General features: G+C 46.7%; 1 protein-coding gene across 1 annotated transcript; it reads left to right on the forward strand.

Moving 5' to 3' along the window:
- The first annotated feature begins 46,850 nt into the window (after positions 1 to 46,850).
- On the forward strand, positions 46,851 to 52,865 carry FOXF2 (forkhead box F2). Its single transcript, XM_079776109.1, has 2 exons — positions 46,851 to 48,408; positions 52,039 to 52,865. Exons 1-2 carry the CDS (start codon positions 47,217 to 47,219, stop codon positions 52,203 to 52,205), a joined length of 1,359 nt encoding a protein of 452 aa, XP_079632235.1. The 5' UTR covers positions 46,851 to 47,216; the 3' UTR covers positions 52,206 to 52,865.
- The last annotated feature ends 19,224 nt before the right edge of the window (positions 52,866 to 72,089 follow it).

Here is a 72,089-nt window from a genome sequence, read left to right on the forward strand (position 1 = left end):
TATTGGCCTTTTCTAGGAAATTCTTGAAAAAACTTATAACCGTGGTTTTGAACTCTATATTCAGTTGTTTGTTTTCCTACATTTCTTTCATTTGTGATCTTTCTTTGTCTCCGTATTTTCGCTGCTTCCCTCAGTTGGTAGGGTAGCTTTGTGTGCTAGGTGTCCTATATGGCCCAATGGGTCAGCCTCCCCAGTTACCTGAGGTGGACACTCTTGGTGCACCCCTTTGTGGACCATGTGTACAGCCTTGTAGTTAAGTCTTGATTGTTGTTGGTATCACTGGGAGGAATTGACCTCCAGACCAAATTGGCTGTGAGTATCAGCTGTGTCTATGCCGGGAGAACTTCTGTGCTGGAGACAGCCTTATGGGACCAGACTTGCAAAATTGCAAAAGCCTCTGTGCTCAGCTTGGATGGGGCCGAGTCTCAGGGCTGAGGAGACAGTCTTGGCTTCCCGTCAGCCCTGCCCTGTGAGGCCCCTGGGTCTCAGGGTCCCTTGGTAATCACTGCAAGCACCTCTGAGAGAAAGCCGCCCTCGAGTTTTGCCCGCTGCCAGACAGTCCACTTTCTCCCCCAATGAATCTGGATTCCCAGATTCTCGCCCAGAACTGGAGTTCAGAGCAGTCGAGAGCTTCCGGTTCCCTCCAGCTAGAGAAAGCCTGCAGAACACTCAGCAGTCAGTCCTCTCTGGCCTCCAGACCTCTGCCTTTCACGGCTCCCCTGAGTTTCCACCTGACCGTCCAGATTCCCCCCGTAAGAGCATGGGTCCCCAGGGGCTCACCCAGAACTGGGGTTCAGTGCAATCGGGAGCTTCTGACTCCCTCCTGCTAGGGAAAGCCAGTGGCAACCTCAGCAGTCATTCCTCTCTGCACGCACTCGCGCACGTGCGCACCTCCAGATCCCTGCCCGCCACGGCTCCCCCGAGTCTCCGAGTCTCCGTGTGCCTTTCTGTCTACCTGACAGTCCAGAATCCCCCTATATGAGCCTGGGTCCACAGGGTTTCGCCCGGAACTGGTGTTCAGTGCAGTCGGAACTGGGGTTCAGTGCAGTCGGGAGCTTCCTTTTCCCTCTCGTCAGAGAAAGCCGGCCAGGCACTCAGCCACCCTTCCTCTCTGTGCATGTGTCTCTGTACCTCAGCCCTTTGCAGCTCCTCTGATTCTCGGTGAGCTTTTCTCTTTCCTTCTAGTTGCAGAATTTCCACTCAGCCAGCTTTCCTGTGGTTCTGGATGATGTCTGTTCTGTCTTTTAGTTGTAGTTTTGAAATTGTTGTGCGAGGCAGCAGTGTAGATGCTTACCTATGCTGCCATCTTGGTTTTCTGCCCTTCCTCTTTCTTTAAACTTCCTTGCCTTCCCATCTCTTTATTCTCATTCTAAAAGTAGAAACCAACCAAAAAGACAGTCCTCATCCCACTTACAAACATACCAACTTGCCTTAAACTGCACCTATACATGCTGTGCCTTCAGTTCTCAGAGTGGTCAACCAGTCTCTTGGGATCCATCCCCTTTAATAACTACTTAAAATTTACACTCAAATTTCTGGCTTTGTACCATCACTTACCATGACAGGAATGTAGTAGGAGTCAAGAAATGCTAGTTGAATTAACAGGTTTGGGTCAAGCCAGGTTAGGGGCTCCTCAAAGATAAGTCTATTTCCTGAAGTTAGTGGGACTGGACTTGACCTGTTCTCATCAAAGTCCTAGAGCTTTGTTTTCACATTTTGTCTGGGGACCTCTTCACACTTTAAACTTTTTGTTGCTGTAAATAAAGTCCTTCCTCCCTTATTTTTATACTAAATGTCCTGTTCAGTACCAATTGGTTTGATGTTGAATCCCTTGGATTTTCTATGTATACAAGTATTTCCTTTGTAAATAAAAGTAATTCTACTTCTTATTAATAGATCTTTAAAAATACTGAATACTAGAAATTACAGAAGATATCTCTATCTAATTTCTGATTCTAAGAGAGATAATCTTAATATTTCACAATGTAAATAACTTTTTAAATTTTCATCAGAGGATATGTTTTTTAATTGATTATTAGAGAGAGAGATGGGGGGGAGAGAGAAACATGGATTGGATGCCCCACCCCCCACATGCACTCTGACTGGGATGAACCCACAACCAAGGTGTGTTCCCTGACTGGGAATTGAACCCGCAACTTGGTGCACAGGACAATACTATAACCAACTGAGCCCCCTGCCAGAGCTTCACAATGTAAATAATTTTAATGATAGCTTTAGGCAAAGGCAACTTGAGATTTCGAGAATTTATGAAGATTTTGGCAGGTATGATGAAAGATTAATAAGAACACAGAAGTACTGAAAACTGAGTTTATATATGAAAATGCATACATGTACATATTAACCCTACTAATTTAGAACATTCTAGAAAACCTAATACATGAATGCACATTCCATTAGACATCTTAACAAAGTCATTTTCACATGCTATGTAGCCCCTGGAAAATCATATCATGCACTTGTGTGTGAGAACAATAGTGAAAAGAGTAAATATTGTCTGAATATTTTATTGTGAAAATTAGTGGCCCTGTGCACAAAATTCATGCACGGGGGTGGGTGGATTGTCCCTCAGCCCGGCCTGCACCCTCTCCAATCTGGGACCCCTTGACAGATTGGGTCGGACATCCCTCTCGCAATCCGGGACTGCTGGCTCCTAACTGTTCCTCTGCCTGCCTGCCTGATTGCCCCTAACCACTCTGCATGCTGGCCTGCTTGCCCCAACTGCCCCCCCACCAGCCTGCTCACCCCCAAATGACCCCCACTGATGGCCTGCTTGCCCCCAACTAGTCCCCCTGCTGGCATGCTCACCCACAACTGTCCCCCCACCAGCCTGATGACCCCCAATGGCTCCTCTAACCAGCCTGATCACCCACAACTGCCGTCCCATCCTGGCTTGGTCACCCATAACTGCCCTCCCCTCTTGGCCCCTAACCGCCTCTACCTCGGCCCTGCCACCATGGCTTTGTCCAGAAGAACATCTGGAAGGTCTTCTGGAAGGTCTCCCAGTCTAATTAGCATATTACCCTTTTATTAATATAGATAGAGGCCTGGTGCATGGGTGGGAAATGGCTAGTTGCCCTAAAGGGTGTCCCAGATCAGGGTGGGGGTTCGCTTGGGCAAGGGGCCTGTGGTGGTTTGCAGGCCAGCCACGCCCCCATGGGGTGAGGGTCCCTGCTGGGGGGGGCGTGGCCAGCCTGGGTGAGGGGCTGATGGCTGTTTGCAGGCTGGCCACTACCCCCAGTGGGGACTCTCACCTCATGGGGGTGTGGCCAGCTTGGGTAAGGGGCTGAGGACCATTTGCAGGCCCCTCCCTTGGCAGCTGGCCTGGGTGATGACAACACAAGCCTCCCTCGTGCCCAGGCCAGCTCCGTGGCCACCGCCCACAGGCCCCTCCTTCAGCAGCGGCCAGGGCGGGTGGAGGCATCCCAAGCCTTCCATGCACCCTGGCTGGCTCTGTGTCCACTGTCTGCAGGCCCCTCCTTTGGTGCCCGCCTGGGCTGGCTCCATGTCCTCCACCCACAGGCCCCTCCTTCAGCGGCTGGCACAGGCAGGCAGGAACCTTGGCTTCCTCCATTGCCAGGGGCAACCCAAGCCTCCCGCTGGCTCTGGCTGACTCTGTGACCACCGCCATCTTTGTCACACTAATTTGCATACTCATTCCTGATTGGCTGGTGGGCGTCATGAAGTGACAGTCAATTTACGTATTTCTCTTTTATTAGTGTAGATACTTTTGACCTCGCAGACCCCCTCGCAGAGGGTTGCAGAGAACCCAGAGGTTATCACACCACATTTTGAGAACCACTGTGTAGATGACTTTCTCAGTCATGGGCTCAATCCCTAGCCCTGGTCTGGGTGGGTGCAGAAGCCAACCAATCCATGTGTCTCTCTCACATGGATGTTTCTCTCTCTCTGTCTCTCCCCCTCCCTTTCACTCTCTCTAAAAAAATAAATAAATAAATAAATAAATAAATAAATGAAAAAATATCCTCAGTGATGATTAACAACAACAACAAAACAATAAACAATTGGTGTTGAGTACTACCTCTCCTTCCTTACCTTTAAACATGGTGGTCTGAGGATAAGGCCCAGCACATGACGTCAGCCCCATGCTTCAGCTGTGCAGTAATGACCTGAATGGAACTGGCAGTGAAAGCAGTAGTGATGCATCACTTCATGAATCGCAGGCTTGGTTGGCAGATGTTAGCATTTACTCACACATACTTTGTATATAGTATTGATTTGAGCCACAAGGTGACAGTGACTGCCATCTGACCCTTTATGTTTAGGAACTATTTGCCTTTCTGTTTCATGAGGAGCTTTCTACCTGTATCACTTTGCTAGAGCTACCATAACACAGTGCCACACACTGGGTGGCATAAATAACAGTCCTCTGAGTTCTGGATGCCAGAAGTCCCAGCTCAAAGTGTCAACAAGGCTGTGTCCTCTGAGGCCTCTCTCCTCAGTGTGTGGATGGTGTCTTCTCCCTGTGTGTTGATAGGGTCTTCTCACTGTGCCAGTGTCCTGATCTCCTCTTCTCTCTTAAGGACACCAGTCATATTGAATTAGGGACCATGGAATGACCTCATTTTACCTTAATCACCACCTTTTTAATTTTATAAAATTTACTGGGGTGACATTGGTTAAATTATATAGGTTTCAAGTATACATCTCTATAATATATCATCTGTATATTATATTGTATGTTCACCACCCAAAGTCTAGTCTCCTTCCCTCACTATATATTTGACCTCATTTACCCTTTACTACCTGCTCCCCAACCACCATTTTTCTGGTAACCACCATACTGTTGTCTATGCCTATGAGTTTTGTTTGTTTATATTATTTGTATGTTTGCTTTCTGTTTTATATCCCACACTAGAGGCCCGGTGCACAAAATTCGTGCACTGGGCAGGGGTGTGGGGGGTTGTCCCTTAGCCCAGCCTGCACCCTCTCCAATCTGGGACCCCTCAGGGGATGTCCAACTGCCAGTTTAGGCCCGATCCCAAAGGACATCCCTCTCACAATTCAAGACTGCTGGCTCCCAACTGCTCGCCTGTCTGATTGCCCCTAACTGCTTCTGCCTTCCAGCCTGATCACCCCTAACCACTCCCCTATCAGCCTGATTGATGCCTAACTGCCCCCCTGCTGGCCTGATTGCCCCCTACTGCCTTCACCTGCAGACCCAATCACCCCCAACAGCTCTTCCCTGCTGGCCCAGTTGCCCCCAACTGCCCTCCCCTGCCAGCCTGGTTGACCCCAACTGCCCTCCCCTGTAGGCCCAGTCCCTCCCAACTGCCCTACCCTGCAGGCCCAGTTGCCCCCAACTGCCCTCCCCTGCCGGCCCAGTTGCCCCCAACTGCCCTCCCCTGCAGGCCCAGTCCCCCTCAAATGCCCTCCCCTGAAGGCCCAGTCCCCCTCCAACTGCCCTCCCCTGCAGACCCAGTCACCCCTAACTGCCCTCCCCTGCAGGCCTGCTCGCCCCCAACTGCCCTCCCCTGCTGGCCATCTTGTGGAGGCCATCTTTGACCACATCTTGTGCAAGGGCATGATGGTCAATTTGCATATTACCTCTTTATTATATAGGATGAGTAAAATCATATGGTTCTTAACCTTTTCTGACTTATTTTGTTCAGCATGACAGTCTCAAGATCCATCCATGTTGTCAAAAGTGGTTGTATTTGATCTTTCTTATGGCTGAGTAGTATTCCATTGTGTAATGTTCCAATTTAAAGGTCCCATCTCTGGCTGGCTGGTGTGACCAGGATGTCATGTTCAATTCTGGGTCAGGGCACATGCCTGGGTTGTGAGGATCCCCAGAAGGGGGCGTGCAGGAGGCAACCTATCAATGATTCTCTCTCATAATTGATGTTTCTATCCCTCTCTCCTTTCCCTTCTTCTTTTAAATCAATAAAAATAAATAAATAAATAAATAAATAAATAAATAAATATCCCATCTCCATAAACAGTACCTCTGAGGTACTGGGAATTAGGACTCCAACATATGAATTGGGGCTGACGCGATTCAACCCAGACCACTGTTTCCCCTGCTATCCCTTTGGGATCCCTTGAATGCTTTCAGTATAAACAGGTCTACCTTGCTCACCTCAGAGTCCACAGTGCTCAGTAAAGGTGTCTGGCATGTAGAAAATATAAAAATTTTACAAATATTCATTTGTAGAGCCAGCAGCATCACAAACATAAAAGATAGCAAAACCTAAAAATCTAATCTTGAAGTGACTCAGTTCTATAATCTCTCTATATAAAAGCCCAGCAACTGTTATGGTGGAACAACTGGAACGACCAGAATGACCAATTGCTATGACGCGCACTGACCACCAGAGGACAGACGCTCAATGCAGGAGCTGCCCCCTGGTGGTCAGTGCGCTCCCATAGCTGGAGCGCCGCTCAGCCAGAAGCTGGGCTCAAGGCTGGCAAGCAGGAGCCTCTCCCACCTTCGGGGCAGTGAGCCAAGCGGTAAGAAGTGAGCAGGTGGGCAGTTAGGAGCGAGGTGGCCTGGATTGAGAGAGGTCACAGGCCGGGCTGAGGGACCCATTCCCCCTCCCCCATGCACAAATTTTGTGCATTGGGCCTCTAGTATCATAATAACAATCATTTATTCTCATACAAAACACCCCAAAGCATTAGAGACTATTATTTTCTTGGTGGTAACAAAATTATTTTATAAACTTAATGTCTTTAGTCTTATTTTTAAAATGAAAGAACTAAATAAGCTTTTAAAGTATAATTTTCAGAATGAGGGTTAGGACCAATTTCCAAAGTTGAGTAAAGTTTATTTTCAATGGTGCCTTACATGGAATAAAGCCGTCTATATTGACAAGTAATTTTGCATGTGAGTACACACTTCATTAATCCAAAGCATCTGCAGATTTTAAAAAATGATTTTTGTTCAAAATTTCTTCACATTTGATTCAATTTCAAGTGTAACTGAACTCCTTTCAAGTGAATGTGTTTAAATCAGGAAATTAAGCAAATCTGGTGGATTTTTTTCTCTCTTTCCCTCTCTCTAGGAAGAGAAAGAATCTTGCCTAGGCATCCGGACCATCACTTAAGTGGTCTGTTCTGAGAACTCACAGCATGTGCATGAGCATCTGCAGTTGCATGGCCCTTGATCTAAACTGAAAGTCATCCTCACACTGTGTATGGAAAATGATTCATCAAAAGGAAAAGTACTGCAACATGTAGCCAACTTCTGCAGGTTGTGGAAAAAATTTTTCTTAAAAAGAACTTGTTCTGAATTCCACAAAATTGGCTGGAAGCTGAAAAGTGCAGGATTTTTCTCTGCTGATGCTTTCATCTCCTTAAACAACATAGAGCCTTAAAATCCCTCCACCAGGACCCTTAGAAACAGAAACAACAGCCTCATGCTGGCCTCATGGGCCATTGCTGATGCACAAAGAGCCAGCAATCTCCTGGGCCACAGTCGGGGAAAGGCATAATCTTAGGAAATGCAAACAACCTGGAGACCCACTGACCTACAGATAACCTATTCAGCAACAATGAAGCATGAAAAAAAGATTACACTTGGAAAAGTAAAGAGGAAAAGAAGCTTTAAAAAAATGCTTCCATATTTCAAGAACTAAGTCAAGGCGATTTCAGAAGATTTCTGCCTCAAAGGGTCTGCTCTGAGTTGGAAGCCTTGTTTAGGGAATTTTCCCAGAGTAAATAAGTAGCTGTGGAGTGAGGGCTTGTGCTATGGCTATAAAGGAAGGAAGCAGTGTGGGCCCAGCTCAGCACAAGGTGGGCCGAGCACTCAGCACAGCACACAGATAGGCAGCCAGTTCAGTGTCACTCAAGTGCTCAGAAGTTCCTCGTGAGACTGTTTGCTAAGTGCACATCCCCTGTAAAAAACAATAATAACACCACCACAAAAACTACTAAGCAGCCTACAGACTTCCCAAGCTAAGACATGTTCTTAGAGAAAGAAGACAACAGTACCCACTATGTGCAGACCACAGAGGCCCAGATCCCAGCAAAAGAGGAGATTCAACTATATCTGGAATTCTAGAATCCTCCCTCTGCTTTAGGGAAACAGCAATGGCCAGATGACCATTCATCTGAATTTCATTCAAAACAAAAAGTATTTGAAAAACTTATTTTCACATTCAAATTGTGATAACCTATAAAAGCAGGAAACCTTTGATTTCTTTGTTCGTTTGGTTGGGTTTTTTTTTTTTTTTTCTCTGTGTCCCTGATACAGAGGAAATTCTTTTAAAAATAAGGAATTTAGCAGACTTTCATCAAAGCATTAAAAACAAAGTGAGGAGGGCGGTTCTAGGCCTCAGAATAACAACCTCGAAGAACCAGTGTTTTCTCTAGTTCAAAATGGGAAACAAAAATGGTGTAGGCTTTTTACAGGCGAGCATTTTGCAGTAAACAATGAGGACATTGAGGGAACAGAGCAGACAATGCACGAACAAGCAATGGTTGCATTATTGGGAGCCCAATACAGCAGGACAAGAGATAGAGCAGCTTCCTCCAGCTGTCCCTTGTGTGGAAACCCATCACTATTGACCCCACACCTCATCAGGTGTTCATCTCTGGAGGAACATGACCCAGCCCAGCAGCCAACCCAAGAACAACCCAATGCACTGGGACCGTCATTGAGTAGGAACAGGGCTCAGGTGCCTGTCACCTCCACTCCCACTGTGGGGAAAGGGACCCCAAACCAGCCTACCCATCCACACCTTATAAAGCTATGATCTGACTGCAGTCTGTAAAGGATGGACCCTTAGACATACATTTTCTATTTTCAATGGAAGATAAAAGACCATTTTATAATCTAGGAATTGCAAAACAGAGGTTTTTTAAATAACATTTTAAGTGAGAAACATTATCAAGTTGGATAGGAAAAGAAAGGAGAACTTATGCTCACTTGGCAATAAACCAATGTTTATATTCTAAGTGGTGTATGTGTAATTGTTGGACATTTTGTGATCAATACCTTATAAATATCAACAAAACTTACTTTTATAAACTCCAACCCATCATGCCAACCTTTGCTTGTGTGGTTGAAAAGCCAAGCGGGATGATAGAGAATCCGATCCTTACGCCCTCTGTGCTCTCATCACCTTCGATTCAAAGACAAGGCTTCTTCCACACATAGGAAAATTATTAGTTTTCAAGACTAGTCTCTTTGAAACCTTTTCAACCTCACAAAAATGACACATAAATACTAAGAATTAATACCCCACCACTAATTTCCAGCCATTCCTCCACCTACCTTTCAACTTACATTTTCTTCACCCATTCAAATAAAATGTCTCAGGCTGGAAGATAGAGGTCACCAGGCTTTGTTGGATACCCGAGAAACTGGTTCTTCCTCTGTCACCCTGTTGGATTAGGATTGCACAGCTTCCTCTAAAACAGTGGTTCTCAACCTTTCTAATGCCGCGACCCTTTAATACAGTTCCTCATGTTGTGGTGACCCCCAACCATAAAATTATTTTTGTTGCTACTTCATAACTGTAATTTTGCTACTGTTATGAATCATAATGTAAATATCTGTGTTTTCCGATGGTCTTAGACTCTACAGCAGCGGTTCTCAACCTGTCGCGACCCACAGGTTGAGAACTGCTAGCAGGGTCGCCTAAGACCATCGGAAAACACAGATATTTACATTACGATTCATAACAATAGCAAAATTACAGTTATGAAGTAGCAACAAAAATAATTTTTTGGTTGGGGGTCACCACAACATGAGAAACTGTATTAAAGGGTCGCGGCATTAGAAAGGTTGAGAACCACTGCTCTAAAACAATGCCTTGTACCCACAAAACGGAAGACATGTGTCTAAACCAGGTGTTTTGTAATCCAATAGCATCTCATTCTAATAATCCTGGGGAGGCGGGGGAGGAAATGTCTTGAACCATGAGAAAGAGGCCTCACTGAAGACAGAGAAAAGCTGGAGAACGTTTTATAGTAAGGTTTATAATAAAACCTTGGGCAAGGAAGGCTCGCTGTGCAGCCTCAGGGCGTGCCTCTGATGAAAGTGCTGGCTAATTTGCTGTTTTAAGTGCCATAGTCCTAGGATGTCAGAATTCATTATGCACACAGGGGCTGGTTACTGCCTCATAAATGTGTAGACAAGAAAATTGTTGGTGAAAAAGTGGTTTCCAAAGCTAAAATGCAATTACTCATTCGTCAGCCTCCCCAAAGGCCACCAAGTCCATCTCCAAGGATTTCTCTGGCTAAATTAAAAGTTTTGTGTCCTGAGTAATAAAAACCTTCCTGCCTTGTTTCCATTTTGAATATTTCTGCCAAAACTGGGCCACGGTTAGGTCAGAGTGTGTATCTCTAGGAGAAAGATACACAACCACATTCCAGTGCCTGCATTCAGTGGACACTCAGATACAGCGAAGGTGAGCAAAGAGGAAGGAGGAGAGACAATGGGGAGAAAGGGGATCAGAAACAGAAAAGCACCACATTACGTTCTCTTGGCATGGGGGTGGGGTGCAGACAGCCCACATAAAATCCAATTCTCTAAAACTTGGTTTAGACTGACAATATTTACTTGCCCCAAATATGTGCTAAATGCTACACTGTTGCTAGAAACACAGCACCCAATAATGTGCCTGGTACATAGTATGCACTCAAAAATATTTGCTGAATGGTGAGCAAGGTATATGTCTTCCTCATTCTCCAGCCTAGAGTAAAGGTGATCAATCCAAATGCCAGTCTTCTGAGAGAAAATGTGTGTGCCCAGTCCAGTGAAGAAACTACCTTACTGCAGGAGTTTTGGGAAGTGTCCCTAGTCCGTCAAAAATATTGTCCACTTCCTGAATTAATACCCTATTGCTGAATCTTTTCCCCTTTGCATGAGAAGCTGCCTCCTTCATATTCAGCATACGTTTCTGATTCTTTGAGTCAGAAAATAAGAAAGTATTCTTAAAATACTAAAGACTATATTTATCTTAAACTCAAGGCCAACATAATACTTAGTGATGAAATACTAGAAACATTCTCATTAAATCATAGGGAAACTAAAATACCCACCATAACTAATATCATTTACCATTGTCTAGACTTTTGAGCCAATGCAATAAAACATGACACAGAAATAAGAGGTACAATGTTTGGCAGCATTTCCCAAAAACATCATCCTTGGAACACGACTTTCCTGGAATGTTAAACAAAGTTAAACAGTTTCTTTGCAGTAAGACTTCCCAAAGTCTTAAATATCCTGGCACTTAGTATGAGTCTCCAAGAGGGAACACATTCAGCACTTCCCAACATTTTAAACTTTGCATTTTTTGTTTGTTTTCTCAGAGACTTTGAGAAGTCTTATATTCCATGAAATACTCTTTGAGAAACTTACACTATATTTGTTTCTGTCAGATTTTTAAATTTATCTATTTAGTTAAATATATCCACCTTCTGAAAACTAAAACAGTAGTTAAGAATTACTTTAGGCCTGGCCTGTGTTTCTCAATGGTTAGAGTGTTAGCCTGCACACCAAAAGGTCACAGGTTAGATTCCAGGTCAAAGACACATACCTGGATCACAGGTTCCATCCCTAGTGCACCAGGAGAATGCAGGGAGCAACCAACCATGTGTCTCTCTCACATCGATGTTCCTCTCTCTCTCTCTCTCTCTCTCTCTCTCTCTCTCTCTCTCTCTCTCTCTCTCCCCCCCCACCCCTCATTCCCTTCCACTCCCCCTCCAAAAAAAAATCAATGGAAAACATAAAAATTAAATTTAGAAAAAGAATGAGAACTTTAGAGTCAGAAAAACCTCCTCGGTTTGAATCCTGTATCAGCTACTAAAGAACTGAGCTTCAGTTTTCTCCTCTATAAAATGGAGACCATGATGTCTACCTTACAAAGTATTGTACATATTAGATAGATAATACATATAAAGTTGCATATCTTCAGACATATTTAAAAATTAAAACAACCATGAGATACAACCTCCACTATGGACTAATCAGGCTGGGAAAGACAGAGAGAGATGGCCCTCTCTCACAGCTACTGAAGCTGTAAATTGCTACAGTTTTTAGAGATAGTAAATCGACAGATTAATCAGGGCTTAAAAGCATTTCTATCTTTTTTAAAATATGTTTTTATTGACTTTTAGAGAGAGAGAAACAGAGATTGACAGAGAGAGAAACATCAGTGAGAGAGAAACATAATTGATCAGCTGCCTCTTGCATGCCCCCTACTGGGGATTGAGCCCACGACCTGGGCATGTGCCCTGACTGGGAATTGAATCATGACCTCTTGGTTCCTGGGTCAATGCTCAACCACTGAGCCACACCAGCCATGTCATTCCTGTCTTTTGATTCAGTACTTTCACTTCTAGGAAAAAAAAATTATGATAAAGACATTTTTGAAGCTTTTTTACAGTAATGAAATTTTGGAAAGGATATAAATGTCCATCAATAAGGTGCCAGTGAAATAATTCACATTACAGGGACTAATATTTGTCACTTGGCTGTCCCTTTGGGATATTTCCTACTGTATACAGTCTTGTTGGAAGGAAGTGCCTGTCAACTCAGAAATGGGGGAAGCCAAAACCTCTCTTCTCCCCAGCATGCCCGGGGGCAGAAATCTGAAACAGACCTGTCTAATCATCCTCTCTCTCCAGACTTTGAATCTTGTGCTGGTGAGGAATTATAAGTTTATAACTTATAAACCCACTACCTTAGCTATTTCCTGGAGTGTGTGTGTGTGTGTGTGTGTGTGTGTGTGTGTGTGTGTGTGTGTGTGTAACAACAATGTTTTCTTAAGTCTTATCAGAGGTGTGTCTATTTGATTATTATTTTTAAATAAAGGTCTTTTGGTTCTTTAAATTGTCTGAAATTTACAGAGGAAAACTGTCTGTTTCACTGATTCCTGTCATTATCTTTATGATTTCCTTCCTTATCGAATGCAGAAGATATTTGCCATGTGCCCTCTCATCCAAAGTCTCGCTAATTTCCCATATAATGTGTTTTGTCTCCCAATGTGGAAGCCAGAATTTATAATCCCAGCCTCCTCAGAGCTAAACTTTACATCTGCTACTTAGACTCTGCCAATCAGACTTACCCATGTGAGACTTCTGTTTGAGAGAGAACTTGAGGAACCAGGTATCAGGCATATAATGTAGAAACTCCTTTCTGGCCAGGGTGACCTCAGGGGCATTAAGTAGGCAAGAAGATTCTGACATCTAAGGTTGGTATTAGTGGTGCCCAGTGGTGGTGGTGATACAGGGGGGTCTTTCTGCAGCTGTTTTGTGGTGTGATCTGATCTTGCTCTGGTAATGCATCCTCCAAAATGGACTCTTCAACCCTCCAAAACAAGAGAGACTTTAAATATCCTATCTAATAAAGAGGGAATATGCTAATTGACCCTCATGCTGTCGCAAAGATGGTAGCACCCACAGCCAATAAGGAGGGAATATGCTAATTGACTGTCCTGCCCTCAAAGATGGAGGCAACCACAGCCAATAAGGAGGGAATATGCTAATTGACTGTCCTGCCCTCAAAGATGGCAGCACCCACAGCCACAAGATGGCGGCACCCAGTCCCCTCAGCCCTGCCAGAGTGGCAGGTGCCTGGGGACAGGCCCAGCCACTCTGTGCTTGCCTCCGGAGTCCCCCAGTCCCCTCAGCCCCCCAGCCACTCAGGGCCGGCCTGCGGAGCAGGCAAGCCTTGGATGGCAGCTACCCAGCTGCCCAGGCCTGCCCGAGGCTCAGGTAACCAGGGCCCACTGAGGCTTGTGCTGCTGGCAGTGGCAGCAGCAGAGGTGTGATGGGGCATCGCCTTTCCCTGATCGCCGGGTTGCATCCCACCCCTGAGGGCTCCCAGACTATGAGAGGGGGCAGGCCAGGCTGAGGGACCTCCCCTCCAGTGCATGAATTTTCATGCACCGGGCCTCTAGTTTTTAATAAAAGCATTTCTGCTGAATCTAGCCAGTGTGGGCTTTGCTGTTTATAAGTAAGAATTCAGACCAATGCATTGTTTCTCTGGATTGTCCCACTACTGTACTCTCAGCTTCTTCAGTTGAAACCTTAATTTATTTGCTCTCAATCTTTCTTAATTTTTGATCATTGGTTTCAAAGCTGTAAATTTCCCTTTAAGCAATGCTTTAGCTGCACGCTGACATGAAATGCTTTTTCTGTCATCAGCTCTCAGCATTTCATTATTTCCCTTTTGAAAAGCTTTGTGACTCAATCATTATATCATAGATTTTTAATGTTCACAAACATGTTTTCCAGCTATCTTTTTTTTAAGTCCTTGTTGTAAACACCTAAATAGATTGCATTGTGGTGAGTGAGTATAGTTTATATGATGTTAACTCTTTGTAATTTACTGAGATTTCCTTTGTAGCATAGGACATGGTCAATTTTTGTGACTCTTCCTTATGTGATCAAAAAGTATATGTCCATTCTGCCCAGCTGCTATGGCTCAGCTTTTGAGTGTCAATCCTTGATCCATGCACTATGAGGTCAATGGTTCCATTCCTGGTCAGGAAACATGCAGGGGTTGCAGGATTGGCTGGATCCCCAATAGGAGGTGTGCAGGAGGCAGCCTATCCATGTTTCTCTCTCATCAATGTTTCTATCTCTCTCCATCTCCCTCTCTCTCTAAAAATCAATGAAAACATATAAAAATATATGTCTATTCTGTATTTATTTCCAGTGGTTTCCAAATGGAGTTCAGCTGACAGGCTACATCAGAATCATATGAATCACTGTTTAAAAATTGAGTGCCACAATTCTCAGTGGTGGCCAGCAGGACTGGAGTGAGGGAGAGAGTGTGAGTGAGTAAGGGAGTGGTGAGTAAGGAAGTGAGAGGGGAGTTTGTGGATATGCATAGTGTGTGTGAGTGTGTGTGTGTGTGTGTGTGTGTGTGAGAGAGAGAGAGAGAGAGAGAGAGACAGTTATATCTTGCAGGAGTCACGGGAGCAGGCAGATCAGGCTCTCCTGTACTAAGAACCCCTGCTATTGCCACAGGCACTCCCCTGGAAGGTTCTGCTCTGGCTCGGAAACCACACCATCTTGAAGGGGGAATGGCAACAACTAGCAGCACAGCCTTGCCACCACCCAGATTAGCCTTGGACAATGCCCCAGACCATGCAGTGAGTCGAATGCCAGTGGGACTGTGCACTCACCCCCTGCTGAAGGCACCACCAGGAATTGCTAGTGAGTAGAACACCAGTGGGACCTCACACGCACCCCCACCAGCCCCAGCACCTGCAGCTGACACCTATGAGACCAGCCCCATGGGGGAAGGGAATACTATTCAGAACAGAGACAATCAAAGCATGAAACTCAAGGCAGACCCAGCCTTTGGGCTAAGGAGTCCCCAACCACTGGACCTCAATCAGGTTGTCCAGGGCCAGAAAGGAACAGTGACTCACATTCACTTGCACTAGAGCACCTTCCAAGAGGCACAGCATAGACACACCAAGGGACCACATTCAACAACTTCAGAGCAAAAGCCAGTGAGACCCACAAATAGTGGACTCAAAGGTTTGTGAGTGTACGTGGTTTTGTTTGTTGGTATCTGTGTGTGTGTGGATTTTTTGTTGCTGTTGTTTGTATGTTTTTTGCCCCCTTATTTTTCTTTCTTCTTTTTTCTTGCATATCACTAATTTCTCTCTTCCCTTTGATTCTATTCTCCTTTAGCCTATTCTTAATATTAGTTTTTCTTATTTTGTTTTTCACTTTTTTCTCATTTCTTTTCCATTTTACTTTTCCTATCTATATCTTAATAGACACATTATTTTACATAATTAATATACACATTATTTCATTAATATACACATTAATTTAATTATTATTATTCCATTTATTTTCTGTTTCCTCTTCTGTTTTCCTCCTATACATAAACAAATTGAAAGATAAAAATCACGTGATCATACAATAGATACAGAAAAAGCATTCGACAAAATCCAGCACCCTTTGTTCATAAAAACTCTCATTAAAGTGAGAATAAAGGGATCATACCTCAACATAATAAAGGCCATATATGACAAACCTACAGCCAACATAATATTCAATGACCAAAAACTAAAAGTGTTTCCCTTAAGAACAGGAACAAGACAAGGATGCCCACTTTCACACCCTTATTCAACATAGTACTGGAATTCCTAGCCACAGTAATCAAACAAGAAGAAGAGATAAGAGGCTTCTAAATTGAAAAGGAGGAAGTAAAACTCTCATTATTCACAGATGACATGATATTGCACATAGAAAATCCTAAAGACTCCACGAGGAAACTACTAGACTTAATAAATGAATCCAGCAACATAGAAGGTTATAAAATCAACATCCAGAAATTGATGGCATTTTTATACACTGATAATGAACTCTCAGAAAGAGAAACTAAAAAAGCAATCCCATTTACCATTGCAATAACAAAAAATAAGATACCTAAGAATAAACTTAACCAAAGAGCTAACAGTCCTGTACTTGGACAACTATAGGACATTGAAAAAAGAAATAGAGGAAGATACAAACAAATGGAAAGGTATACCATGTTCATGGATTGGAAGAATTAACATCATTAAAATATCTATACTACCCAAAGGAATCTATAGAATCAATGCAATTCCTATTAAAATATCAAAGGAATATTTCACAGAGCTAGAACAAATACTCCAAAAATTTATATGGAATCATAAAAGATCCCAAATAGCTGCAGCAATCTTGAGAAAGAAGAATGAAGTAGGAGGGATCAAAGTACCAGATACAAAACTATACTACACAACCATTATCACCAAAACAGACCAATGGATCAGAACAGTGACCCCATAAATTGACCCAAACCATTACAGTCAATTAATATTTGACAAAGGAGGCAAGAACATACATGGAGTCAAAATAGTCTCTTCAACAAATGGTTTTGGGAAAACTGGACAGACCCATGCAAAAAGAAGAAACTAGACCACCAATTTGCACCATACACAAGAATAAACTCAAGATGGATAAGAGACTTAAATGTAAGGCATGAAACCATAAAAATGCTAGAGGAGAGCATAGGCATTAAAATCTCAGACATCTCATGTAGCAATATGTTTATGGATACATCTCTTAGGGCAAAGGAAACTAAGGAGAAAATAAACAAATGGGACTACGCCAAAATAAAAAACGTCTGCACAGCAAAAGAAATCACCATGAAAATGAAAAGGAAACCCACTGTATGGGAGAATATATTTGCCAATGATAAGGGGTTAATATCCAAAATAGATAAAGTACTCATGCAACTCAACAAAAGGAAGACAAACAATACAATTTAAAAATGGGCAGAAGACCTGAATAGAGATTTCTCCAAAGAGGACATTTAGTTGGCCAAAAGTCATACGAAAAAATGCTCAAAGTCCCTAATCATCAGAGAAATGTAAATTAAAACCACAATGATATATTACCTCACACCTGTCAGAATGGCTATCATAAAAAAATCAACAAATAAGTGCTGGTGAGGATACAGGGGAAAGGAGACACTAGTTCACTGCTGGAGGGAATGGATATTGGTGCTGCCACTATGAAGAAGAGTATGGAGTTTTCTCAAAAAATTTAAAATGGAACTTCCGTTTGACCCAGGGATCCCACTTCTGTAAATATATCCTAAAAACCCCAAAACACCAATCAGAAAGAATATATGCATTCCTATGTTTATAGCAGTGTTATTTACAATAGCTAAGATTTAGAAATAGTCTAAGTACCCACCAGTATATGAATGAATAAAAAAGCTGTGGGACAGGAGAAACCAAGATGGCGGCATAGGTAAACACCTAAACCGCTGCCTCCCACAATAATTTTAAAACTACAACTAAAAGACAAAACGGACATCATCCAGAACCACAGGAAGGCTGGCTGAGTGGAAATTCTACAACTAGAAGGAAAGAGAAAAGCACACTGAGACTCAGCGGAGCTGCAGAAGGCAGAGGTACAGAGGTGCGCGCGGAGAGGGCTGGCAACTAAGTACGCGGCTGGCTTTCTCAATCAGGAGGGAGACAAAAGCTCCCGACTGCTCTGAACTCCAGTTCCAGGCGAGACTCTGGGGACCCAGACTCATTAAGGGAGAAACTGAACGGTCAGGAAAGAGAAAAGCACACTGAGACTCAGAGGAACTGTGGAAGGCAGCAGTACAGAGGTGCACGCGCAGAAAGGCCTGGCAACTGAGTATGCAGCTGGCTTTCTCAATTGGGAGGAAGACAAAAGCTCCTGACTGAACTGAACTCCAGTTCCGGGTGAGACTCTGGGAACCCACACTCATTCGGGGAGAAACTGGACTGTCTGGCAGCGGGCAAAACTCGAGGGTGGCTTTCTCTCAGAGGTGCTTACAGCGATTACCGTGGGACACTGATACCCAGGGGCCTCTTAGGGCAGGGCTGACAGGAAGCCATTGCTGTCTGCTCCGCCCTGAGACTACGCCCTATCCAAGCTGAGCACAGAGGCTTTTGCAAGTCTTGTCTCATAAGGGTGTCTCCAGCACAGAAGTTCTCCCAGCATAGACACAGCTGATCCTCACAGCCAATTGGCCTGGAGGTCAATTCCTACCAGTGATACCAACAACAATCAAGGCTTAACTACAATAAGACTGTGCACACAGCCCACAAAGGGGTACACCAAGAGTGTCCACCTCAGGTAACTGGAGAGGCTGAGCCACTGGGCCCTATAGGACACCTAGCACACAAAGCCACTCTATCAATTCAAGGAAGCAGCCAAAATGTGGAGACAAAGAAACAGGTCACAAATGAAAGAAATGGAGGAAAGCAAACGACTGGATATAGAGTTCAAAACCATGGTTATAAGTTTTTTCAAGAATTTTCTAGAAAAGGCCAATAAATTTAGTGAGACCCTCGAGGATATGAAAAAGGACCAACTAGAAATTAAGCATACACTGACTGAAATAAAAAATAATATACAGAGATCCAACAGCAGACTAGAGGATTGCAAGAATCAAGACAAAGTTTTGAAATACAAAGAAGCAAAAAACACCCAACCGGAAAAGAAAAAAGAATCCAAAAATATGAAGATAGTGTAAGGAGCCTCTGGGACAACTTCAAGCATACCAACATCCGAATTATGGGGGTGCCAGAAGAAGAGAGAGAGCAAGATATTGAAAACCTATTTGAAGAAATAATGACAGAAAACTTTCCCCACCTGGTGAATGAAATAGACTTACAAGTCCAGGAAGCGCAGAGAACCCCAAACAAAAGGAATCCAAAGAGGACCACACCAAGACACATCATAATTAAAATGCCAAGAGCAAAAGACAAAGAGAGAATATAAAAAGCAGCAAGAGAAAAACAGTTACCTACAAGGTATCACCCATACAATTGTCAGCTGATTGCTGAGAACCAATTCCAGCATGTAATAATTACAACAGTTCCATCAAAATGTTGATGGGACTTGGGAGGCTCAACAAGGGTGAGCCACACATGTAGTTTACCTGTTGGAAATGGCTAAACGGCACTTCCCCCAAACCTGAATAGGATAATAGTTTGCTGCCAGAAAGCTCAGGGCATTTTATTACTTCCTGTTGGCCGAACACCTGAACAGCTGTAGGCTATTCCCCAAACTGACAATGATTCTGTAAACCCTTTGATACCTTACCCTTTGAAGTGTATATTTCCACATTGCCTTGGGACAAATTGTGTTTAATAAAAGCAAGGAGTCCTGAGACAAGGTGAGTCTTCAGTTCCCTTTAGCTGAAGCTCCTCTGACCCCCAATGCCTTTCAAAAATATCTTTTGTCTTTGGACTCCTTCTTAATCATCTATGCGCAGCCCCTTTCTCCAGAATGCTGAACCCTTTGTAAGGCTGGGAAAAGAACCCCAGCATTATGGTGCCCTAATGAGGGACACCAGCAATTATGGCGACCCGACCTGAGGCTGGACTTCAACCCTGGAAACATTAATGGAGCACTTCTGGAGAAAGAAAGATTCACCTGAGTGGAAAATATCACCGGAACTGGTGGTGGAAGATTCACTGTGCGTAGAGCCCATGTCAGCTTCGGAACCCTGCGGATCCACAAGTGCGTGAGTGATACTTTGTGTTTAAGTCAGATTATTATGGGGAAAAATTTAGTCAAAAAGCAAAATTATAAAGAAATTGGAATATCAAAAAGTACTTTTTAAAATCAGGCTGAAAAAAGAGTACCATGGTCATCTTTAATATGGTTTCTTGTTCAAATCATGGAAAACCTAATTTGTTTTGAGGATCGAAAATCTGTAATTTCTAAAAAGCCACCAGATCCTCTGCCCCTGGAGAGGAGAGACTGGGCAGCTAGCGAGATTAAAGGCATCAGCTCTCTCCCCAGGAGATTACTCAATGTTTTGTTTAAAAAATATAGAAGAACATGCAGGGAAATGCAAAGTTTGGCAAAGGTCACCTTAGGTGCTAATAATTACTTCGGAAAGTGAAATAGGAAAAAAATTAAGATCTGTCTTTTTCGATTAAGCATGAAAAGATACGCAACCAGATCTGTTACCAAAGCAAGCAGGATGTGGGGGAAGGGAGACACGTGGCAAGTCAATATGGAAGCCCACTGTCCCAGGATGCTGATTTAAAGTACGCTTATCGCCATGAAAACTTTTACAAAATTTAGAAATGGATCTGGGATATCTGTGCACATGTAGAGAGAAAAGCTAGTTTGGGACAAAATGTGCACACGTTCCCATTTCGGATATTAGATAGGTCTTAGACTGGACTTGACTCTTTCCAAAAGCTACAGAAATGAAAAACCCAGAACTGGTTTTTAGTCCAAAGAAAAATGGCGGATTTGACCCAGGGAAAGAAATTCAACCTAGTTCCAACAATAGGATTTGCATTTCTATAATAAAGAGTAGTTTTTAAAATGCTAATGAAGCATGTTCAAAAGTTAATTTTAAGGCCTTCAGGAAAATCAGTAAATTATCTGTTACAAAAATTTGCCAAAGAAAATGCTTTAAAATAATTATAATTGACTCTAGAATCTCAAAAATTGTTTTAAAAAATGTATTATAAAGATCTAAAGTAACACAGGAAGACTGGCTACGCCCTTTGTTAATGGAGGAGAAGGGTGGTCACCCTTCCCCCAGCGGACAGGTAAATCAGCTTCCCGCCAAAACTTCTCATGACAAAGAATGTGGTAATTTACATTTGAAAAGACCAAACCTATTTCACCATCCAGAAAGGCAGCTTAAAAATTTTAGAAGTTTGCTTAATTATATAAATAATAAAATTTATTAAATATCTAGATATTTTGAAATGACAAAATACTAAAATATTAATCTAAATTTGCCTCATGAAAAACCTAGAGGACAGAATTGAATCTATTAATTGATTATGTCTTGTATTTTTGAAATTTATTCTTAAAAATATAAAGTGTTAATATGCAAAGAAATGCTAAATATTTGACTTACCAGCTCTAAAAGTTTAACGTTCAAATTAAATTGGGAGAAATTATATAGTTGTAGTAATTAAATGCCTAAAGTATAAAAACTTATCTTTGAAAAAATGTTGTGTTTTTTCTGATAATTAAGAATTCAAAATATGTTACTTATTGGTCTAATTAAATAAGAAGGATTGATTCTGTGATCCCAACCAAAATATTGAATGCAAAAAATAAGTTTAAATTTGATATCTTGAGATAATTACAATAAAGTAGTATAATCTTTAAATCATATATATATATATATATATATATATATATATATATATATATATATGATTGTTTTTCCAAGTTAAAATTTCAAGGGTGTAAACAAGGGATAATTTGAAACATTTTCACGGGACCAGAAGTGTTTTCAAGAAGTTATTCTCTCTTCTTAAAGGAAATATTTTGAAATTAAACCAATTTAATATACTTGAAATTGCATGGAAAGCTTTATCAAATAAAAATTAATAACTATATTTTACTTATAAATGTTATGAAGGTTTTGGCCTCTAAAAAGGGCAAAATAAGTAACTAAATATTTCTTAAAATCCAACAGCGGAATTTGAAAGACAAAAAGCCCATAGCCGCCTGCATTTTTAATTAGGATGGAGGTGGGGCAACATTTGTGCCTTGTGAATCAGACAGAAAAATTTACTAAATTTGCTTTGCTTCTAATAAAGCCACCAGAAACAGCTAGTAAGATTTCTGTTTGTCTACAGTACAGTTTTGGCTTTAACAGTTTAGACAGCTGCCATGATGGCCACATGGCTTGCCGCTCCCCTGGGGGCCGCCATCTTGAAACAACAAGGGCCCACCCCTCCCTTTGAATAAGCCAATGTCTTTGTAAGCAATTTGAAACTAAGTCTTCTAAGAAAGTTACTGAGACCTCCCATGATCCCTCTGTATATGCAAATTAGCCAAAGCGTATACTCTTTAAAAATATAATTATAAATTTAATAAAAAGGAGAAGTTTGAAAATTTTGAAGTCTCTTCAACTAATTTTACAAGGTAAACTAAGATTGTTGTTAAAATATTAAATCTGACCCGGGTCCGGGTGAGGCCGTGGGCCCCTGGATCCGGGTGAGCCTGGCCCAGGGTCCGGGTGAGGCCGTGGGCCCCTGGATCCGGGTGAGCCTGGCCCCGGGTCCGGGTGAGGCCGTGGGCCCCTGGATCCGGGTGAGCCTGGCCCCGGGTCCGGGTGAGGACGTGGGCCCCTGGATCCGGGTGAGCCTGGCCCCGGGTCCGGGTGAGGACGTGGGCCCCTGGATCCGGGTGAGGCCACGCGACCCTGGGTCTGGGAGAGGCCACGCGCCCCTGGGTCCGGGTGAGGCCATGCGCCCCTGGGTCCGGGTGAAGCTGAATCCTGGGTCTGGGCGAGGCCGTGTGCCCCTAGATCCAGGTGAGGCTGGATCCCGGGTCCGGGTGAGGCCGTGGGCCCCTGGATCCGGGTGAAGCCGTGCCCCTGGATCCGGCCGAGACCAAACCAGAGGGAGTCGGACCTGCATTACCACCATTTGTCCACCATCCAGAGCTGAGGGGTCAGTGCCGACATGTACTCATAAGGAACTGGTGGACATTGATATTGGGTCTCAAAAGAACTGTTGGACCAGAAAGAAACTCACTACAGACTGATTCATTTGCCTGTCAGCATAACTATTATTGCTCGTCGCACATTCAACTCTTATAAGTATATCTCTAGTGACACATGATTTCGCTCATCTAGGGGAAATGATGAACAACATAGACTGATGAACAAGAACAGAACCAGAAACAAGGAGGCATCGATCGGACTGTCGGGCCTCAGAGGGAGGATAGGGGAGGGTGGGGGGAGGGGGAGAGATCAACCAAAGGTCTTGTGTGCATGCATATGAGCCTAACCAATGCTTAAGTTCAACAGAGGGTTGGGGCATCCATGGGGAGGGGTGTGGGATGGGAATGGGGGGATGAGGACAAATATGTGACACCTTAATCAATAAAAAAAATAAATAAATAAATAAATCTGACAGTAAAGCCGAAACCGGTTTGGCTCAGTGGATAGAGTTTCGGCCTGTGGACTCAAGGGTCCCGGGTTCGATTCCGGTCAAGGGCATGTACCTTGGTTGCAGGCACATCCCCAGTGGGGGGTGTGCAGGAGGCAGCTGATCGATGTTTCTCTCTCATCGATGTTTCTAACTCTCTATCCCTCTCTCTTCCTCTCTGTGAAAAAATCAATAAAATATATTTTTAAAAATCTGACAGTAAAATAGTAGTCAACTTTATGTAAAGTTACTTGTAATATAGCTAGCTATTTGGCTGTAGGTGTGAGCTCCAAGCAGCAGCCATGTAGGTTTCTTGGTGTAAAGAAAGACAAAGATTCTTAAGTGAAACCCTCTATAGCCTGAAAGTTATTTTGGAAGGAAATAAAGAGATTTCCTTCAAACATCTGAAGAACTGTAATTAAGAGTCAATAAATTTGGCCTCATAAACTGAAGTAAATAATTTGTGTTTTTGCCTCTCTGACAAACCTTGTGTAAAATTACTCAAGGACTGGTTGCAGAGGTTTGATTGGTGTTGTTTGTTGTTCATAACCTAGGACAAGTAAAGTTAAAGTAAATTAATAAATAAAATAAGCTTTATTTCAAATTATTTAAATTGATTAATTGAAATACCGTATTTTCCGGTGTATAAGACGACTGGGTGTATAAGATTTTCCTGGGTTAAAAAGTAATTTTATAAGCCGGAAAATACGGTAGTCCAATATATCTAATCCATTATATTTAATCCCATCAATATAGTCCAATATACCATATTTTCTGGCGTATAAAACGACTTTTTAACCCAGGAAAATCTTATATGCCCAGTCGTCTTATACACCGGAAAGTACGGTAAGTGAATATTCATGAAAACTTAATTGTACTGGACAAAAAACTGTTCCTGAAGTATTAACTAAAATTTTTATTGTTGGTTCATCTCATAGTAAAATTGCCAAACATGCTATGAATCCAAAGCAGTCATATTTTTGTGCAAAAAATTAAAAATAAAAGTTATCAAGACTGCATTATGAAATTTCCAAAAGCCTCCTAATATTTAAATCAAAAAAGGGATGATAGTGGAAAAATATGATATGTGGAGAAATATCCTGTAAGTAAATTATATCAAGAAAATTTTTTACTTTGGAAAATTATTTTTCATTTGTAATGCTAATAGTAAGACACCCATGAAAAATCACATGGTATCAAAATAAGCCAAAGGAAAATTGTTTGGGCAAAAAATAAAAAGGATCCCAAGTCTAATTTATAGAAAAGATTCCTTTATTAACCTTTGGTCAAGAATATGTTTGTATATTTCCAGAAAACTCCTCCAAAACCATGTGGATTCCTGCAACAATGGATCCCAGAGGGGAATTGACAGGACTGCTCCAGCCACAGACATAGCAGTGGCCCCCGAGAACAGAGGAGAAACAGTCCAGAAATGGAAGATGGTGAAGATGCCTTGCCATGCTAGCAGTCAGCAGCTGTGAGTTGCTGCAGGTTGCCCAGGACCAAACCAGAGAGGGTCGAACCTGCATTGCCACCATTCGCCCACCATCCAGAACTGAAATATCATTACTGACATGTACACATAAGGAACTGTTGGACATTGAAATTGGGAGTCAAAACTATTGGACATTGAAATTGGGACTCAAAAGAAAGAAACTGACTGCAGGCTGATTCCTTTAGTTCCTGACAGCAATTTAAAGGGACTTGATAGAACTCTGCCCTTTCCATTGAATTTAAAAATCTTAAAACATACATTCTTGTTAAATTTTAAAAAATCAAAAAGGGCGAGATGCCGAGAACCAATTCCAGCATGTAATAATTACAACAGTTCCATCAAAAGGTTGATGGGACTTGGGAGGCTCAACAAGGGTGAGCCACACATGTAGTTTACCTGTTGGAAATGGCTAAACGGCACTTCCCCCAAAACCTGAATAGGATAATAGTTTGCTGCCAGACAGCTCAGGGCATTTTATTGCCTCCTGTTGGCCAAACACCTGAACAGCTGTAGGCTATTCCCCAAACTGACAATGATTCTGTAAACCCTTTGATACCTTACCCTTTGAAGTGTATATTTCCACATTGCCTTGGGACAAATTGTGTTTAATAAAAGCATGGGGTCCTGAGACAAGGTGAGTCTTCAGTTCCCTTAAGCTGAAGCTCCTCTGACCCCCAATGCCTTTCAAAAATATCTTTCGTCTTTGGACTCCTTCTTAATCATCTACGCGTAGCCCCTTTCTCTAGAATGCTGAACCCTTTGTAAGGCTGGGAAAAGAACCCCGGCATTATGGTGCCTTAACGAGGGACACCGACAGCTGATTTTTCAACAGAAACTATGCAGGCCAGATGGGAGTGGCAAGAAATATTCAAAGTGATGAATAGAAAGAACCTACAACCAAGATTACTCTACCCAGCAAAGCTATCATTCAGAATTGAAGGTCAGATAAAGAGCTTCACAGATAAGAAAAAGCTAAAGGAGTTCATCACCGCCAAACCAGTATTATATAAAATGCTTAAAGGTATTCTTTAAGAAGAGGAAGAAGAAGAAAAACGTAAAGATAAAAATTATGAACAACAAATACATATCTATCAACAAGTGAATCTAAAAATCAAGTGAATAAAAAATCTGATGAACAGAATAAACTGGTGAATATAATAGACTCAGGGGCATAGAAAGGGAGTGGACTGACAATTCTCAGGGGGAAAGGGGTGTGGGGGGTGCGGGAAGAGACTGGACAAAAATCGTACACCTATGGATGAGGACAGTGTGGGGGGGTAAGGGCTGAGGGTGGGGTGGGAACCGGGTGGAGGGGAGCTATGGGGGGAAAAAAGAGGAACAATTGTAATAATCTGAACAATAAAGATTTATTTTTTAAAAAAGCTGTGGGACATTTACACAATGGAATACTATGCAGCTATTAAAAATAGGGATCTCTTATCCTTTGTAACAGCATGGATGGATCTGAAAAATATTAGGCCAAGTGAAATAATCCAATCGGATAAAGACAAGTATAACATGATCTCACTTATTTGTGGAATCTAATGAACAGAATGAATTGACCAATAAAATAAGACCTGAAGCATGGAGGCTGCCCCCTGGTGGTCAGTGCACATCATAGTGAGCAGTTGAACTCCTGGTTGAACTCCCAGTCGAACAGCGGGGAGGGGGGGACATTTTGCATATTAAGCTTTTATTATATAGGATAGGCATAGCCCATGATAAGGGCAATAAGGTAGTGAAGACATGGGAAGGTGGGTGGGGGCTGGGAGGAGGTGGACAAAGTAGGGGGAAGGGGCGATATCTGTAATACTATCAACAATAAAAAGTATATTTTAAAAAGTTTCAGGTAAAAAACAAACAATAAAATAGAGTGCCATAGACTTTACCCTAAAATACAACATCTAAATCTCCAGGTGAGACTCTTGAAGCTGTGTGTTAACCAGAAATTTCAGGTAAGGGTAATGGTAATTTCAGGAAGCACACTCTTTTGCTTCTACCCTACCCTGCCCCCATATTCAGACTGAAGCAGAGACAAAACTACAGGATTCAGACAAATCAAATCCTATAATTTTGGAAAAAGAGATTCCATATCCTCCCATGCTACATTTTATCAGCATTCAAAATCATCTATTAGATAATTCTTCCTTATATCTACCCTAAATGCCTCATGCATGCATTCCCCCCTCCTTCCTTCCTTCCTAATGAATTCAGATTTCATTTCTTAATCCCATGACATGTAAGAAACTATATGACTCAGCAGAAATTCACCCCATTCCCAGCTCCAGAGAGTTGTCATTAGTCCAAGTTGACCCCACTGTCCATGCCTACTATTGGCTTAGATGATCTGTGAACGACACTCCACTGGAAACTGTTACTGATCCAAAGAGAAGCAATTGAGTTAACTTCCCCTAAAAATATTAAGGAGAACTTTCATTCCATTATTGAAGATTTTTCCCCATATATATCCTCCTAAATGCAAAAGTTGAAGCACATAGCTCCAGCGGATGCTATCTTAAAAGCAGAATATAGACAAGTTCTAAGAGAAGTGGATTCTGTATGTAAAAAAAAAAAAAAAAACCATAAAGAATTTGGGGCCTTGCTGGTATCACTGAGCTGCTAAAAGAACCAGCTCCCAAACCAGCCCTACACCAATATGTCTGGCTGAGATAGCACACTTAGTATATTAGTGAAAGTTTCGGTTGCATGTGGCCTCAATCATCTTGATACACTCTTGATTCCTTTCACTATAGTTTAAAAATTCACTTTTGATTTTCAAAATATGAATCTTTCACCTACTTAAAGACCACCAGTAAAATTCCTCTTCAGCTTTCTCAACTCTATTATCTTTTCATCATGAGTGTCATCCTTCATCCCATCCATCACTCATAATTGTCTTCTGAACCAACTCCACTGTTACCAGTAGAAGTGGGGTATCCCTTTCCCCATTGAATGCTGGGGGTGGTGTACTTGCGATATCTTGAGAAGAATATTCTGAGACTTACATAGGAGGATGAGTCATTTTAACTTGTGTGGAATTACATCCCAGGGTTTCCAAAGTCCCATTTCCCTTTATCCAGTCCTGGAAGAAGTGCAGCTGGAGATTCAGTAGATATAAAAGCAAAACCAGGCCCTAACTGGTTTGTCTCAGTGGATAAAGCATTGACCCTTGGTCTGAAGGGTCCAGGTTTGATTCTGATTAAGATTCGTACCTTGGTTACAGGTTCCCTGGTTGGGGGGCATGCAGGAGGCAACCAATTGATGTGTCTCTCTCTCATTGATGTTTCCTTCTGTCTCTCCCTCTCTCTTCCACTCTCTCTAAAAATCAATGGAAAAATATCCCCAGGGTGAGGATTAACAAAAAATCCTATATAATAAAGAGCTAATATGCAAATGGTTGTCACACCCTCACACCGTCACGCTATAACAGCTCAGACACTCAACACCGGGGAGAGAGGAATGGGGTCCAGCCAGGCACAAATGAGCTCACCAGAGAAGAATGGGGGCCAGCCAGGCACAAATAAGCTCGTGAGAGAGGAATGGGGACCAGCCAGGCTGCAGCCTGGGAGAGGAACAAACCGCCCACCCCGCAGTCCCAGGCCCCAGTGCCTGCACTTGCGGCCTGGGAGAGGGACAAGCCACCAGCCCACAGTCCCCTGAGGGTGCGGTCGGCCCGGGGGAAGCCAGCCTGGGTCCTGGGTGCTTGCAACCAGCCGGAGGAGGGAATCCTGGGTCCCGGGTGAAGGGCGAGGCTGAGGTGGTTAGGGGCGATCAGGCCAGCAGGGGAGCAGTTTGGGGTGATCAGGCAGGCAGAGGTGGTTAGGGGCAATCAGGCAGGCAGGCAGAGGTGGTTAGGGGTCATCAGGCAGGCAGAGGTGGTTAGGGGTGTTCAGGCAGGCAGGCAGGCAAGCGGTTAGGAGCCAGCGGTCCCGGATTGTGAGAGGCAGTCAAGGGTACAGGCAGGGCTAAGGCCCCCCCCTCCCTGCACGAATTTCATGCAATGGGCCTCTAGTAAAAAATAAAAGCAAAGCCAATGTCCAGATTTTCCATTGGAATTGGATCTGGTATAGCATCAGACTAGTTTCAGTCCATTAGTCCATTGTGTGTGTGGGTCCACATGGCTGTGAGCCACGTGGGCAAATGCAGAAAAGCAGGATCATGAGAGCCTGGCAAGCCAGGAGTCAACCAATAGGAACCATGAGAGACCAAGAGCAACCAAGAATGAACCAAGAGAAACCAGGAGCATAAGAGCACAAAACCAAGAGAGCAAACTTCTTTGTTTAGGGCATTAAATATCTGAAATCTTCCTACACTTGCAGTGGCCATGCCTACTCTGGCCAATGATCTGCTCTCAGAAAAGTACTTTCCCCATTTCACCCAGACTATAGAGGCTGCATGTGTCTATTCTCCCCCTGCCCAGTCCCTTCCCTCAAGGTTTTGTGGGGAATAGACCAGTGCCTACCTGGGGAGTGTTAAACTGCAGCTTCCTAGCAAAGCTGTACAAATGACATGCCTATAATATTTGGCCTTCCCTTTGCTCCTTTCCTGATATTAATAACTAAGTTAATTACAACAATATCTTATCAGGTCTTCCCCTAGCATTTGGAGTTCCAGACTTGCACATATTACCTTCCACAATTATCTGTACTAATTCCATAGCCAGACTTCAGAAATGATGTGACTGTAACTAAAGTGGGAAAAATCAGCATATCTACAAACCTATCCCACTAAAATGTGAGTGTCTCATGGGGAAAATAGAGAAAGTCTGGTGACTGGTAAAAGAATTATAATTAATGTGCTATATTGCAAAAAGTCTATGACAATGTCATGTTGCCATAACAATATTGTGGGTATTTGTAGGATAACTGTCTAGAAAAAGAAGAGCTAAGAAGTTAGACTTTATCCTTGTTTATTAGTGCTGTCTCTCTCATTCAGACACCTTGGACAACTCAATATCCTTTGAATGTCCTAAGATCATTCCTTGGGGCCTGTGTATCTTCCCTCCATCTGCCCAGATCTTCCCATAGCTAGCTCATCTCAATCAAATCCCATATCAATGTCATCCCAAGGAAGATTTTCCTCACCCACCAACAGTCCTTCCTCTATTGCAGTGGTTCTCAACCTTTCTAATGTCGCGACCCTTTAATACCGTTTCTCATGTTGTGGTGACCCCCAACCTTATGGTTGGGGGTCACCACAACATGAGAAACGGTATTAAAGGGTTGTGGCATTAGAAAGGTTGAGAACCACTGCTCTATTGTATCAACCTATTATATTATCTTGATTTCTTACTGAAGGGGCACAGAATATGCCAGCCCAAAACATGCCTCTTTGACATAAAGATTATTTTGATCTGATTACTTTGAAGAAACAGAAGACACAGGAAACATTCTGACAACTGAGCAGAAGTTACCCTGTGTAAGGGACATTTCCACTTATAAGGCAAATATCCATAGTGTCTCCCTCTCTGTACCAGATAGGGGTGATACTAAATCACAAGAAACTCTTCACACTGGAGAAGATACCTACTTAAACCTCTGTAACAACCTTACCCTTGTTCCCTGGGCTTTTAAAAATAATATCCCTGCCCTAGCTGGTTTGGCTCAGTGGATAGAGCGTTGGCCTGCGGACTGAAGGGTCCCGGGTTCAATTCTGGTCAAGGGCACATGCCTGGGTTGTGGGCTCAATCCCCAGTGTGGGGCGTGCAAGAGACAGCCGATCAAAGATTCTCTCTCAGCATTGATGTTTCTATCTCTCGCTCCCTCTCTCCTCCTCTCTGAAATCAATAAAAACATATTTTTTAAAAATTAAAATATATAAAAATAATATCCCTTAACTGGCTCCCCCACCCCAGAACATCCTTCTTTTGTCTTCAGCTAAATATGGCATTTAATATGGTGGCTTGGACCATTTCAGGGAGCACTCGTTTCCTGGATATCTCTCATGTATACAAGAGGTGTACATGTTGTTAACTTGTGTTTGTTTATCTCTTGTTAATCAGTCTATTAAGGAGGGTCTCACCAAAAGAACATAGAAGGATGGAAGGAAAATTACTTTTCTTCCCCTTATATTACCATTAGAAATTTTCTCATTTATGTATGACCTTGTTCAGTCTGTCTTCATACCACTTTCTCCATCTTTTTTCTACATTTGTTTGTTGTCTCTCTCCCTGTCCTCAAATGTAAACTTTGAAAGTGGAGACCTTGACTATTTTCCCCTGAATGTTTCCCCCACACCTAGAATAGTGTCTAACACAGAGTAGCACTCAAAAATGATGTGTGGAATAATGGAACTGGCTGATTAAATGAGAACTCCAGGGCCTGGCCAGCCCCTCATCTCCAACAGTATTGTCAGCCCACACTCTCTCAGTCTCCTCTGCTTCCTTCCTGGGTTGTTTTTTTTCTATTATAAACTAGAGGCCCAGTGCACGAAATTCGTGCCTGGGGGAGTTCCCTCAACTCAGCCTGCACCCTCTCCAATTGGGGACCCCTTGTGGGATATCCAACTGCCATTTTAGGCCTGGGATCAGGCCTAAACCGGAAGTCAGACATCCCTCTCATAATCTGGGACCACTGGCTCCTAACTGCTCACTTGCCTGCCAGCCTGATCACCCCTAACTGCCCTCCCCTGCTGGCCTGGTTGCCCCCAACTGTCTGCCTCTGCTGGCCAATTTGGTTCTGATTGGTCGGTTCCTATGCCAGTCAGCGTCAAAAGCTCTGCCTCCTAGGCAGCCATTGGCTCCCCACAGCACCCAGATTTGATTCTCATTGGTCGGTTCCTATGCCAGTCAGCTTCAAAAGCTCTGCCTCCTATACACCCATTGGCTCCCCATAGCACCCACTTTTGGTTCTGATTGGTTGGTTCCTATGCCAGTCAGCGTCAAAAGCTCCACCTCCTAGGCAGCCATTGGCTCCCCACAGCATCCAGATTTGGTTCTCATTGGTTGGTTCCTATGCCAGTCAGCATCTCCAGGCCTATCTCTAGGCCTGATCAAAGAGGTGGGGCTTAACAGCAGCCCCCCTCTCCCCCTCCCTCCCCCCCTACTCCCCCCCCCCACTCCCGCTGAAGCCAGGAGAGAAAGAAAAGCCTGGCTGCTGGCAAAAATCAGAAAGAAAGAGGAGAGAGAGAGGTAAGTACACTGATTAACAGCTTCCACTGAGGCTGCAGATCAGACTCTGACTCACTTGCTGGGTCTCAGCCACCTGGGTAGTCAGTGCCGGGTCACCAGGCTACAGCTGGGCAACCCAGTGCTGACTTCCGGATGGTCAGCGTTTGGTCGTGAATGGTGGTTACAATCCTGGGCTTTTATTAAGATGGGCTCTGTCAAGGAGCCAGGAAAGTGACAAGATGGTCGCAGAAAGTTCCAAGGACACATCCTTCTGACTCCTGATCTAGGAGGGGAAAGAGTGAGCCTCTCTCTTATCTTTAGTACTAATAACTCCAGGGAAGGACTCTAAGTGACCGAGGTTGACCCCATGTTTATACTCAGCCAACCAAGTGGCCAAAGGATGGGTAATACAGACAGGCATAGGTCATATGACCCCACATCTGACAGTGTCATTGTAATGTGATGGGACCAGGATGATACTGAGTGAGAGGAAGGGAGTTCTCCTTAAGGATAGAGAGATGCTGTCATCAGTAACAGGAAGGAAAAGATGCTTGGCAAACTAAAATAAAAACCAAAAAACATATATCTAGAAAGTTCTCTAGCAAGTTTTTTTAAAATGCATTTTTATCCTATTCTCCAACACACTACTTTCTTTTGAAACTCTGAGTTATTAATGGAAGTGTCAAACTGTATTGACCTCAGGGTTTATTGTTAATCTTCCAATGACTCCATTAGCCTAGTTTAAAAAAGTGAGGATATGTTTACCTCCACCTCTTTAAATGATTAATAGGTTAATAGACATTTGCAAAACTGTTCATGTTTCCTCAAAAAGACAAAGTGAATCATTGCAAGTAAATACAATGCAAGCAAGCTATCACACAAAATAAAAGTGAAGTTTAAAATTTTTTTAATTATTTAAATTTTCAGAGTTAATTCCTTTTCTTAAAGTAATATTTAAAGCTTTAAGAAGCATTTTTGGTAAAGGTAACTTTAATTATGCAAATGAAGTATCTGCATTATTTGAGTAATATTGTTTATTCTATTCCCACCAATTGAAATTCCACATTTAACTCGAGGTATGAAGGTAAATTGCGCTGTCATTATATCAGAAAAGCAAGTTAAAACTAGAAGAAAAAGTACAAGTAATGCAGGCCAGGAAAAATATTTTTAAGGGGTGTTACCTACACTGCCCAACTCTGATCTTCACTTTGTAGGCACATCCAAAGTCCAGACATCAATCAAATCTTGGCCTCAAAACAATTTCCTACTTTGAAAGTCATATAATGAACATATTATATATTATAATAAATTCAAAACACTCAAATTATTTATTATTTTCACATCACTATGAATTTATACATGCTAATGTTAGAAATTTCTTCTGTAGTCACACTTACCTGCTATATGCATCCACATTCTTTTCCTTTTGGTTAAAACCTTATGTCCATAAAACACACAATAATTCCACTTCATTGTGTTTTGTAACTGATTTACAGATGGAAAGTTCTTCAGGCTCAGATCTTTTCTGAGAGCACTCCAACTGCAGAAGTTTTCCATAGGCAGAAACCACAAAACAAAAAGAGGTTTATTAAATTTGGCTTTTGCTGAGCTCAGTAGGGCAAGTCCCCTCAGCCTGATGCCAACACCCACCCTCTACCTACACGAAGCAGCAGACCAAAATGGGTGATGCTTAAACCTGCTTTTTCAGGTTTAAGGGCCTGTCATAGAACACTGTTAATCAGTCTTTTATTAAGGAGGGTCTCACCAAAAGAGAATCTATCACTCCCTACCTTCTTTCTTTGCCCCTCTCTGACACCTGTCCAGACCCACAAATGCATCCTGTTCCCTTATTCAGATGAGCATCACTTTCCAAAAGACCTACATACTCCCCTCCTCCCCACCCCCAAATCCTGCCTGCCCAGTTGGCCTGTTTAACTATACACACCGATTTTGTTCCAAAACTTGGGTTCTAGAGGTTTAGTTTTTATTTTCATGTCCCCAAACAAAATTTCCTTTCACTGGGAGAAGAAAACTGTAAGAGCCTCTCTTTTGCTGAATGAAAAGTTGACAAATGGAAATAACTCGGTCTTTTTTAAAGCTTAGAACTAGTCATAGCTGAGTGTCTCATTAGGATACCTGCAGTGGAACAGTCTCATTTGCTAGTTAATAACCAACAAGTAACAAACAAAAGGGACATTTGCTTTCTCCCAAAATATATATTAGCTCTCTCATAATAGGAAAAATAATATTCTAAATCTATCCTTGACAGGGAAAGTGATGTGGGACATTACAATAGAACAGACAGAAAAGTTACATATAGAAATACTGGCCACCAATCTGGAGATGAAATTTTAGCTGCAAAAGCCAATAATGAAAAGAAGGAAGAAAAGATCCGATAAATAAAAGCTGTTTTGTGCCAGATCGTTTTAGGAGTAAAATTTATGTGAATGATTTATTTAAATGGCTATTAAACTACGAAGGTGTTTATATATGTAAAATATGTATATTGGAGGAAGTCAGCTGGTAGCTTCATGCTCCTGAGGGAAAATCCAAAATTCATTACCAATCGTTGGTCTACCGCAGGGAAGTCTGCAAACCCCAGGCGCCTGGAATTCTTAAAAGGCTATTCAAGCCTCAGGTGGACTTGGTTGTTTCTCCATTTTCCCTGTCCTTCCGCTTTTCTTTCCTTAAAAAACTTCTTGTAGGATTTGCATTTGAAGAGGTTCAAGAGGTCACTTCCCTCTCACTCTGCCCCTCCGGGCCCAGCGGAGCAGCGGCGTCCGGACCCCCTCCGGAACGCCGCCCCAGTCCCGGTGCCCCGGAGCCGCGACTCCCCCTGAGGTTTTGCGCCTTGCGCCCTGCGGCCACCGAGGGGCTGCTTTTGCCGTCGGAGAGTCCAGCCAGCCCCTTACTGGCCCCCACACCTCGTTCCGAGTCCAAGGGCCGCGCTAATCCCAACTGAAAGAGCGTCATTTATTGTCTGACTTTCCAAGCATTGTTCGACGACAGGCCTTAGACAGAGAGGACCCTGACCAAGATCAGACAGAGTAGTCCGAAGGCACTAAAAGAAAAATACTCTCTCCGCTTTCCACCCCCAGCTTCTAAAGTCGTCGCCCTCTGTGCCTCGTTTCCCTTACACTCCTACCCAACCAGGACACCCTTCCACTCTGTGGGCGCGGTAGCGCACCGCTGCCCAAAGCACCCATCACCCCAAACCATTTGGCCCGCATTGAGCCATCATCGGGACGATGCTGCCAAAGAACTGCACGCTGCGCTAAATCAAGTTTGACGGGGTCACCGGGCCCCTTCTTAGAGAGCTGGGCGGGCCTTACCGCCCCGAAGCGCCCAGCCACCGCGCGCTCGGGGCCGCACGCACCTGCTTCGCCCGCACCGCTTGAGCCTTAAGCCAAGGGTCCTGCCCGGGACTTTCCGCACTTTCTCTCAGCTCCGTTTATAACTCTTAATTCGTAATCGGATATTAAAACTGAAACCAAGCCCAGGAGTTTGGTTGTGGCTGCCCCAGTTAGCCCTGGGCCCTTCGGACCACAGCTGGAAGTCACTCCGCGGGGAAAGGGGGTCCAAAGTCAGGGGAATCTTCGTGGTCAATTTCAGGGCTGATGTTTGTTGAGCAACCCCCCCCCCCCCTCACGTGCTGCTCGCTATTCTACGCTCTTGATGTGTATTAATTAATTCATTGAATCCTCCCAGCCACTTTATGAAGCAGCTAGTATGATCCCAATTATAAAATGACGAAATTGAAATCCCGAAAAATAAAGTAACTTGTACAAAGTCTTGTAACTAGAAGTGCAGGGTGTATTGGGGCGGGGAGGTGCACAGAAAAAAAAAACATTAAATGGGCAAAAAGCATTTATGACTTTAGTATTTCAAATCGCAGATTATATTTCATAATGAGAGTTGCCCGAAACTCATGGGGTTGTATGGGGGTGCGGGCGGTGGCCCTACGTTCCCTGCGGTACAGGAGGCTGAGGGACCCCGCCCGCCGCCCAGGGCTCCTGGGCGCTGCGGTTTGGGTGGATGGTGAAGGATCTTTGCTTGCCTTGTAGCCTCCCACAGGGAGATCCAGAGCCTGCGTTTGTTGCAAACGGGAAATGGGGCGGAAAGGAGGAAATTTCCGCCTGAAATAAACTGCGGCCGCTGCTTTGCTTTTGGCTCAAGTCCGCGAGCAGCCCACCAGGCGCTCTTGCAACTCCTGCAGCAGCATGCGGGCAAGTTTTTCTTGCTGCGCTTTCATGCTTTCCCTGAGATATCTCAGGGCAGAGAAACTCCTCAAGTGCAGATCAGCCGTCTGTGAGCGAGCCCAGACCCCACACAGCCCTCCGCCTGTGCCTGGCATTATTCCGCAAGTGTTCCCGGAGGCACACTTTGCTCAGGACAAATGACGCTCTACACACACACACACACACACATCCCGCCTTGGTCACGGTGCCCATCGCCATCGGAGGGCGAGCGCCCAGGCCCGGATGATGCGAAACAGTCGGATCCCGCCTACTGCTGCGTGAACCCCACCAAAGGAAACATCGCCCCCTTCCCCGCTCGCCCCGCAAGAACTCACGCGTCTTGGTTGTGCCACGCGGCCCCGCCCACACCCGGAGAGACCCCTGGAGAGACCCATGCCCAACAGAGGTAGGCTTAAACTTATAGACAATGGGCACATCTTTTCTTTATTAAGGACAAAAACAAAATGCTTATTAGAGAGTTCTCCGGGGAGGAAAGATCCCATGCACGGTGAAACTTAGAGTACCTTAAAACAAATAGCGTTTTTGTTCCTTTGGCAAAAAACAATAATACAAATGTATATGTCAATATATGTTAATGCTTTTCGCAATTTTGTACATATATTTTTATTGAATTCAGAGAGGGAGAGAGCTAGAAACATGAATGATGAGAGAGAATCGTTGATGGCTGCCTCCTACACACCCCACACTGGAGATAGAGCCTGCAAGCCGGCCCTGACTTCCTGATTCATAGATCTACCCTCAACCACTAAGCCACGCGGGCCGGGCACTTTTTACAATTTTTATTTCACCTTTATTGTCACTGTGGGAGAGTGCCTGTTACTGTTTTTATTATTTACAATTTACCAAAAAATTTTTGCTGCTGAAGCTCGGAGACTTACCCAAGGTTACAGGAAACAGGTGCATTGTCAAAATCTAGGGCTATCTATGACCACCACATAGCTATTCATCTGATCGGGGTTGCATTGAAAACGAGGGAAATGCTAAGAACTATGGTAACATGTATTGCTTGGCAGTGCAGAAAAATCAGACAACTGAATAAAATATTTGCACAGAGTCCTGGTGTGGACTGGTGGTTGAGGGTATGGGTCAACCGGTGCCTCGTGTTCCACACCTCTCCCTCCCTCCCCTCCCCCCGCCCCACAGCATACCCTCACTTTTCCAGCCTAGTCCAAAATCCTCCTACAGGCATTTAGAAACAACACAAAAAAGTCTTTCCTGGCTGGCCACTGCCTGGGTAAACAATTTGGAACTACTCTATGGCCCACATGGACAAATATACACATGCATAGATCTACGCAAAGGAACATGTAATCTTGCAATAAAATTAATGTCATATGTATGATCTGGTATGGATGTATGGAGGCAGTGTGGCATCAACCCTGGGGGCTGAACAGAGGGGCACCCCTTTTCACAGCCTTAGCCCTGGTGAGGATGGGGGAGGGACAAAGCCTGGAAAACGCCAAGAACCAAGAACCGGGGCTGGGAGTCACTTGGGGGGAGGAAGCAGCAGGCTGGACAGTTCTGTTTGTAAAGCACACATCCAGAACAATTTCAAACCTCCCCAAGGAAATGTGCTTGTCTGTGCCAAATGTAATTGTAGGTACGGAGAGCTAGAACTGGAGGGCATGGGGGAAAGTATAAGGTCTACTTATAGAGCACGATGTCTGAATTTGCCTTAAAATATTTCAGCAAGAAATGAAAATAGAAAAGAGATAAATGAAGCAAGTATGGCACACCCTTGATAATTGTTAAATCTAGTGATGGGTCTATGAGGGAGGTCTTATTGTATACCCTGTCCACTTATGTGTACTAAGAAACTTTTCATAATACATATTTTTAAAATAAAAACTCAACATCTTCACTTAAAATGGGTGTGTTTTATTGTATGTAAAGTATAGCTCAATAAAGTTAATTTTTAGAAGTTTTTCTTTTTCATAAAAGTCAGTTACTATGAAGGATGCCTTCTTGCTCTCTGAAAGAGAAAGTTCAATGCTTCTGTTGCAGAGGATGATCTGACGGTGGGTGAATCTTGGTCTGGAGTTTCAAATCTAGTGCTGCTGGCTTTCTTGATTGCCAAGCCTACCTCCACCTGGCCTGTCATCCCTCCCCCACTTTGTATCCACCAGGTCCCAAAAAAGCCCCCAACGTTCCTTTTCATCTTGCAGACTTTAAAAAGGACAAGTTTAGGGGGCAAAACGTTGTCTTCCTGTCACTGTAGACCCAGAAGGCAAGAGTAGTTTAGGTCCAGAAGGGAAACGCTTTCCCCAGTTCCTCGCTCTGGAAGCGATGGAACTGGCTTCTCCCGAGGCTCTGGTCTGTTTTCTACTAGATCTCAGGACAGCTCCAGGAACCAAAATAACTGAACTGAATCCTGAATTTCTTCAGCAAGTTTGAAGAATTTCAAACATTCCTATGCGTGTGTGCAACGGATAGAGCTCATTTCAATAGTTGGGTACAAGTATGTGGCTAATTTTCTACTTTATATTTTAACGGGGTGGAGGCGTAGAAAAAGCAGAATATGTCCTAAGGTGGCCAACCGGGTACAAGGTAAGCAATATTTAAAGGAATCTGTTCACCTGAGGACCAAACACTGGCCGGCTCAAGGCCAGACCTGGGCCAGGCGCGCGGAGAGCCTTAGGCAGGTGAAGGGGAGTTGAGGGGATCCACCAGAGTCGGCCTCGCGGAGCGCGATTCCCGAGAGCCTGGCGCCACCCAGCGGAAGCGAGAAGAACTCTAGCTTCTTCGGGGAAGTGCCTGAGGGAAAGCGGAGGCACAGCGGCTACACAGAAGAATCGGAGGATTCTCTTAGGGAGGGGAGGTAATGCCCATTTGACAACCGCAAAAAACAGGCCCGGCCCTCGCAATTCACCGCTTTCCACCAATAAAGACACCATGACTAAGGCCCCAAAAGCATGTTGGCCAAGCCGAGACTCTCCTTCTCCCTGGAACCCCAAGATGACAAGTGCTTTCTCTTAAATGCAAACTACCCCCACGGAGAAGCGTTCGGTGCTAACGTTCAAGGCAGAGCGGGGGACGTGCGTGGCCTTGCCGGCTGCGTGATAGCAGGCACCGGGAGAGTCTAAGCAGGAGAGTCGGGGAGAGGGCGAGGAGGGCTGTGTAAATCATTTGGAGGGGTTTTTGGCCCGAGTCCCTGTTTCCGAAAGGTTGCGGGATGGCTTTGACGTTGATTATATAGCTGTTCTCTTTTCAAGTGCGCGCCCCTCCCCACCGCAGCCCGTCTGGTGTGCGAGGATTGTGTTTGAAAGGGAGGAAGCATTCTTGAAGTGGTGGGTGATGGATTGTCTAAACCCTTCTGGGACATTTTGGGCGGTGGTTTTTGAGGCAGCTCATCAATAAGACCCCCCTGAGGGGGGGGGGAGGGAGGGAGAGAGAGAGAGAGAGAGAGAGAGAGAGAGAGAGAGAGAGAGAGGACAGCCCCCATCTCGCAGCCCCGAGGCCCCAGGACTGGAAAAGAACCTTAGTGAGCAGGGGCGGGAGGTGGGGGGGAGAGGGGGGATGAGCGGAGGGCAGAGCTGCCACAGGTGGAGACTTCGCCTCGCCTGGACCCTCCTCTGCGGAAGCCTGTCAGGCAGCCTCGCGTGGGTGACGCGGGGTGATTTCCTTGGGGAGGGGATGGGGAACAGCAGATAGGCTGGTGGGTTCTCAACATCAGGGTGTCGGCAGAAAGAAAGTGGAGGTGCCAGAGGCAATTAATTTCAGGCCTGACTCCACGTTGTATTCTACTCTCACCCTTTCAGATTCTTCCTCCAGCTCCTCAGCCACACTCACTGCATGTGGTTTCCCGTGGTATAGATTTCTTTTCGAAGCCCCGACCCAAACCCTGTCCACCTCTCCCAAACTGGAGGAGGGAGATGGGGGGAGGACGAAGAAGGATGGCCTGGCTCAAGCCTTCCAGACGGTCTGATGGGTTCAGAGCCCTTGTAATCAAGCCAGGGACGCAGCCTCTGGCTCTGCCCAGCCTCTTCCTTCTCGTGGAGCACCAGCCTCCAGAGATGGCAACTCGGGGCTCTCTCAGCCCCAAACATGGTTTCCTCTGGGCGTCTCCAAGGAGAGGCTGCCCTGGGGTTGCGACCCCCGATGTGGAACCCGGTGGTAGCCAGGTAGGACTCGAAACCTCGAGGGTAAGGCCCACCTGGAGAGCCAGCTTTGAGGCCCCACCTAGGACCCGCGGCCTCGCCTGCCCACAGCCGCGGTGCCCCCTCTTTCCTGGCCTCCTCTTCTGTCCTAGCACCCCCCGCCCCCCCGCGTCAGCCCTTCCCCTCAAGCCGGCCTCGCGGGCCTTTCGCCTTCTAAGACTCCGGGGTTGCACCGAGGAGCCGCCTTTCTCCCTTCCGCGACCGGGGTCAGGCCGCCTCCAGGAATGGGACTAACTGCCGGCTGAGAATGGGGGCGGGTGGGGGAATGTTGGGGGCTGGGTCTGCGGGAAGGCTTCGCAAAGGCAGCGCCTCCCGAGGACCAGTCTGGACGCCCCCAGGTCCCCAGGCGGGCTCCGGGCGCCTAGCCGGTTTTATTTATCCCCACAGAGGATGCTAGAGGACAAAAGACAGATTTGGACGTCAGAGCTGATTTGTATTTTTGGAAGAGCTACGTTTCCTTTTTCTGAAGAGAAGCGAGCGCGCTCTCCGCATCCTGAGCCCAGCGGGGAGGTCGAGAGGGGAGGTTTGACGCTCCAGGAAGTTCTTCTCTCTGGACGCGGCACGCAGGGCCCGGCGTCCCGCGGAGTTCGCTGCCCTCGGAGATATTTATTTGTTTGGGGGAGGGGCAGCGGGTAAGAGGAGTTCGGCCAGACACCAGAAGAAAACCCGGCTCTAGCTGGGTTGGGACCTCCAGGGAGCCCCCCCGCCCGTGAACCCTACGTGCGCAGGCCTCTCCTCAGGCGCGGCCTTGGGACTGGCGGACGCGTTTAGCTGGTGCCTTCCGCAGCCTCCGGGCTAACCCCTCCCGGTCCCGCGAACCCTCCTGGGTTGGGCCCAGCCCCTTTGCCAGCCCGGCCTGGCGTTCGGGCTAGGCCCAGCCACATTCCTCACAGCCTGGGGAGGCAGGCAAAGCGGTAGGCACGAGGCCTCCCCAGGCTGGGGCCGCGGGCTCTGTGGCCATCGGGCCAGAGGCACATCCTGGTGGGCTCAGGGGAAGGGATGCTGAGCTCAACATGCCGCCTGCCTCCACGGGTTTCAGTCTCATCAGGGGTGATTTTCCTCCCAACAGCACAAGTGGACCTAAAATTAACGTGCTGAGAGGCACCGGCACCCACACTTGCTTCTGACTTTATTGCTCCCGAGACTGAAACTATGTGGGACAGGCTTCCCTCTTTTTCTTTCGCGAGTGGGAGCCCACTCATTCCTACCCCCACAGGAGCCGCATAAACTGTGTCTATTCCAGCACGATGTCATTTCTCTCCTTCTCGAAGGCATACAGTTGCCTTTTAGGAGGAATGACCAGTCCTGCCATGGAAACCCTCTTCTCAATGTCCAAGCCTCCCCACAAAGAAATGCTGCAGGCTGTGGGTGGTGCCCAAGGCAGGTGCCTGGTCCGGTACCCCCTCACTCACACCCTGGGTCAGGGCCCGCTGGCAGCTGGGTGGACTGTCTGCTGAGCACTCCAAAGTTGTCTCTCCCCACCCAGGGGGACGAAATCTGGTAAGTGCTGAGATGGAAGAGGAGCTCTGGTAAAATGGACTTCTTTTTTCTCCCTTTCCAAACACCTCAGACCTGACCAAGTGGGTGATCAAGTCACGCCCACTCCACACCCAGGAGATCTGGGGCTATCCGCGGACCTCTCCAGCTACAAAAAAAAAGAGCCCTGACCGGGACGCAGGCGTTTGGAGAGCGGAAGAATCTATCCAAATAAACATTTGGAATTGGGTGGCTGATTTTCAAACCCGGAGGTCTGGGGGTTTCTGGACAGAGGAAGCAGAACAGACGCTGAGAAGGATACAGAATTCACAGTTGCCCCTCCTGGCCAAGTTCTCTCCGACTCCAGTCTAGGCGTCTCTTCCTGGCCTCCTGGGCGGATTTTCTATAGTAAAGTTTCCAGAGTGGACCCTGTGGCCCGCAAGCTCGTGCTCCTCCGTGGTTTCTTCAAACGGTTGACACCTCCTAGACCTCAGCACTGAATCCCCACATTCCCCAAGTAGAAAGTCCTCCCTGGAGTTAAGAATCCTCTACATACGTTAACTTTGTATCAAAACACAGGGTGAACAGAGTGGTTTCAAACTGAACTGGCTGGTGGAAGAAAGGGAGGGGCAAGAAGAAGTGCCCAATGGAGGCGAGTTCATAGATGCAGTAAACAGCGTTGGTGCAGACGCGTCTCCGGTGGGTTACTAGTTTAGTCTAAGCCCTTTCATGTAAAACCCACGAAGCACGGGAAGTATGCTAAAAACACAAAATTTCAACCGCAATAATGAAGAGATTTCCTAGAATAAAATGCTGATTGCAAAACAAAATCGGAGAAAACCAAGCATCCCGAAGTTTACTCTCCCCTGCGCATGAGCAGAGCTGGGCCTTCGGGGTTTGGAGCTGGTAAGGAACCGCCAGTCCAGTCAGGGACAGCCGCCAAAGGGGAGGAAGAGCACCGGGTTCGGAGAGGGGACCGGCTGCATTGAGACTGTGTATCTCTGGGTAACCAAGGAGCGCCTGGGGCGGATCTATACTCATTTCAAGGACCCATACCTTTCCTTCCATAAGAAAAAGAAATCAAGGTTTTTGTTTGTAAAGCAGTGAGGGTCAGTTGGGAAGATCTCAGGACCATAGGAAGAGACTCAGAGCCCTAGCTGGTTTGGCTCAGTGGATAGAGCATTGGCCTGCGGACTAAAGGGTCCAGGGTTCGATTCCAGTCAAGGGCATACGCCGGGTTTCTGGCTGGATCCCCAGTAGGGGGTGTGCAGGAGGCAGCCAACCAATGAATTCTCTCTCATCATTGATGTTTCTATCTCTCCCTCTTCTTTCCTCTCTCTCTAAAAATTAATAAAAATCTTTTTTAAAAAAGAAGGGACTCAGAGAGGGAAGCATTCTAAGCAAGGATGCTTTGTCTTTGTTCCAGAGACAAACAGGACTTCCCTTTAAACCATCTGCTGAACAGAAATTCAGATATTCTTGCCAGGGATAAAGAATTCGACATAATTTGTTACCACACGCATTCTTACCCAGGAGGTTTGTATAAATCAGTAATTAAAACAAAGTTCAGAGAGGTTTTGCTGGGATGTAGTGGAAGCAGAATGGGAGTGGACAACTGGGCCTGCGCTAAAGGTTCCTTTGTCACTTGCTCAGGTGTGACTTTCAGGTAATCAGCTGGTCTTTCTAAGCCTCAGTTTCCTTACTTCTAAAGGCGGGATGAGGATCACGTGCCAGTGCCATGATGTGAGTAGAAAAGCATGTACCTGTGAAGTCTATAAGGAACAAATGCAGGGATGTAGTCTTTGTAGATGTGGGGGTCTCTGCCAGGGGCACAGTTTCCATAGGCAGAAATAGGATCTCCAAGAGAGTTTTGGCAAAGAGCCCTTTCCTGCTTAGAAGATCATCAACCTTTTTATCTTTTTGGAGTGCAGGGCAATATTGAGACCCCCTAGAAAGAGAAAGGCTCTAAGTCAGCTGACCTGCTCCTGGCTGGGGCTCTCACTGCTCTGCAGTCCATTGCCCTTCCAGAACTTGTCTAGCATCCTGTAATATTCAGCAAACTGTAAGTGGCATTTCTTGCAAGTTTAGAGAAATGGATACCACTGTCACTTGAATGAGGAAGGGAGCCTTCAAAAATCCCTGATAATTTACCCAGCTGAATTGGCAGAAACTAACAATGTGTAGAGCAGGTGTTTGTTTGTTTGTTTGTTTTTAAAGAGTATCTGTGGACCCCTTAATACCACTGGCAAAATGGGAGTATTCTGAGAGTAGGCTCCAAAGCTTCCATCATGTTTTCAAAAAGACTCATGACCCCCAAACTAGGAACTACTGGTATTAAAGGTTATTCCAAGCCCTGACTGGATTTTAGGTTTGGTGTTATTTATTCTTCAGTCTCTGGGTCTTAAAACCTTTTAAGGCCTAATAGCCAAAGTACATAGAATCCTCCAAGTACAGAAAATCAGAGAGGGTCTAGTGACAGTGATATTCACTTGCTGAATTTCCCCCAAAATCCATTGCCCACCACCCCATCTACAAATGAAATAATTGCCTTCTTTCTTTCTAGGCTTCTGGCCAATTCTCTTCCCAATACACACACACACACACACACACAGAGAGAGAGAGAGAGAGAGAGAGAGAGTTGCTCCTTTAATATTATAAGTCCTGACTCCACTTTCTATTTTATTTACTTTTCAGACACTTAAAGCATTGATTTAGTGAACATACTATATTTACTTCTATATTTAATTACTTACATTTAAATTATTCCATGCAAAATGACAAAAAGAAGATAAGAGGAAAAAGCTATAAAATAAATAGGGACCCATCCCTAAAAAAATAAACAAAACAAACACACATAAAAACTGCTCTCCAGTCACTCAGAAATTCTTAGAAGTGGAAACTACTGCAAACCCCTACCCCGATTCAATCAAAACATCCCATCCGGAAAAGAACGACTTGTTTCTTTTTTCTATTGGAAATGGGCGGTAAACTGAGTTCATTTTGGCCATGTTTTCTTAGCTGACTCTGGGCTACAATCAAGCCATTTTCGGACACATTCCCATGTAGGTACCAGGGGTACTCTGGAGGAAGCTGTCGACGCCTGTTCAACTAATTTAGGTTTTCTTTGTCTAATTACTGTGGAGCTTAGGGAAAAGGAGCCCGGCTCAAGGCAGTAAACTGACACTCAGTCTCTGTGTGTGGTATCCAGGCAGGGTTTGATGGAAAAAGCCTGCTTCCACTCAACTTCAGGTCACTGTCTGGGGCCAGACCCAGCCTAACCCCCAGCCTCCCCCTCCCACGCTTCCCACTCTTCTTTTCTACAGCCCCACCGGTCCTCTCAGCCAGGAGCAGGCCCCCAGGCACTCTAGGGGCACAGATAGCTAACGCCAGCCCCAAGAGGCCTGGTTTGGTTCTGTTCCACCCAAGGCTCTTTGCTGCCCACCAGTCACAGGATCTCAACACAACCCCCCCTTCTCCTGACCTAACATTTCCCCAGGTTTCCCAGCACTCAGGCTTGCACCTTGGTCCTTTCAGAGTGGAGGCAGAGGTGTGCCCAGCCCTGCCTCCCAAGTGGTCCTCTGCAGTACCTCCCCTCTCGGCCTCCCCCATCAACCCTTGTGTGGCCGCCAGCTCCCAGGCCCACTGCTCTCCACCTCCCATGTCCAGCCCCTGTTCCTGGTCAGACTACATTTCCTTGCACGTGCAATCCAATAACTAACTGTCCAGTCTCACTGGAAGTAATTCCTCCGAGGACACAACTTCTCTCCCAGGCAGACACTTACTCAGAGAGGAATTAGCCACACTGTGGTGGTGTATTCTCCCAGAAAACATACCTTCCCCATAATTTTGTTGGTGGACAACTTGAGACTGAGGATGTAAATCTAGTTGCAGTAACACACCCCATTCTGGACGGAATATAAATACAGCTATCTCACTCATCCCACTCAGCACCAGCCTTCTTTTTGCATTTTTTTTTTTTTTACAAAGCATCAAGTGAAAAACACAAAGGAAGTGCAAACAAATGCAAAATGAGTCCTATTCGACCAGACTTCCAGCTTCTCTAAAGTTTTCTCTATCTCAACCCTTCTTCTCAAAGTTCAACAAATGCTCATGATTGCCCCAAGCCATAACCCTGGGGCGATAGGGCTCCCGGGCTCCTCGCCCCGTCCTCTACTAACAATTGTGGAGCCTGCAGGTCCCGTCGGAAAGAGAGAGGACTGGCACGTTACCTTTGGGCTTCTGGCACCCTGGCGTGCTGAGTGCCGCAAAGTCTAAATGAAGTTGATAGATGGTGTCAGTGCGGGCACCGGAAGAAGACAGCTAAGAAGGCTCCCAGCGGCGCGCGGCGGCACCAGTGGCCGCACCACCCGGCCGGAGACCAGCGAGGAGGAAGAGGAGGAGGAGGAGCGGGAGGGGGGAAAGAAGGGAGAAAGGGGAGGGAGGGTGGGGAGAAGGAGGAGAAGGGGGAGGAGGAAGGAGAGGAGAGGTAGGTCCAATTCACTGGAGTCAGCTAGTGTCTGGGATAAGCGGCCGGGGTGCTGTAAGGGGCAAAAGGAATATTTCTTAGAACCATAGGTGATCCAGGTTTGCTTGGGGTGGGGGTCATCCTAGTAAAAGGGGGAATAGTCTGTGATCGCCTCCTTTTAAAGAAAGTGTGTGGGGGAGAGGGAAAGAGGCCCTGAGAGGAATTAAAAGACCGTGGGGGACCCTGTAGGGCGAGGAAGGAGATAAGAGAGGAACCCTGCCGCCAGGTTGGGAGTGGCGGGGGGGCGCGGGGGGGAGGTTTGAGGGCCCAGGAGGAGCGTGCCCTCCCCGAGGCGGCGGCGCGAGGAGGGGACAGGGCGGGGTAGGGGTGGAGGGAGGAAGGGAGGGAGGGAGGGAAGGAGAGAGGGAGGGCGGCCGTGGGGAGCGGCGGGAGGGAGGAAGTCTAAGAGACAGAGCGAGGAGCGCTCCTGAAGGGAGGCATCGGGTTCGTCCCCCGGGTCCCCGCCACAGTCCCTGCTCGCCGGCTCAGCTGCCCGGCGCCCGGCCACTTCGGCTCTGCAGCCCGGCGGGCCCTTGCGCAAGGCAGGGGCGCGGGGCTCGGGGGAGTGATGCGCCGGGCGTTGCCTCAGGCCCGCCGCCGCCGCCGCCGCCGCTGCCAGAAGCCCCAGCTGAGCTGAGGGAGTGGACGCCGAAGCGCTGGCTCGGAGTGGTCTCGGCTACAGCCCGGGTGGCGGGCTAGGGCGCTCGCCGGACTTCTGGGCCAACTCCGCTCCGGCGCCTCCGCTCCCGGCCCCGGGCCCGCCCCCGCGGCCCGGCCTCTCTCCGGGGTCCCAGATGACCACCGAGGGCGGGCCGCCGCCGCCCCCGCCGCGCCCGCCGCCGGCTCCGCTGCGCCGCGCCTGCAGCCCGGCCCCCGGCGCGCTCCAGGCCGCCTTGATGAGCCCGCCGTCGGCAGCCGCCGCCTCGGAGACCACCTCGTCGTCGTCGTCCTCATCCGCCTCCTGCTCTTCCTCCTCCTCTTCCTCCTCCTCCAACCGCGCCAGCGCCTCCTCGGCTGCCTGCAAGAGCGCGGGCGGCGGCGGCGGCGGCGGCGTGGGCGCCGGGAGCGGGGTCCCCAAGAAGGCGAGCTCCGGGCTGCGGCGGCCGGAGAAGCCGCCCTACTCGTACATCGCGCTCATCGTCATGGCCATCCAGAGCTCGCCCAGCAAGCGCCTGACGCTCAGCGAGATCTACCAGTTCCTGCAGGCGCGCTTCCCCTTCTTCCGCGGCGCCTACCAGGGCTGGAAGAACTCCGTGCGCCACAACCTCTCGCTCAACGAGTGCTTCATCAAGCTGCCCAAGGGCCTGGGGCGGCCCGGCAAGGGTCACTACTGGACCATCGACCCCGCCAGCGAGTTCATGTTCGAGGAGGGCTCGTTCCGCCGCCGACCGCGCGGCTTCAGGCGGAAGTGCCAGGCGCTCAAGCCCATGTACCACCGCGTGGTGAGCGGCTTGGGCTTCGGGGCCTCGCTGCTGCCCCAGAGTTTCGACTTCCAGGCACCCCCGTCGGCGCCGCTCGGCTGCCACGGACAAGGCGGTTACGGCGGCCTCGACATGATGCCGGGGGGCTACGACGCCAGCGCGGGTGCGCCCGGCCACGCACACCCGCACCACCACCACCACCACCACGTCCCGCACATGTCCCCCAACCCGGGCTCCACCTACATGGCCAGCTGCCCCGTGCCCGCCGGGCCTGGGGGTGTAGGCACGGCCGGGGGCGGCGGCGGCGGTGGGGACTACGGCCCGGACAGCAGCAGCAGCCCTGTGCCTTCGTCCCCTGCCCTGGCGAGCGCCATCGAGTGCCACTCGCCCTACACGAGCCCAGGGGCGCACTGGGGCTCTCCCGGCGCCTCACCTTACCTCAAGCAGCCTGCCGCCCTGACGCCCAGCAGCAACCCCGCGGCCTCGGCAGGCTTGCACTCCAGCATGTCCTCCTACTCGCTGGAGCAGAGCTACCTGCACCAGAACGCCCGCGAAGAGCTGTCAGGTAACGGATCGAGCCCGCTGGGGGCGTCGCCTCTAGGCCTCCGGGCTCCAAGGCCACGGCAACTTGCAGAGGTTCGCGGCAGCCTAGGGGGTCTGAAGGCGCTGGGGGAAGCTGATGCTGGGGGAAGCTGGAACTTTATTCTTGGAGGGGAGAGGATTAGGTTCATACCGTCCTCCCCCGTACCCTTGGCCCAGAGGTGGGCCTCCAGAATTTACATTCCTGGGAGGATGGTGCAAAGCCACCAGCCTGGGTTCTCTGGTGGCCTTATGCGTCTCAAGTCTCAGGCCTGACTTAGCTTAGAGAGAAAGCATGTGGTTTTGGAGGACTTTGGCCAAGGAGCTGTATCTGCTTCCTCTTATCATTGGTAAATTTTGTTTGGTTGTATTTTCGCCCAAAAGTAAATATCAGAAGGACAGTTCTGTATCCTGAGGGTGTGGGTTGGGAAGAGTTGCAACTGAGCAGGTGTTGAGAGGAAGAGGAGGGCAGCGAGGAAAGCAGCGGGGTGCCAGGACCTTTCACAGGCTGCTGAGTCTCCGGCCTCCCCACACAGACTGAATCGCTTGGCCCACCTTGGTGACACTTAAGTCTGCCTTAGGTCAGCAGGACCCGAGGTCCACATTATGACTCCCTTGAGACATGCCTGCCTCTTGGACACCACTTGTGTTGCTGGTGTAAATTGTGTTGGTCAAGGAATATGAAAATGTATTGACTTGCCAAAATGGTCAGTGGGAGGGGACAGATAGGATGGAGAAGAACTTTGAATATTTAGCCAGGTTTACCAAGAAACTGGAGATAAACTCTCTTATATTAACCTCCTCTGGGGCACCGGGCTGCAGATTAAAATCGGGCTGGGCTGCCCAGCAACTAGTGCTCTGGTTTACATTTGCCTCCCCCACCCCCAATTAGAAAGTGGAAGGAAGGATAATGCATACATTCTACGTTCGTGAATCGTGTGCCATAAGAGCATCAGGGGAGAAGGGAAGCCCAGAAATGGGCAAAACATGTTGGTTCCCTGAATGGCGAAATTTCCCAAATAGGCCTTTTAAATGCGGGTCTCAGAGGTTAACTAAACAAAGACAGTCTCGGCAGGACCACACCGGAGAGGATTTTAGCCTGACTTAACCCACTGAAAGCAGAGTCTTGTTCAATTTTATGGGAATTTCTACAAGTAACCAATACAGACAACACCCCCCCAACCCGCTCTTATTTTTTTTAATCCCCGCGGACTGGCTGTCAATCACCGCCCACCCCAGGTGGAGCCCAGTTGTCCACTGGGGTCCTGGCAGGGCCTACCCAACCTGAACTCAGGCTCCGAGGCTTCGCAGTCGCAATGAAGAAGTACCTTAAAAATAAAAAACAAGAAAACACTCAGGAAAGAGACTTCGGATCCTTCCGAGTGGCAGTCTTCTCCCCACCCCACACACAGGGGGCACGCAGACGCCCCAAGAAATGCGGGGGCGGGGAACACATCTCTTTGTCTTGGAGAGAACAGAGAACGGAGCAAGCGGGCCTCGCCTCCCCGGGGAGCCTCGTACGACCTCTAAGAATGCTAGGGAGGCCATGGCTCGGCCCAAGCCAGAACCGGACGCTCTGCGCCTTCCTCCCGGCCCTCTGGCTCCCGTACCTCTGGACTATTACCCGCTGCCCCAGTGCTTGTTGGCATCTCTAAGGCGGCGGTGCGCGTCGGCCTGCGGGTTGGGAGTGTGCCGCCTTCCTCGCGGACGCGGCCTACTGAGAGTCTGAGGCCCAGCGAGGAGCAGCGGGGAGGTCAATAAGGGCTGAGGCTGTGGGGCCCAGGCGCACCCCAACCCCAGCGAGCGAGCGCGCGCACACACACACACACACACACACACACACACACACAGCATGATCTCTCCCCAGCACACCCACGCAGGGCGCGCCCTCCCACTGGGGATAGGGCGGCCAAGGCCCGTGTGATCAGAGAGACTCTGCACCCTTTCTTAAATCCTTTGAGCCTTTCTGAAAGGAGTGAGGGCTTTTATCCCACTTCCCGTCACCTGAAAGCGCCGGCCGCGTTCTTGCCTGGAGGTGTGAGCGCTCGCTCGAGGGTTCAGCCTGGGCCCGATATTTGGTGACTGGGCCCTGGCGCTGCTCCGTGCTCTAACTTGCTGGGCGAGCGCACCTGTGTGCCGAGCCACGGGCGCACATCGGGGACGCGTGGTTGCTGCTGTGAGGGCACTATAGCCCATGTTTGGCAACATTAGGTGTCACCCGGCAATAGCGTAGGCCGAGTCGCCAGCTATTTAGCAACCTGGCTTCTCGATAGAGCCGGGGTGCAGCCAGGCCCAGGCGATGCGAGCAGGGCACACGCGCAGCGGGCGACAGTTATGATTTTCACGAACGCAAAGACGGAATCAGGTCTAGCACCAATGTGCACCTTATGGTTCCCACACCGCACGGGTGACTAGAAAGACTCAGGCCAACAGGCTTAACCCAGCCTGGCCCGGGAGACAGGCCCTGTACGAGATGAACCCAGGTCCCAGCTCCAGACGGACACCCCTGGCCCATTGCGCCCAGGGCTCTCACGCAAGGAGAAAGCAAAAGTAAAGGGCGGCGGCTGGTTGGCGCCCAGTGGCTCCGGTCTTGGACGAGGAGCAGCCCCGGGGAAGAGGAGTGCGGGCCTTCTCCGTCCTCTCTGAGGGCCTCCCAGCCCTGCCGGACGCCTCCGCGGGTAGCAGGGTCTCCAGCTGAGCTCCATGGAAGGCCTTTATCTGCTGCCTGGAGTGCTGGCTTTCTAGAGGAAGTGCAAGGCGTTCAGGACCCAGGAAGACAAAGATGTATGCTTTCTTTTCCCAGCCTTTCTCTAGTGCGGGCGTTGTTTTCTGTCCCTCCTTCAGGCACAGGAAATATCCCTGCTGTGGCCTGCTTTTCTGACCGGGACAGATAGTTGGGAAACAAAATGTGAGGGCGACACTAGTGTTTCTGGTGTGGGGGTTTGGGTTCTGGAAGAAGCCCTGTGCTCAGAGACCTGGAACAAGAGACTGGGTCAGATTGCCCCAGTGCCCCTGCTCCTTCTGTGAGTGAATCGCACACTCCAGGACTAATAGGGGAATTTAGGCACAGAACCGGGTGTAGCCCTGGCCCATGTGGCTCAGTTGTTTAGAGCACCCTCCCGTGCACTGAAAGGTTGCCAGGCATTTACCTAGCTTTCGGATTGCAGTTGGACCCCCAGTGGGAGCCCATACAGAGGCAACTGATGGATATCTCTCTCTCTCTCTCTCTCTCTCTCTCTCTCTCTCTCTCTCTCTCTCCCTCTCTCTTTCATCCCCTCTCTCTAAAATCAGTAAAACATATCATCGGATGAGGATTTAAAAAAAAGAGAGAGCCTGGTTTAGAGGGGGAACAGGCACTCTGTGGCTCTGTATTTGTGGGTACATCAAAACAAAACTTAATGGTTCCAGAATTGTCCTATGACCTATCCTTTAAAACTTTGAGAAACTGCCAGAGCCAGGTTTCCTCTACCAGTTTTATAGAATATACCTTAATAAGATTCCAATTAAGTTACCAATTAAGATACCAATTAAGTTAAAATTTGAAAGTTAACAGGCTCCTTCCTCACCTGGGCAAATTTGTTTCTGAAAAGAGTTTTTGTTTTCTTCCTTCTTTCAGTGGGACTGCCTCGGTACCAGCATCACTCTACCCCAGTGTGTGACAGGAAAGATTTCGTCCTCAACTTCAACGGCATTTCTTCTTTCCATCCCTCTGCTAGTGGACCATACTATCACCACCACCATCACCAGAGCGTCTGTCAGGATATTAAGCCCTGTGTCATGTGAATGGAGGGAGGCAGGCCATGCCAAAGCCACTTTCTCCGTGGGGGGTGGGGGGGATTGAGGTGGACTCACATAAAGTGCACCCCATAGCTGTAAGTAGCACACCATTCACTTAGAATCCCCAGGCCTGTGTGTTCACTGACACTTATCTGCCATTGGTAGAAGGACAAGCCCTGGCATGGTAATGTCCTAAATGTGTGCAGGCTCCAATGAGGGGAAGAGCTGAGAGCTCACCTCAGCGAAGATGGTAAAAAGTTACCACATGAAAAACATAAGCATGTAACTCTGGGATCTTCATTGCCTTCAGTAATCAGGGTCTGAAAAATGCAGACAAGTTGTCTGTGTGTTTTTCTTTGTCTATAAAAATGTATGTGCTTTTCAAAAAGGCAGTGCTAAACACAAGATTTCAAGAAAGCTGCATCTCATTGCCTACCTAAGGAAGGAGTTCTGTTTCGCCGAACACTACCTTCGGATATAGATGCCAAAGAACAGTATTTAGAAACGATGTGTCTAGTTTAAGAACATGGTTTTCAGTATTGTGACAATACAACGTTTTTTACAAGGTTATTTTCTACCACGGTATTTTAAAGATATTTTTATCTCATGTATACTCACTCACACTTGTATTTTAAAAGGAGGATATATTTGCACTTATGTATACTTTTACAGTTTGCCAAACTATTTTGATGTAAAATGTTTTCAATAAAATGTATGTAACAAATAGTCATTTTAGGGAACTATTTCCTCCGAGGCATCCTGAAATCGCCAGGTTGTCTCCACCAGCCAGCAATGCAACTCTACACTTCTCCCCCCAAGGTGTGTAATTGGCATGGTGTGGGGTCTGCGCCTTGAGTAACACAGGCCAGATTCTGATTGTGGGTCTTCTCAGAAGAGAAAGAGAAGAAGGAATATTTTCTGTTCTTTCTTTCTTTCTTTCTTTCTTTCTTTCTTTCTTTCTTTCTTTCTTTCTTTCCTTCACCCTAGCTCTTTCTGACTAAACAAAAACCAGAAGTTGAAAGGAACTTAAAAGAAAACCAGGCAAGATAATGAAAGGCAAGAGCTTGTTGGATTTGAAGCAATGAAGTGCCCCTTTTGTTCTCTTTCCTGTGCTCGGGAGAGTTTGCCTTTTGCTCTTTCCTCTTACCTACCAGCATGGAGTGACAGGCCAGGCTGAGCAGCCAGCAATGATTAGGTGCCAAAAAACACGACCTGCTTCCCCTTTGCAAGTCAAAGGTTTGAGTGGATTCGGATCCCATTTTGTTAGCAGTTGGTGGTCAGATCCTAAAGAGTCCAGAGGGGGAAGGCAGTGGGCAGAACCCAGCATCCTGGTTTCTTTTACTTCCTTGGAGAGGAACAGAACCTGGCCCTCACAAGATGTTCTGTACCAACTCTCTGTCTCCACCCTCCAATTCAGAGCCTTGCTCACCCTGCTTAGCTTTGGCACCCACTAACCCACACACTTCTCTCCTTTGTGCCCTATACTCCCTCCTTCCTTTTCACAAGGGATTTGATGTTTTCCCTTGGGGATCCCCTCACAGCCCTTGTTACTTTCTTACTCAGCCTCCCAATGCTAACGGCAAGGCTGTAAAGCTATGAATGACAAAGAGAGAAAACGGGCCCACTCAGCAGGCGGACTTGTTCTTACCCAGCCCACCTCCTCTGGTCTGACCAGCCCTTCAAACTCCGGGCAGTGGTAGTGGTGGCAAAGGTAGAGCTGAGCAAGGGTAGAGATTCTCTCCCACAGTCACTCTTTGGGTTTCCTCTCCAACTCAGGGCTCGGTTTTTGTTTTGTTTTTGCTTTCGTTTTTGAAAACTCTCCTCTGTCCCTGGTTCTCTAAAAGGTCTTTCTCCCAAACAATTACCAGGCATTTAATACCACTCAGTAGATATCTGCACACAGGTTTTTATATTCCAAGTGAATTTCAAGCCAAAGAGTCTCCCTAGTCAAACCTCTTGTCTTAAAAAGGCTTAACTATCTTCCTAATCCTTATGCTTTTTTTCTGTATTTCACAAAATTAAGCAGTGATTTAAGCTTTTTTGTGTGTCTCCATTATCATATTTGCAGTTAAATAGGGCTTTTTTTTTCTTTTATACTGAGCTACTCAGGGCCTGCTATAAATTATGAAGTCAGTTTCAGAGTTTGCTCCGACCACAGTGCTGTGTTTACATTCCTTCCGAGGCTGCCGGCATGGTCGTAATTTATATCCTAAACACTTGAACGTAACTTGTTTATACAGAGAATGACAGGACCTCAAAGACAAAAACGCTGCGTCTCTCAGTGACCGCATTGGAAAGGCCAGCGCGCCCCCTAGTGGTGTGAAGAGACACACAGCTCCTTTCCCCGCCTTTCCCCGCTTCAGGGTTCTTTCAAGATGCCCCAGACCTATTTTGTGGTGCTTTTTCCACATCCCTATGATGTGGGGATGTTGATCCTATTTACAGATCTGCACTAGGTCATGGCTATCAGGGATTTCCGTTTATTTCATACGGTTTTCCCAACATCACATATAAGAACTTTGCATCTGACATCGCAGGCATAAAGGCGGTCTTCACTCTGAAGCAGGGGTTCTTAAACAGAGTGTGCATCAGAATCACTTGGAGGGCTTGTTAAACACCGGATGCTGGGCCCACCCCTGTTTCTGATTCAGTCTGTATAGGACAGAGCTCGAGTTAGTATTCCTAATAAGCTCCGAGGGGACGCTGATGGTGGTCCAGGGACCACACTTTGAAAACCACAGGTCTAGAAAGGCAGTTTGAATTAAAAATATTTCCAGGTTCAAATGGGTGGGTGTTAAGGCTTATCTATTAATTAGTTAGGCAAAAATCTAAAAAGGTTTTTCTAAAATAGCTTGTCCACCCAAATATCTCTGTGATTGATTACTGGCCCCTGGGGAAATGCAAGGCCTAATTTTGAACCCTGCACCAGAAAACAGAACTTCTCTGTTTTTATTCAAATCAATGAAGCCTCTTATTTTATTCTAGTAAACTCTGCAAAGAAAAGTCAGATGTGCTCTAGCTGGTTTGGCTCATTGGTTGGAGCGTGGGCCCTCAGACTGAAGATTTCAGGTTCGATTCCTGTCAAGGGCAGGTACCTCAGTTGCAGGCTCCATCCCTTTCCCTGGGTGCCTGCAGGAGGCAACCAATCGATGTGTCTCTCTCACATCCATGTTTCTCCCCCTTCCTTCCACTCTCTCTAAAAATCAATGGAAAAAAATATCACTGGGTGAAGATTAAGAAACAAAAGGAAAGAAAAGTCAGGTAAAATCATTGAAGTCTGCCTGCCTCTGTGGAGCAGTAAGTCAAGGTACTTAGACCCAGCAATGTCAGAATCCTGCAGACAAAGGAGGTGGTGATTACAGCAGGTGGGAAAAGAAATTCCTTCATTGGTTATAAAATCTTTTGAGGGTAGAACAGAAAGAAGGCAAAGAAAGGGGGCTGCAGTCCCATAATCCCAGTGTATACAAATAATGATCCCTAGATACAAATAGGTAAGGCAGACTCATGGGGGGAGAGAGAAAAAAGAGAAACAGAGGGAGAGATATGGATGGGGTCAGCAGGAGGAAGGAGGGAGAGAGAAGGACAGGTGAACAAAGAAAGATAAAGAGGATGGAGGGAGAGAGGAAATGGGGGAGAAAGGGAAGGAGGAATGGAAGAAGAGAGTGGAGAGAGGTAGGAAGAGAAGGGGAGGGAGGGAGAGACGCAGGGAGACAGAGAGAGATCTAGAAGGGAGGAATCCAAAAAAGTATCTCAAGAGTTACTGTCCCAAAGTTAGCAAAGCAGCCTTTGAAGCTGGGCTGCTGTCCTCTGAGGCCACAGTTATCTCTCAGAGTCTCCAATGCCAGGCACTGGTTGAAAGGCGCACGTACTTTTGTTTTACTTGGCTTCTGCTTGGATTCTGGGGAAGTAAGAGAATTCTCTAGCTGTGCATGCTCAAAGTTTCTGAACTGCTGCAGCAACTTCTAGAGAATTTAGGGAGAATAAGAGTTAACATTTTAGAAAGTGGAAGTCTGATTTTTGGGAAAAATCTTCAGGCCCATGGTATATGCTACTGTGCTATATAAATAGAATAAGTACTTTCTTCCTGAAAGACAAACTCTCTTCTTTATTCATTTATATCTAATTACTTTGTATCAAGGTGATTAATTCAAAACAGGCACCAACTTATTTAGAATGGAAATATATTTTAATATATTTTATCGGAACGGAAATACATTTTACCAAACCTGCTTCTATGAAATACTATCTGAGCAAGGAAAAACACTGCAGACATAGACACTGGGCCAGGGACAGCCACGGCATAGTTGTCAAGATCATCTGGGAAAAAGAAAAGTCCTGGAAGTCCTTTTGGAGTTCAGAGCGCCCTGAGTCCACAGCAATGCGACTAATAAATATTCAGCTCCCAGTTCCTAGGGGACCTGTCCATCCCAGGCCTGAGTCACCAGTCCTCTTGGCATAAGTTTGTGCAAAAGACCAAGGGATGTCTGAGGAGCAGCTGGGAGGCCAGTGCCCTCAACAGTGCTCCTTCCGGAAGGGCTCCATCCTGCCCTTTCAGCCTGGGAGCGGCTGTCTCACAGATAAGAAGACACCCAAGGGGCCTTGGCTAGAGCCCAGCAGGGACTTCACTCCCCAGAAAGTGCACATCACCTCCCAGGACTTTGAATTTGACTGAGTGTGAGCCCCAGGACATGTGGAATGGAAGACCTTTTCCTCTCTCCCCTGGTAATCAGTAGGGTTGCCCTTTCATCTCTTTCTCCCCAAAGCAAGCCCTCATCTACGAAAGTTTAGTTTATCTCCCACTCCACCCTCTTATTTATACCCCCACCCCGCAGTCACTGGGGTCTCTAGCCATTGTCATTTGCACTTTATCCAGGACCTCCCCACTCCCATTTCTGAAGCCCTTCCCCAAGTGTTCCTCCCATGGCCTGTGAAGCCATTATTGTCACACTTACAATGCTTCCTCCTGGAGGAGATGGAGGTGAGGCCCAGGGAAAGCCCCAGCAGAGGCCTGGTCCCCTTGCTTGAGTGGCCTGGAAGCTAGGTTTTGTTTCCTTCAGCTAGAAAGACTCCAGAGCCAGCATGCGGGGAAGCCCCAGCTGCAGCCAGCCTGCGCTCTTCTGGGCAAAGCCCCTGAGGCGGCTCCCCAGTCCCCTGTGGGAGGCCTTGTTGTTCCTGAAACTGATCAGACAAACACCCTGTACCCAGGATCACGCCTCCCAAAGAGAAGTAAGATCGGGGAAAAGCTGTTTCCCTTTGGAGCTGGGGAAGACTGCGTGGTTCCCATAGTATTATGAGCATTGAGAAGCAGCTCTGTGTGTGGTTCCCGGTGCATCAGGCACTCTGCTAACCTGCATGCAAGACCTGTCAGTTCTTCAAATCCTATATAATAAAAGGGTAATATGCACATTGACCCCAATGGCAGAACAACTGGTCGCTATGACATGCACTGACCACCAGGGGATAAACACTCAAAGCAAGAAGTGCCCCCTGGTGGTCAGTGCTCTCCCACAGGGGGAGCTCCACTCAGGCACAAGCTGAGCTGATAGCTGTGAATGCAGCGGCAGTGGCAGGAGCCTCTCCTGCCTCCTTGGCAGCACTAAGGATGTTTGACTGATGGCTTAGGCCCGCTCCCCGGGGAGGAGCAGGCCTAAGCCATCACTTGGACATCCCCTGAGGGCTCCCAGGCTGCGAGAGGGCCCAGGCCAGGCTGAGGGACCCCACCTCACCAGTGCACGAATTTTCATGCACTGAGCCTCTAGTAGTCTTATAAGGTTCATATTGCTAATGCCACTTCCTAGATGAGCAAACTTGTTCATCACTACACAGCCAGTAACAGAGAGGGTCAAAACCCTAACCCAAACCCATTGGACTTCATGCATCGGAATGAAGTGGTCAGGAGAGGCTGGGGTGGCAACTGAAGTGGGAAAGGCTTTGCTGAAAGGTTAGGCATGCCATGCCCAACGTGCCAGGGTGTCCCTGCCATCCACCCTGGTGAGGTATGAGATGCACACAGCATGTATCAGGGCATCCATCCAGGGACCCATAAATCACCCAAGGCTCAGTCTACACCACTGAAACCTCCCTGCAGGCCTGGAGGAGACAAGGTCTGCAGGCCCCTGGAGAGGGGCCAGTGCTTGCTAGGACTGCCGTTTTCCTGGATGTCCATGTGCATCCAAAGCCAGGCCTTCTCCCAGGGTGATGCCCCTGCTGATCTTGCAGGACTCTGCTTCTCAGACCAGGCAGAGACTGAGTCACTGAGGGATTTTAATTTGGAAAACAAAATTACAAAAGAAAAAGAGAAACCACAATTCTATTAAAAATTACATGTAGAACAGGCTGCAGTTACAACTTTCATTTTCCTTCCCCATGTTCAGTGCTGACATTAGATGAGGCTTTGCAGAATTCCCCAGCAGGCTCTGTGGGCAGGAGTGGGAGGTTTGGTTCTGGGATTCTATTTCCTTTACCTTCAAAGCCCAGGTGAAATGTTAAATCTGACTGAACCACTGGGGCACGAGAGAGCATGAAGAGGCTTTTTAGAATAAATTAGGGTACAAGGATGCTTTTGAAGAAATGGGCATTAAATATCTAAGCAAGTGTGCCCCAGTGAAAAAGAACTGGTAAGAGAAATTGAAATTTTCAAGGCCACCCCAGCTTTTTTTTTTTTTTTTTTTTTGGACTGTGGAGGAAGGGTGGAAGAGCTCAACCCTCCTTGGACTGTGGCGGGAAGACCACCCTGTGTTCCTGCCTCTGCAGTTTTTAAACACAGCCCTGGAGTCTCAGGGCAGATGCTCAGCAAGGGGCGGCGACGGCCTTTGTTGTCCTGTCTTCCTGCCAGTCCTCCTCCTAGCCCACTGCCTCTGTCACTGCTTGTTTGATATTTTCAAATCCGGCTGAGGCAGATGATGGGGCCACAGGAGGAGAATCCTTCAGGGCGTCTTGTTTGGTTTGGAAATATTTAAATGTCTGCTGCATTTCCTCCGAGAGGGGAGAAGTCAGCGCCTGTGGGAGAGCCCTGCCCTCCGGCCACAGCCCTGCAGGGACCTGGCTCCTCTATCCCTGCTCTAGGGCCCAATTCCCCAGGCTCCCCCCTCGGCACCATGAGAAACTCAAGACCAACCCAGACATTCCCCACGACCTGTTTACAGTCCAGTGACTCAGCTTGTCACTCTCTCTCTCTCTTTTTTTTTAAATATATACTTCTTTATTGATTTCATAGAGGAAGGGAGAAGGAGAGAGAGATAGAAACATCAATGATGAGAGAGAATCATTGGTCGGCTGCCTCCTGCACGCCCCCTACTGGGGATCTAGCCCACAACCCAGGCATGTGCCCTTGGCCGGAATCGAACCTGGGACCCTTCAGTCCGCAGGCTGACGCTTTATCCACTGAGCCAAGCCGGCTAGGGCTTGTCACTCTCTTTAAGCCACTGCAGCAATTGTCCATGATCACAGAAACCTTCTCAGCTCCTGGGAAGATCGTCAGGCATTATTTTATTTTATTTTTTTATTGATTTCAGATAGGAAAGGAGAGGGAGAGAGAGATAGAAACATCACTGATGATTGGCTGCCTCCTGCAGGCCCCCTCCTGCAAGGAACTGAGCCCGAAACCAGAGCATGTGCCCTGACGGGAATCGAACCGTGACCTCCTGGTTCATAGGTTGATGCTCAACCACTGAGCCACACCGGCTGGGCTCGTCAGGCATTATTAACCTCCACTGAGGGACATGTGTTTTCCATGGATTTGAGTGCTAGTGGTCACCACTGACGAACACAGCCTTTAAGAATGAAGAGCGTGTCGTTAGGACATTAACTCCTCTGCTTTGTGATATATGAAGCAGCAAATGGCTACACAGATTGATTAAATTCTTCAGCTTTCCTTTGGCACATAAGCACCCCCAAAGCTCTTGAACCTCCCTGCACTCTACAGGCAGCTGTGACCCTCACCACGTTACAGCCTGTGACCAGGTGGACTTACAGCAAAATGCACACCTCTCCTTGGGGTCCCAGGCACCTGATGGCAGATCTGAGAGATACTCATGCCCACCTTCAGAGCACAGCCAGACTGACAGAGGAACGTGGGAAAGCAGGATATGATACTGATTAACTGATACGAAGTGGGCTTTGCTAAGTCAAAATATTGATTGATATGAGAGCTTGTGGTCCAAGGAGATTTGATTGTGTAAACACATGGCTCACCATCGAAGCTTCCTGCATCAGGCATAGGCCTGCCTCCTCTGGGAAAAAGCACAGCCCAGCTTTACAGGTTGTCAGGAGTTTTCTGAGGCCTGCCCTGGACAGGTTAGAAAATGGAACATTTTTCCCTTCGTGCCTCTCTGTATGAGGGAAAATCTCATCATGTTATAATTCTCTGTGCAGACAGCAGACATGGGCTGTGGCTGATCATCTAAGTGTATGGAATTGCCCCTTATGAACAAGTCAGGGTCACTACACTGAGGTTTTTGCCAGAGATTATAACCTTCATCTCTGCTGTTCAAATCTTAGCAAAAGCTATTTTGTTTTCATTTTAAAGATTTTAAATTGATTTTTGGAGAGAGAGAAAGGGAGAGGGGGATATAGAGAAACATTGATGAGAGAGATACATCAATAAATTGCCTCCTGCATGCCCCCTACCAGGGATCAAGCCTGCAACTCAGGGATGTGCCCTGACTGGCAATAGAACTGGCAACTTCTCGGTGCACAGGATGACATTCAACACAACTGAGCCGCACCAACCAGGGCAGTAAAAGCCAGTTTTTAAAAAATAACATTTATAAGAGATTACTCGGCAACACGCAGTCCATCCATTCTACATTCCATCCTTACCTCACCAGCCCATCAGAAAGCTAAGAACTTGGGAAAGAATTTTTCACACATACAGAGTTGCCCCTCTGTGTCATATTTGGGCATTAGCCTGAAGCCCACACTGAGGGACCTTACAGGGAATGGCTATTCATTCTCACTAGTATGTTTACTGGAGAAGGGTTGTTAAGAATATGTCCTGCTCCATCGTGGCATCCTATAAGTACCGATTTAAGCACCGGTTCTAACCAAGGGCTCTGAGTCACATAAGTGATGGTCACAGCTCACTCTTAGCTCTGGCCACAGGAAAGTTCCCAAACTCAAGTCCACCCTCACCCCTCCATAACCATAGAGCTTTGTTTGGTATTCCTTTTGCATTCTGGCTCTACCCATCTTTCCTCACCCGGCTTCCTCTCTTCAGTTAAATGCAGGGTGGGGGCAAAAGTAGGTTTACAGTTGTGAGTACATGAAACACAGTTTATTCTTGTATTATTATTTATTAACTAGAGGCCCGGTGCATGAAAATTCATGCACTGGAGGGGGGGTGTCCCTCAGCCCGGTCTGTCCCCTCTCACAGTCTGGGAGCCCTCAGAGGCTGGAGGTGACCTGGCGATCAGGGGAAGGCGATGCCCCCATCACACCTCTGCTGCTGCCAGTGCTGGCAGCGCAAGCCTCAGCCAGCCCTGGTTACCTGAGCCTCGGGTGGCCCTGGAGGCTGGGCGGCTGCCATCCGAGGCTTGTCTGCACCACGGGCCGGCCCTGGGTGGCTGGGCAGCTGTCATCCAAGGCTTTCCTGTGCCTTGGGCGTCAGGTGGGCAGCCACCATACGAGGCGTGCCTGCACCTCGGGCCAGCCCTGGGCAACTGGGGGGCTGAGGAGATTAGGAGACTCTGGAGGCAGGTGTGCGAGCGGCCAGACCTGCCTGAGGGCAGACCAGGCTGTGCCGCACACCTGCCGCACCGGCAGGGCTGAGGGGACTGGGCGCCACCATCTTGTGGTTGTGGGTGCCGCCATCTTTAAGGGCATGGCAGTCAATTAGCATATTCCCTCCTTATTGGCTGTGGGCACTGCCATCTTTGTGAGGGCATGATGGTCAATTAGCATATTCCCTCTTTATTAGATAGGATTATTGTGTTATTTTCCATATAAACAACTATAAACCTACTTTTCCCCCTACCCTGAATATGTTTGCAACCTGCCTCATCCTTTCTTTCACCCCTTCTTATCTTAGAAAGCTTATGTTTTAATTTTTAGTTTTCTAATTTGCTATTTTTTTATTTTGTTACATTTTCATGAACACATGCACATCAGAGATGTGCAACAGGTCCACTAGTACAGAGTATGAAAACTGAGCCCCTGCTTGGTCTCCCCTCAAAAGCGACCACTGCCTTCCTTCTCTCGTCTCTCAGGGACAGCCGACACACACAAGCATATACGTGGAAATGAAGTTAACATCTTTATTATAATTTTGATATGTACTAAAACCAAGTAAAAATTTCCCGGCTGATTGTTTCCATTTTATTCTTCTGTACTTACTTATGAGGCCTTAGAGGTCTTGCTGAAAAGAGCTATGGATTTTCTTAAAAACACACGTATGCACATAGAAATTGTGTTTTTTAGTGTGTAGAAATTGAACAAAAATTTTTTTGCCTGAACTGCTACCCAAACAAGATAAAAAATCTGGAGAGGAGCATGAAGCAAAGGAATTCAAACAGTCCTGTAGCCTACTGCAATGGAAGGCAGATCTGCCCATCCAAAAGCAATTCCATCCACTGCTGAAAGGTTGGAGAGGTTTCCAGCACCAGCGAAGGTCCTCAAGGAGGTCTGCAGCCTGGTGTGTTCCCTTGGGCTGCAGGCCTCAGCCTGGGGACCCACTAGAACACAGCAGCAATCTGGGCAGCCTCTTGTCTGTGTGGTCGAGGGGAATGCATTACTGGAGGGAAACCGCAAGTCATTGATTTGGGGCTTCAAACACAATCTTGTGGCTTTGGGATTTTTTACAAGAATCATAAAAATAAATACATTTTCTTTATCTATAGAGGCAGAAACCATTGAACTGTATTATACAACTAGAGGCCTGGTGCACGAATTCGTTCGTGGGTGGTTGGCTGGCTGGCCCCGCCCCCTGGTCCAACTCCCAGTTGAACTCCCAGTCGAGGGGACAATTTGCATATTAACCTTTTATTATATAGGATGGCAATCTCAGGAGTGGAGTATGTGGGTAGGTGCGAAGACAAGCCTGGTCCTGGGCTGATGACAAGTGCTGGGCCTGGGCTCTGAGTCCTCATGTTACCATTCAGGTGAGGTCAGGCTGCAGTCCTCACTCTCTGAGTTTATAACAAATCTAATCAGTTTTGAGGAGAGAGGAGTTCCAGGTGTCCTTGTCTGGTTAGCCCAGTACCCAAAGTTGACTGCCTGCAGGTGGAGACAGGACACTGTTGTTCCACTGTTGTGCTTAAACACAAAACAGATCCTTCTGTGTAGGAGCTGACAGGCATGCCCAGGGGACAGTCATGAGAAAAACCCAAGCACTAAGACATAGCAGCCTGTTGACACATATTATCTCATTTAGTCCTCAGTGAGCCTTAGGAGTTAGGTCTTCTATCCATACTAATTAAAGGGTAATATGCTAATTAGACCAGGAGACCTTCTGGACATCCTTCCAGACAAAGCCATGATGGTGCGGCCAAGGCAGAGGAGGTTAGGGGCAATCAGGCCAGAAGGGAAGGCAGTTGGGGGCGAGCAGGCTGGCGTGGGGGGGGGGGGAGTTGGAAGCAATCAGGCCGGCAGGGGGGGCAATTGGGGGTGATCAGGCCAGCAGGAGGGGCAGTTGGGGGCAATCAGGCTGACAGGGGGGGGCAGTTGGGGGGCGAGCAGACCGGCAGGCAGAGTGGTTAGGGGTAATCAGGCAGGCAGGCAGGTGAGCAGTTAGGATCCAGAGGTCCCAGATTGCAAGAGGGATGTCCTGTGGATCGGGCCTAAACCGGCAGTCAGACATCCCCCAAGGGGTCCCAGATTAGAGAGGGTGCAGGCTGGGCTGAGGGACACCCCCCTGACCACCATGCACGAATTTCATGCACCGGGCCACTAATTATTTTAATAAAAGGGCAAGAGGTTAGAACTGATGAAGTGATTCAACCTGAGGCAATAGGGCAGCTTAGCAAAGACACAGGAGAGTAAGCGGGCTCTCTGCTTTGATATTGAAAGTGTGGCCATTGCCCTTCAGAGGTCCAATGAAGGAACACAGTTTTGAGATCTTGGAAGACAAAATCTGAACCATTCTGGTAAAATAACAAGACCTTAGAGCATAAGCAGCAATAGTTCTCAACCTGGGACAATTTTGCCCCCGGGGACAGTGGGCAATCTTTGAAGACAGTTTTGCTTGTCACACTGCAGGGGAGGATGCTCACCATGGAGGCTAGTGGATAGGCTCCAGGTGCCGGGAAACGTCCCACAGCGTGCAGGCAGCCTCACAGCAAGGACTTATTTACCCAGGATTTCATACAGTTGACAGAGGTTAAGAAACTCTATGCTAAAACTAAAAATGTCAAGCTTTATAACTGTTTCAACACTTTTTAAGAAGTCTTATAAATCTTTAAAAAGAGCATGCTTCTCTACAGTCACTTTGTATCCCCCTAGTTAAACTTTCTGTGTCTTTTGGTGACTGGTGTACTCCTATTAGCTGCTATCATGCGAGATCTTATTGCCCACGTAAGAGTACTTGCAATACAATCTACCTAAGGAAATATTCCTTGTTTTGCTACAGATCTACACTCCAAGATGAAGGAGAATATTCAAATGAATTTGGATACCTCCAGGCCGGGTCTGCACTGCACAGCAAGAGAGAGGATGGCATAGCTAACAAGGCAGCAGGGCACTTCTTGTGCTTGAAACATATTGACTTTGAAAACATCTAATAAATGAAAGCAATTGTTAGGGACTCTTAATAAAATGATTCTCCCAGAGTTCCCTGGGTTTATCATGGATTTTAACATCACTTCTTGATGGCAGCTAGTTTATCATAATTCCACACCTCTCAGACACAGATGTAGTTTGGGCTGAACAAACCCCAGGGGACTCACGAGGGCTCTCAGCATAGTGATGGCTCATCCTCCCCCAGATGAAGAAGGAGATGTGTGTAACAGGGCTGCCCCCCTTCTTTACTCCAGAGCATTCTTACATCTGGCAATACTAGAAACCACAAGTCAAACACAGAATAACTCAACTAGCTAACAAAGAAATGAGCAAGAGAGTCTCTGGCAATCTAAATTGCTATCATTTCATTTCTCTTCTTATTTTCCATTCGAAAGTTTTCACTAATTCTGGAAGTACCATTTGACTAAGAAGAATATACATAGGTTAATTATTAAACATATAACAAGTTCCTCAAAATTTATTGCTTTTATTCATTGTTATAAAAATATTTTTGAAATTACATTAATTAAAATTTGCAAAAAAGAAAAAAAATACAGCACTTTCAGGAATTTAAACAATAAACACAAAAGAAGTGAGAAGGGCAGAGTGAGCCTGCACCTGGAGCAGGCATGGCCTATGGAAGCCCTCAGCTGCAGTCTGTGTGGACCTATATGTTGATTTTCACAAATCCATATTATTACGTAAAATCTCCCAATTTTTAAATATTGTCTCATACTTTTTAAGGTACTGTGCCGGCTAAATAAAACACATCTATAGGTTAAATTCAAATGACAGCCCACCAGTTAGAAAACTTTGATATATAAGTTTGCATCCAAATATGAGTGAAGAGAAGACATTGGTGTGCGTTTATATATTTTTATAGTTTTATAATCAGAACACACTTGAAGAAATAGTTGCAATAATATTAATGGTTTTAGGCCTCTGAACTTACTAAAATGCTATTGAAATAATAATGTAGTTAAAGAAAATGTATTGGTGGAACTCATCATACATTTAATCAGAAAAACATGCCTTAATCCACCATAGTTGCATGCATGTAATTTAGAACTCATCTTTGCCAAGAGAAATCTACGGGTAATGTAAGTGCAAATCAACTGAGGGTGAAATTGAGAAGATTCTTGGACAAGCAATGAAGTCACTATGACACCAGACACAATTGCAAGGACCACTTTTGAAGGATAATTATATTCTTAAGAATAAGAAAAATGTGCCTTTTCAATGCTAACACTAAAGGAATTAAGTTGTGACTCATCATAAGTGAAAATCACTGTGGAGTGTTGTATGCCCACTTCTGCAAAGAGATTTCCACCTTTACAGTAAGAGGAAAGGTTGACAATTTAAAGCACAGATATCAGAGCGTATATGCCATAACTTGGAGTTAAGTGTTTATTTATTCATAGCTCAAGGGCTAATATCTATCCATTCATTACTCTTTGAGCATCCTAAACCTTAGGAATATAGAGATCAACAAGATTAACATAGTCCCCATTCTCATAGAGTACATGGCCCCCGGTGGAGGATACATAACATAAACACAAGTATCCAGATCTATAGATATAAAAAGCCAGCGACCAGAACACCATAACGACCAGAACGACCGGTCATTATAACACCCACTGTGGCCAGTGAACCTGCCAAATTGGGGGGGGGGGGGGGGTCGGCCTGGCTGGCCAACCTCCCGCAGCCCCTCCCCCAGGCCAGCCCCACCCCTGATTCCCCCCCCATCCCAATAGGGGGTGGGGCAGCTGGCCAACCTCCTGCAGCCCCTACCCCCACCTGGCCCCACCCAAAATCAGCCCCCCTACCCTGATCAGGGGCCGGGCTGGCTGGCCAACTGCCTGTAGCCCCTCGCCCCAGCCAGCCCCACCCCCGATGGGCCCCCACCACTCAATCCGCTTGCAGCCCCTTCCCCCAGCAAGCTCCGCCCTGATCAGCCCCTCCACTCCGATCAGGGGCAGGGCCAGCTGGCCAACCAACCATGGCCCCTCCACACAGCTGGCCTGGTCCTGAACGGGCCCAATCGGGGCGGGCTGGCAGGCCAACCTCCCGCCATCTCCTCCTCCCAACAGGCCTGGTCCCAATGTGCCCTGATTGGGGCCAGGTGGCTGGACCCCACCCATGCACAAATTTGTGCACTGGACCTCTAGTGTCTATATAATTGTAAAAAAGTGATAAGCACAATGAAGAAGTTAATTGGCCTATGGAAATTACTGTGGGTTCTTTCTGCCATAAGCAATCTGAAAATACATGGGGGAAAATCAAAACAACTGACTATTGGGCTATGATTAGCATCCAATTCATAGCCCAGAACTCTTGCCTGAAGCAGTTAAAGGCATAAGGGTTCTTTAGGGGGAAAACCTTGACAGTATGAAGGTGAACGTATTATAGGAATATTTAGATGCTGTAATTAAAAGCAAGTATACGGTTTGAAAGGAGTAACTCATTACCACATTAAGACAGAGTTAGGATGCCCTAATCAGACCATATCAGGGACAGTCACTTCTCATAGCAGTGACCTTGCACATCCAGGGTGAGGAGGCAGAGCCACTCTTACCCCTGGCCATGGTAAACCCAAACATAGACTGGTATTTCATAATAGACTGCTAGTTCCTGAGGGAGACGGTGAGATCATCCCTCACCCTCAGTCTGAGAAGACCTCCATCAACCCCCAGAAGATTTATTAAGTACCTGCTCTTCCAAGGCAATTTTAGCTTGAGCTTATGATCTACCATCACCACAAATGATTTGCTACTGAGAACACATAGACAAGCTTGACTGTAAGACAGGAGCATCAGCAAATGGAGGTTTATTTTTCTTGCTGTGCAAGCTTTGAATAAGGACTTGTCAGTGAGGGGCTATCAGTGTGAGACCAGCAGTGTCCTAAGGCTAACTCCTATCGCGTTGGAGAACTGAATGCCAAGTTTTCTCTGTCATTTTTTTCCATCTTCTTTATGAACGGCGGGGAGTGAACAGAAGTGAGAATCAGGCTGTGTGGTTTTCACAGGCAACACAAGTCTTTTTTTTTTTATTGTTATTTTATTCATAAAGTCATTATATTTAGTTTCCAAAGCAGAGATAAGAGGTGATCACAAGTTAATCCACCCACTCATGAGTTGGAACCCCAAGTCTCTAGCTCCAGCCAGCGAGCGGGTCAGCAGACAGGGCTGGGGACGGGGGACCAGCACGAGTGGGGCCCCTCCTCTCTGAGGTGGTCTGGCATCAGGAGGTGCCCGAGAGCCCGCTCGGTCTGGGCCTAGAGAGATGTGGGGGTCGTGAGGTCAGGATGCTTAGTTGCTGGGTTCATCCTCATCATCCCCAAAGCAGCTGTTGACTTCCACCTCGACCTCCCCATCCTCGTTGTGGTTCGAAGTCCGAGCCGGGCTGGGCAGGGGCCTTGGTCTCCACGCAGTGCTCGGCCAGGGGTGCGCACCTGTGTGCGGACAATGTGCACTCCCGGCCCAGCCTTTGCTCTTTCCACTTCCTGTAATCACAGAGGCGTCCACTGTCACCCATCTTAAACAGTGTTTCCTCCCTAGCTGTTGTATTGCCAATCACAGCATGGTCCAGGCAAGGCTGTCAGAAAGCGTGCAAATAACACGTCTTGAGACAGAGAATCCAACTCACGGAGCAAAGAGGAATGTGAAGCGCAGACAGCTGCCATCACAGATCCTCACACAGGTTGTGAACACTGGCAGTGTGCAAGTCCCTTCCATACAGCTGGGGAGAGGTGATATGCGTGGTGGCAAAACGGGCAAGTTGAAGACCAAAGACTTGAGCGTATCTATTTGCTCATCAGTAAAAATGGGAATGAAACAGGCTGTTGCGAAGATTAAATAAGAGAATTCGGTAAAAGGTCATTTACTCTGTTAATTCAGATAATTCATAGTAAATGCTCAATACGTTTAGTCATGATTGTGATTTCCTGTTCACCTTCACTGGCTACTTCTGTCTGGGTCTGTCATCGAAAGCAAAGGAGAGAGTGGGTCACGTGGTCTCTCAACTTCTTCATGGCCCTGAACCCCTGTAACCAGAGGACAAAAACCCATTTCAGGGGCTTTCAGAACAGAAATGTCCTCTGAAATTATAGGGCCCTGTAGAGGGCCGCCTGGGAAGGCACACGGGCATTTCTTTAAATTGTTGTCAGCTGAACTCAGGGCGCTAGGCAGAGCCACGCCCTGGGAACATGCTTCCCCAATGAGGCTGGACATGCTAATCAGAACTGACTTCTTACCTGTGTCCAGGTGTCGGGAGCGGGCTTTGATATGTAAATCCAGGCAAGTGCCAGGAATGCTCTGGCCTACTCAAGAATGCAAATAAGCTCCTTTGATCCTAAGTTTTTGGTGATACTTCCTGGTGTTTGGGGGTATAAAATAAATGTGCTGCGTGGCTCAGGATCGTTGTCCTGCCTCTCCATCAGAGAGAATGGTGTCCCACCTGCTCCCAGCTTTATAAATCTATTTCTGCATCTTGCTTGCTTTCTTTCTATTATTATTGCTCAATCCCTGGCCGCCTCCACTTAGAACCGGTTTGTTCATCTCTCTTTCCGTGCTGAACATGGAAAAGGGAGATCCCCGCCATATCTGGCCCCCACCGCATCTGGCCCCCGCAGGGCCCAAGTAAGGATCTCAAGTAACAGAACAGAATGGGGGAGTGGTTCAAACTGTATTTGATGCCAAGGTTTGGTACAACTCCCAGATTCATGTGATTACAAGTGCCTTGGCTGATGCAGGTGACAGAAAGCATTTACTTTCACCTGGCAAGAAAAATGAGTAATACACAAGTTGTTACATATAATTTTATGTTTACACTAATCACCAGTATTGAATACTTATATGTGCTAGTAATCATAGTAGGTGTTTTATATATGTTTAAAAAATGTTTTCCAAATAACTTGGTCAGGTAGATTTTTATGAATAAGGAAAAACAAGGCTCAGAATGGGCAAGTAACTTGCCCAAGGACACAGAGCTCTTATTTCCATGCTCATTGGGTAGTCTGGAGTTGCACCCAAGCTTATGAGGCTTCAAAGCCCACTCTCTTTACATCATACTATGTGTTCCAAATATCTGTTGATTGTGGTTTTTTTAAAAAATATATTTTATTGATTTTTTACAGAGAGGAAAGGAGAGGGATAGAGAGTTAGAAACATCGATGAGAGAGAAACATCGATCAGCTGCCTCCTGCACACCCCCGGCTGGGAATGTGTCTGCAACCAAGGTACATGCCCTTGACTGGAATCGAACCTGGGACCCTTCAGTCCGCAGACCAATGCTCTATCCACTGAACCAAACCAGTCAGGGCTCTGTTGATTGTTTTTACAGGAGGAACTTTTATTAATGTGCATTAAACTATAATACCCTGACTGACCAGTTACATCAGGGAGTCCATGTGAGTGAGGGGTCAGGCATTGCATGAGCTACTCAGTCTGCTCAGACCAGGCACAGAGAGGCAGCCAGGGGTCAGCAGGGACACACAGTGTTTCGGGGAGTCACTGCCCATAGTGGTAAACAGGAAGGCAGTTGATGCTGACTGTACAGTGAAGAAAAGCCACTCTCAAATTTCTACCGCATGTGGCTTCCCATAGCTGGAAAAACCAAGCCTGCCACTGTCATCTACCACCAAGGAGAAAGGAGCCCTCAGGCCCTGGAAGATGGACCACCCGTGAGAAGTCTAATCAGTATCAGGCTTCCCAGCACTAGAGAGGACAGGGTGCACCAAGATGAGACAGCCATCACTGTGAAATGCCTTCCAAGCCTCCCCTCTAAGCAGAAGTCCAAGTCAATCACTCTAGCAGGGAGAGGGCTCTCTAGGGTCATTTAACCAGGTCCTACCCCTGCAGCCTTCAGGGAACGTCCACGTGAGGCACGGAGCTTGGTGTCTTCTCCTCTTTACGCAAAATCCAGCTTTCCTTCCAAAATGCCCAGCCTCCAGCTCTGCACTGTAACTTATCCTCCCACCCCAGAGTCGTATACGAACACCTAAATGACCCTTACAGAGCAGCTGTTCCATAGCTGGCACTGCTTCCACCCAGAGGTGGGTTTCATCAGCTGGTTTTTACAGATTAACTAAGTGAGGCTCAGAGTGGTAGCTAGCTCCATGGCCACAGTTAGCAAGTAAGTGCTGGAACTGGGCTTCCAGGCTATGACTGTGGGACGCACCTTGCTGTCTCACCTTTACACCAAGGGAAAGTAGATACAGACAAAAGCTAAACAATAACAAAAGACAATCCAAAAGCAAAGGCAGGCCCAGGGCTTGGCCCAGTACTTCTCTGAAATTCCTGCAGCACTGGGCATCCAGATGATGGCATTTGGGGAACCCATTTCAAGGGTTTGTTTTGCAGAAAAGGAACATTCCTGTTGCTCTGAGCCCTTTCTTATCTCCATTGGTACCGCAGACAGCCTTCTGGGGTTTCCTCTACTATTGCCCACCCTGTCCATACCCAAGCAACGTCCTCACATGCCCTAGGTCCTCTGCACTGGGCCTCTAGTATTGAATAAGAGCAGTGAAAGTGAACATCCTTTCTTGTTCCCAATCTTAAGGGAAATGCATTTACTAGTAGTTTTTATCCATTGAGTATGGTGTTGGTTGTGGGTTTGTCCTATATGCCCTTTATTATATTGAGGTATGTTCCCTCTATTCCCACTTTGCTGAGAGTCTTAGTCATAAATGGATGCTGGATTTATAAAATGTTTTTTCAGCATTTATTGATATGATCATGTGATTTTTATCTTTCATTTTGTATATGTGCTGTATCACATTTATTGCTTTGTGGATAATGTAACAACCTTGCATCCTCACAATAAATCCCATTTGATCCTGTCATATGATCTTTTTAATGATTGTCAGATGCAGTTTTCTAATATATTCTTGAGGATTTTAGCATCTATGTTCATCAGGGATATTGGCCTATATTTTTATTTCTTTTTAGTGTCTTTATCTGGTTTTGGAATAAGGATATTGCTGGCCTACTAAAATGACCTTGGGAGTCTTCCCTCCCCTTGACTTTTTTGGAATAGTTTGATAAGGATAGGTGTTAGTTCTTCCTTGATTGGTAAAATTCACCTGTGAAGCCATCTGGTCCAGGACTTTCGTTTGTTGGGAGTTTTTTAAATTACTGCTTCAGTTTCATCTGTTGCAGTCTGTTTATTCAGTTTCTGATT

This window comes from Cnephaeus nilssonii, assembly GCF_951640355.1.
Source record: "Cnephaeus nilssonii genome assembly, chromosome: 7".
NCBI lineage: Eukaryota > Metazoa > Chordata > Mammalia > Chiroptera > Vespertilionidae > Cnephaeus > Cnephaeus nilssonii.

Coding starts and splice junctions, on each gene's coding strand:
- FOXF2 (XM_079776109.1), top strand. CDS start 47,217: ATGACCACCGAGGGCGGGCCGCCGCCGCCCCCGCCGCGCCCGCCGCCG. Junction 48,409..52,038: donor CGCCCGCGAAGAGCTGTCAG/GTAACGGATCGA, acceptor TCCTTCTTTCAG/TGGGACTGCCTCGGTACCAG.